Below are 59,747 nucleotides of genomic sequence, written 5' to 3'. Positions count from 1 at the left end.
CGCTCAATGATTTGCCTGAAATTATTTCAAAATCGTCTAGTATTTTCGTTATACATATGGGATAAATGACCACCGCCTGTCCATGTTTGTTGAAGGATCGCAAAAATTTGAATACCATTGGTAGATCAGACAAGAAACATTTCTGTTGAACTACTATGAAACCGTTTATGAAAAAGGAAGATTTTCAAGGTTCCTACTACAGACGTACTACGCCTGCTTGCGGCAGTATGTTTATAGACTTTGTGGTATAAGACTATCTGAGCCAAGTTTCATTAACTTCCACCAGATTGCTTCAGAGCAGACTTCGCTTGAAAGAGGGTGATCACAATAGTTTCGTGCTAAGGTGAGCTACATATTGATGGCAACTGAGACTACATTGTAATAGAGCGCTGTACCTTTGGTGTGCTACTATTTGTTTCTTCCAAAGAAGCGATTGTCGCTGGGATAATATCCTCATCCGTGCATTCTTTTGAACATTTTGATGGCTTGCTTGGAAGTACAAGTGTACACAAACTGTCTTTAATCTTTTGACCATGATCGCTTGAAACATCACTACATAGCTTACTTGCTTTCTGAAATATTCAGATTCGGTTCAATGTTAGAAATGCCATGTATTACATAAATGTTACTACCTCTACGGAAGAAGTGTCTAGAAAAATTATGATAATACAAGTTTTGAGGTTGACTAGGTACGAATAATTTTCAATTCAAATATATAAATCGTGAACACATAATAATAGCGTACTATTTACTAAATCGCTTAGCGGTCAATTTGGTGAAACGAAAAGTTTTCGAACGTTGAGGCAAAAGTCGGCATAATATTATTCCTGAAATATTACATTTTATGTAATGTTGCACGTCTGATAAACTAGAAAAAAAAAACAAAGACAAATATCAAACAGGAAATGCCACGTACCAAAAACGCAGCATCCCCAAAACGAAACCCACAACACGCAGACGCGTACACCACAAACACACACACACATACACGCACACACACACATAGCTAACAATTTAGGACAAAACGAACACACAAAGGAACACAGTTGAGCATCGCCTTGGAACGGTCAGTGGCAAAAACACCACTGGGGAGCTTAAACCGGTTTATGGTGCGCACCCAACCTCACTCTTACCCCCACCATGTTCCAAAGACAGGGGACAGTGTAAATAAAAGTAATCCCCTCCAGGTGAATCTCTAACACACGTAATAAAACAAAAAGGCATGGCATGTAAAACACAAAAATGCTCGTGTATAAATATATAAAAAGCAAACCTTTAGAACCAAAAACGTATGTACTCAATGCCTTTTCAGAAGACAGAGCAACAAGAGAAACACCCTTAAGGGCCCGACGAAACAAGCCAGAAGACAGATATCAAAACAGTTCAGTCCTGGTAGGATTTAAAAACTGCTTATCATAGAGTCCTCCCCCTCTTCCGTCAAACACAATCAAAGAGGGAAGCGTAGTGTCCAACTGTAAACGGGTTGAACACTAAACATGCGGTATGTCTCAAGACAGTTGGGTCGTAACCTCTTTTAATAAAACGTTTTATAATTTTACCAGATACATTTGGAAAATTACCATGACCCAAGATCTTACGAAGTTTGTAAACCACATCCCCATAACAACGGGTTTAGAAATACCTTCTCGCAGAAGTGTCTTTAAATTACTATTGAATTTTAAACTAAATCAGAATTACGATAGTAAAATTTAGCAAAATATTTACGCAATTTGTAATAACGGTAGCCTTGCTAGAGAAGTTTACTTGTAATATATTGATTACGTTCATTGAAATGCTTGACATGACTACACGCTCTGGCAAACCGAATTAATTCAGAAATATATACCCCATAAGATGTAGCCTAAGGTACATCCCCATCCAAATAGAAGCCATAGTATAATCTCATTTATCCGGGTAACATAAAATAAGCACGGATCCGGCATACGGAAAGGAAAATTATCCTGCGTATAACTGTCGTCCCATGCGGTTATTTACAAAATCAGAAACATCCTTTCTAAAGATAAAAAATGACTCCAAAATTGGTGGCCCATAAAAATGCAAATTATGCGCGTATCCTTTGAAGCGTAGCAAATATCTAAAACAATAAGCACATAGATATATAATCTAATCTGACCGTATCGGAAACAACTATATAAGTTCACACCAATAAACAGTTTCATTACAAATTACAATTTCCATGTAAAGAATTTTCATTGAAATATTTACCCATACACGCCTTATTTGAAAACTTGCGTTACATCCATTTTTTCAAATACGTCTAGCAAAATAAAGCACATGATCCTGCCAAATTTTATTAAAACACTCTGAAGTTTTGAAAAATCAGGGTTTAATCAAATTCTACATTGCAGCAAATAATTTAAATTATTTAACTGGCTTAAGTGGCTTTATCACTAGAATGCTATTAGTATCTCCAGACTCAAACTAGATATTAAGGAAAGGTAAAAAGTCTTTGTGATGTAAACAAATGATAATATCTTTAAAAATATTCCCTGTATCGAAGAAGATACGGAGCAGAAATGAAGTTAAGCAAATTGACCTTAACTTCCAAGTAAGACATTGACCTTTGATTCAGCGACCTGGTCTGTACGCTCTGGTCTTGGTGAGATAAACAAAAGATGTTAATTTTATGAACATATTCAAAGCGGTTTAGACAATATGGAGTTGGTCACTAAGCAAAGCTGTGACCTTTACCTTAGATCTAGTGTTATGCACTCTTCAAGTTAACAACTGAGGCTTTGTTTTATGAAGACCTACCCCAATGGTAAGAAGATATAGAAGGAACACGATTGACATACGGTCGGACGGACCAGCCGTCATGTGTACCGCTAACAAACCCCCATATACTTTGCATCGGGGGTAAAGTAAATGTGTCCTGCAATGCTAAATTGACAAACTTAACCAATTAAATTGCAAGGAAGTTTTTCAGATTTCATTCATTTATGATATGTAGTTATTGAGATATTAACTAGATGACAATAAAGGACATTCTGTTGAATTACGGACGAAAAAGCCTTAATTTTATCAAAATGATAATATGAGTTATGAAATCTGTGCCATTCAGTGAAGTTTTTATCAGTTTTTCTCAGTAAAGACTGATATAATAGCTTGCTGAAAATCATTATCATGTTGTCAATGCATTATGTCGACGCCGAAGACAAAATCAGACCAAGCCAAAAATGTCAGAATGCTATGTCATACATAAAGTCATTGATCAATAATCTGAGTTGATATAAATATGTACTGTATAAGACATTTGCGTATTATTTTCTCTATACATTTGAAGTACAATGACCAGTAGACAAAAGCATACAGTTTCTAGTCATTACAAACTTCCCTTTTTTACAAACCGTCGTCTTATGGAACAACGTCCAGTCTGTTTTCCTACCAACTCTTGAATCTTTCTAGCAGGTATTATGCCGACATACATGTAATTTGATGGAAGAAAGTGTGTTTTAACCTGTAGTTTTGTATATGTAACACTGGCAAACTTTGACATCTTAATGTTCCACATACATTATTCTCTTTTATGTCAATACTTTTGTAAACATCGTTCTTTCGTACTGACTGCGTGTATATTAATAATACACAAAACGTTTATTTAAAAGCATTCGAAGGTAGATAACTGAGATATTACAAGTACAAAACTATATAAAAATACAAATACTCATTGTAGACGAATGATCAGGTGACACCCGGATATCTGAATAAAAAGAAAGCAAATTAATTTCCATACCATTACAAGTTCGAGCATAAAAGTGGTCTTTTCTTTTTCATTTTCGATTTGTAAGTCTTCAAACGCGTCTGTCCATTCATTATCATACAACTCTGAAAATTCCTCCGCTAATTTTGTTGGTCGTTTTTCATCACTGAGATCAGCTATGTTTGGATTGTTGTAAGTCAAGTTTGCGCCAGCCACTTTACTTAACCTAGACAATATAATTATTCTTAATTAGATCATAACATTGTGACACTCTTCTTTCCAGTAATATGTAAATTCATTTGATATTTACATTGTCTTTTCTCGAAATTACTGTATTGTTACTGTAGTATTGGTACGTAAAACATTAAGATCTATTCTGAGTTGGTGGCACTTTCACAGTTCAAATCCAATCTTGTCGAAGAAATGTACATAATCAATCATAATAAAGTGCATTTGGGTAGAACTCTGTTCTGAAATGCAAATCAAATGTATATCATCGAACTATGTTTTGAAAGTAAGTGTCATACTTGATTAATTAAGTTCATGATATCTACAAATCAAATTTACCAATTGATTTGAAAATGCCTAGATATAATATTCTTGCATTCGCTTATTTGCGCAATAAAATGGGTTCGAGCCTCACTCGGGGCGTTGAATTCTTCATGTGAGGAAGCCATCCAGCTGGCTAACGGAAGGTCAGTGGTTCTACCCAGGTGCCCGCTCGTGATGAAATAATGAACGGAGGGGCACCTGGGGTCTTCCTCCACCATTAAAGTTGGAAAGTCGCCATATGACCTATCATGTGTCGGTGCCACCGTTAAATCCAAAAAAAAAAAAAAAATAAAATAAATAAAAAAAAATTAAAATAGTAACCAACAGCCAGTTCCTTACATTCAGATTCAGATTTCAACAGAAGCACTATTCAAAACGGAAGATTCAAATAAAATTAAAAGTTAGCTAAGTCACTTCAATGCTTTAAATCATGTATTTGCAAGAAAAATCATCTATGAAGCCTGCACCATAACGGACACGTAACGTCTTGACGTACTCGTATATGACGTCACTTTAATGCAAAAGTATTTTGACGTGTTCATGTGGTAATTTGTTCAGACATTTATTTACTGAAAACGTTAAATCGGTTTCATTAAGTTTATAAGTAATACGTGTGAAACTGCTTTACATTATTAACGTGGCAACTTAAAATTAAAATGTCGTTATCGTTTTATCGTGTTTTCACAATAAAGTAAATCATTTTTGGTCACAGAGTGGTTCTTTTTCTTCTTTTATTTAATCATTTGAAATGTTTTGAACTTGTATGAATGGGAGAAAATAATCTGTAGAGCATTTAACTTGTTAGAAAATAAAAAGAACTTTTAAAAATGTTTACTTTCATTTAGAAAGAAAATATACTTTCTACATAGTTTACATAAGTATATTACTCCAAAGGCTATCCGCATTTGTTTTGGCCATATCTGGATAGATAACCAAACATATAACTTACCTTAGTAATAGATCTTGTTTTTCTCTTGTAAGCGATCCGTTTTTTTCTTGTAATGACTGAATTTGTTTCACTAACTCATTGTACTGGTAACTTAATCCATTGAAATTAACACTTTCTGCCTTAATTATGAGATTGAGGTCTTTCACTTTCGTTTTATGTTCGCTTTCATCTTTCATTTTCTGTTCATTCGTTTTCTTGATATGTTCATGGAGTTTTTGTATGTACGTTTCATGGTTAGCATTTTGTTTTTCAGCTTCTTTTTTTTCTCTGAAAATAAATTCTACTGTGTTTTGACGGCAAAAACAAAATTACATTTAGACAGACCAAAATGTTAATGCTAGCGTGTCAGTATGTGTTGTAAAAATGCCAGTTGAAAGAAAAACATACTGAGGAATATACTAGGAAAGGAAACAACTATCAATTGCTTATTTAAGAGTGTTCGATCACATTTAATGGGATTGGCCCCCAGATCGTTCGACAAAAACAACAAAAAATATTTTAGATATCTGGAAATAAATGCTATATTTCTTAAGAAGGCTTAAAAACGTAATTACTGTCAAACAATATGTTACGGAAACACATGAAAATTTGTTGATTTTGCTACTTATTACGATGAGATGGGAAGATCAAATTTTTAAAGATTCTTCTAGTGAAAATCTGACTTGTGTAAAGCGCTCACAAATAAGAGTGCATTTTTTTTTTAATTTCGAACTGATCAATTACTTGATCAAAATCCGACTAAATACTGTCTTTACTGTTTCTAATACTGTCTAATATAAGTAGACAATATCCGAATACTGGTTACCATTAATAGCCTTATTTAAATAAAGTATAATGTTTCAAAGTGTGCCGACCTTAGCTATCAAGATGATTATCAAGCAGTCTTACAAATACAGGTTTAATAACTTTGTATATATGCCTTTATTAGAAAAGTCTTTGAAACTATTCAAATTAAGTCTCTATTTCCTAAGAAAAGTAGGAAACTCTCAAAGACTTATAAAGACTGATGGAGTTTTTGCTAACGACTGCATACGTTAAAGCTAGTAACTGACAGTTTTGATTAAGCAAAGAATGGCTACGTTTATAGTTTGTCTGTAAAAAGTGCAGTGCCACCTGTGCAAAATATTATTTTATAAACCCTATCACATGAAACATTTTATCGCAAGAAATGAAATAGACAAATTACACATATGGGATAAATTATGACTAAATAAAAACAAGAGGACCACGATGGTCCTGAATCGCTCACCTGTCCCCACATGACCCAGTTTTGAACTGAGCATGAAATCGTTTTTTCTATTATTTGACATAGTGACCTAGTTTTTAAGCTCATCTGACCCAGTTTTGAACTTGACCTAGATATCATCAAGATAAAAATTTTGACCAATTTTCATGAAGATCCATTGAAAAATATGGCCTTTAGAGAGGTCACAAGGTTTTTCTATTATTTGACATAATGTCCTAGTTTTTGAAGGCTTGTGACCCAGTTTTGAACCTGACCTAGATATCAGCAAGGTGAACATTCAGACCAATTTTCATGAAGATCCATGAAAAATATGGCCTCTAGAGAGGTCGAAAGAATTTTTCTATTTTTAGACCTACTGACCTAGTTTTTGACCGCAGTTGACCCAGTTTCGAAATTGACCTAGATATCATCAAGATGAACATTCAGACCAACTTTCATACAGATCCCATGAAAAATATGGCCTCTAAAGAGGTCACAAGGTTTTCTTATTATTTGACCTACTGACCTAGTTATTGAGGCACGTAATCTACTTTCGAACTTGACCTAGATATCATCAAGGTAAACATTCTGACCAATTTTCATGAAGATCCATTCAGAAGTATGGCCTCTAAGGGAGGTCACAAGGTTTTTCTATTTTTAGACCTACTGACCTAATTTTTGACAGCAGTTGACCCAGTTTCGAACTTGACCTTGATATTATCAAGATAAACATTCAAACAAACATTCATACAGATCCCATGAAAAATATGGCCTCTAGAGAGGTCACAAGGGTTTTTTATTATTTGACCTACTGACCTAGTTTTTGACGGCATGTAACCCAGTTTCAAACTTGACCTAGATATCATTAAGGTGAACATTCTGATTAATTTTCATGAAGATCTATTGAAAAGTATGGCCTCCAGAGAGGTCACAAGATTTTTCTATTTTTAGACCTATTGACCTAGTTTTGGACCGCATGTAATCTAGTTTCAAACTTGCCCTAGATATCATCAAGATAAACATTCAAACAAACATTCATACAGATCCCATGAAAAATATGGCCTCTAGAGAGTTCACAAGGTTTTTTTGTTATTTGACCTACTGACCTAGTTTTTAAAGGCACGTGACCCAGTTTCAAATTAAACCTAGATATCATTAAGATGAACATTCTGACTAACTTTCATGAAGATCCATTGAAAAGTATGACCTCTAGAGAGGTCACAAGTTTTTTCTAATTTTAGACCTACTGACCTAGTTTTGGACCGCATGTAACCTAGTTTCGAACTTGACCTAGATATTATCAAAATGAACATTCTGACTAACTTTCATAAAGATCCCATGAAAAATGTGACCTCTAGAGTGGTCACAAGCAAAAGTTTACGCACGGACGCACGCACGGGCGGACGGACGACGGACGCTGCACGATCACAAAAACTCACCTTGTCACTTTGTGACATGTGATCTAACAACGTTATAACGAAATGTCTGCACTTCCACTTAACGTATTTTACCAGTTTTATTTGTATACCACACATTTGATTTATATGATGGCATATTTCTGTATCCACTTAAAACAGAAAATTCGTATAGTTTTCGTTAAAATTTAAAAATCTTTCATGAAAAAAACCAGTAAAATAGCTCTTGTTCTAAGTGATAAAAAACCACAACTGTGCAAACTCTTGCACTTCTGCATGCGAAAATAAATAAATAATCAAGACTTTTTTGCAAAACCATGCAGAAATATGGCAACAACATGTTTGTTTTCACGAAATCTATAAAATCAAACCTTTTTGTCTAAATGGATGTAAATATACTTTATTATAACCTCTAGTATAAGTATGCATGAACTGTTATATGTGCACCTAAGATTCAAAAGGGCACAAAACGTGTATAGTGTCGTGTAACAAGAATGTAGCGGATTGGATTATAAGTGTACATCGGTTTTGATGACTTAATCTCTTTGGATGTTTGCGGTTTGGACTAATACATTTAACTGCTAATTTAAAATAAAGTTTGTTTTCAGTAATGTTTTCATATTTTACGATAGTACATGTTCAAATATGTCTCCCGGCAAACCAAGCATGGCCTTTAAGCATTTATTTTAGATTATTTTAGATATACATGCTTATTAAATAGGGATGTACAATTTAAAAAAAATACACTAATATGTTGATCAATATGAATGCTAATTATTCTAGTGTATTTAATCAAACAGATGTTACTGCTAATAATTCTGAAACCAGTCTTTTCAAGAATTTTTAAAATGAGTATATACATATCCCAGCTGATAATCAGAAAATATGTGTTTAAACTAAAGAAGTGAACAATGCATGATTGTTTCAATTTGCTACACATTGACGCATACCTCACAAGTAATTTTGTTTTAGCACTTGCCCAAATGAAGGTGAAAGGCATAGTTCCATGATCTGCCGGAAATACTTTAAGCGACAGGTTCAATATATACTGTTTGCTATACAGGGCTAACACCTTATCATACCCCAGTGGTGGTTTTGTTAATGTTAGTTCCAAGGTGACACTCATTTGTTTGTATGTTTCTTTCTTCTACGTTACTTACACGTCTATATATCCGTGGCCGAGTGGTTAAGGTCGCTGACTTCAAATCACTTGCCCCTCATCGATGTGGGTTCGAGCCTCACTCGGGGCGTTGAATTCTTCATGTAAGGAAGCCATCCAGCTGGCTTACGGAAGGTTGGTGGTTCTACCAAGGTGCCCGCTCGTAATGAAATAATGCACGGAGGGGCACCTTGGGTCTTCCTCCACCATTAAATCTGGAAAGTCGCCATATGACCTATCATGTGCGGTGCGACGTTAAATTATAAATCCAACAAAAAAAATATAATTTTTCTCCTATTGGATATGTTTCCCTTTTCTTGACGAAAGTTAGTGCAGGATATTTGTTATTATAAGAACATATGGATATTTGTCTTTTGTAAGTATACAATTTTAAAGCTCTTGATGTTGAAAAAAATAGTGGTTTATCTTAAACTAACAATAAAAGAGGAAAGTATGCGTAAAAAGCGTTGTTTTAGGTATTTTAAACCATGTGCAGATGACCTAGTTTTTGATGCAATGAGAATGCTTGTGTATGCGTAGCGATACGTTTTGTACTATAATTGATGTTTTGGCATTCTTTCGTAATAAAGAAGGTTAAGAGAAATCTGAGACATTTGCAGTAGTAAAACATGTTTAATCATCAACTATACGTATATCATATGTTGACCTACTTGTGGGTATTTACATTTACGTACCATAAGATAGGCTGCAAGGGCAGAATACATAATATTGTTAATTATGCATGATAGTTTGTTAGTAAGTAAGTCCCATTAAAAGCTCTGTTTCCTTCTGACTTCTGTTCTAACTCCACGACTGTTTATATACATTTCGATGTAAAAGGGTAAATATCAAGTTTAATAGGGGCCAATAAAGATAAACTATTCAAATGCCATGCCACTAAAAAGCTAACTGAATGAACCAGTTACGCAAATAAGTACAAAAGGGTCAAGCATTTTGGTAAGATGTAAGCTTTAGTCATATATATTTACCTTCTTCTGATGCTAAATAAGACCCCTGCTTACATACATGAACTTGACCATAACTTGCTAAATCAAGTCAAAATAACGGCGTATTTTTTTGAAAGAACAGACGAATCCTGGACGCCTGTGCACTGCATGTTGGATAATCAGAATGAACCAGCGTTTGAAGTTTCATTTCATTCTTAAAAGTGATATGTGAGGTACCTGCTTATATACCAAAGCTACAGCAATATTTAGTATGTATTTAAACCAGTATTACTGGGAAGCGGCATAACTTGCAGATCCTTGCTTTGCATGTTAGATCATCACAGATAATTCATTCTAACTAATGATTATTGAGATATCTCTGTACGTACAAACAAGAGGGTCAAGGTCGCTCACCTGAGAAACAAAACATAACAGTGTAAACATGTCTGACCTAGTGATTTCATGGAAACATGTATTCTGGCCAATTTTCATTAGGATTGGACCAGACATGTGGTCTCTTGAGTTTAAACAAGTATTTTCTTTGATATGACCTAGTGACCTAGACCTTATCACAGATGACTCATATTTAATTATGGCCTAGATGTCATCAAGGCAATCATTCTGACCAAATTTCAATTGAAAAATACAGCCTCTATCACATACACAAGGTTTATCTTTGTTATGACCTAGTGACCTACTTTTTAATCCCAGATAACCATTTTTCATACTCGACCTAAATTTTATCAAGGCAATTATTCTGACCAAATTTCATGAAGATCAATTGAAAAATACAGCCTCTATCACATACACAAGGTTTTTCTTTGATTTGACCTTGTGACCTAGTTTTTGAGCAAGATAACCCGTTTTTAAACTCGGCCTAGATTTCATCAAGGCAATCATTCTGACCAAAATTCGTGAAGATCAATTGAAAAATACAGTCTTTATCGCTTACACAAGCTAAATGCTGGCAGACGACAGACAGTAAGACAGACGCCGGACGCCGGACATCGAGCGATCACATACACAAGGTTTATCTTTGTTATGACCTAGTGACCTACTTTTTAATCCCAGATAACCATTTTTCATACTCGACCTAAATTTTATCAAGGCAATCATTCTGACCAAATTTCATGAAGATCAATTGAAAAATACAACCTCTATCACATACACAAGGTTTTTCTTTGATTTGACCTTGTGACCTAGTTTTTTACCCAAGATAACCCGTTTTCAAACTCGGCCTAGATTTCATCAAGGCAATCATTCTGACCAAAATACGTGAAGATCAATTGAAAAATACAGCCTTTATCGCATACACAAGCTAAATGCTGGCAGACGACAGACAGACGACAGACAGTAAGACAGACGCCGGACGCCGGACATCGAGCGATCACAAAAACTCAGCTGAGCATTCAATTTAGTGAATTGGGAAAAAAGTCATACCTTTGTAAAAAAGCAAACTAGAATTTTGGAATTATAGAACATGTGATCATCACATTGAACAACTTGTTTTCCATAAATTCCCACTAGTCATTACTGACATAACATCTTACAAATAAGTAACAAAGAGTACGCGGAAGTCGACGAACAGGAGAATGCAATAACCTTTCGTATTCTTCAAGTAGTCGAGGTAAATCATCTTGTGGAAAAGTGAAAATAAATAATGTGTACATGGGTTGCTTTTAAGTTGATTGTTTTTGTTCATGTCCTAAGCATTTACTAATTCTTCTTCTAAACAAGCAATTGACAGATGTGATAATCAAATGAAAATTTATTTTAAAAGAATTTAAATCAAATCACCATCGAGACGGTAGATGGAACCCAGGGTTTCAAAAACGAACAACTTGGATATCTACCCGGTCTGGTACTCAAAGGTACTTAAGCTACTTTCTTAAAACTCGTGTTAAACCTACTTAATAGGATATCTAGTGATTCATTTTGAAAATGTTACCGGAAATGAATTCGTTATTAAACGTAACACATTTTTATGCACCGGTAACAAAACTTATTACAGGTACAGTGCCAATTTCGAATCGTTTATACAGAGTTCTTCCTTTTAGCTTAGGTATTTAATTTTATGACCTTCAGTTTATTTTTTTCCCTAAATTTTATGAAATTCATAAGAAATATTACCTCTGATATCACAGAAATAAACGAAGGAGATAGATGTGATTGTATCTGGTTTTATCAACTTTGATACCGACTTTTCGTGCAGGAATGTGAATTAATTTGCAAACCGGTGCATATACTAAAGAAGAGAAAAGTGGAAACTTCACAGGTCGCTCAACACGACAAAAACAAAAATGTTGCAGACTCGGTTTGATTGAGCCTGTTCATGGACGGTAGTGGAAATGCATGCTACCGTCCACGCCCTCTAGCCCCGGGTTGAGCAGAACTCAACATTTAAACATGCTAAAAGTACAAAAAGTAATTAGAGACATCCGCAGATGTATTTAAACGGCGATGAACATGGAACCTTCAATGATACAGTCAAACCGTTAACTTTTCAAATACTTGAATTCAAACCGTTACACACATAATACATATGTTCGACTTACAGTGGTACTTTACTCGCAAAAATATATATACTTTCAGTTTAGAAACAGATGACAAGATACGTGAAAATGTTTCTTCTTTCTTCTTTGCTGATTCTTTTGATGGTACAATTACAAGAGTTTTTATAACAACATTAGAAAGTTTCGTTTTTGCTTCTTAATTCCCATAACCTGCACGTTTTTATCACTTAGTAACTAAGACTGGAATGATCTGATCTTTTCATATCAAATTACTTAAACCTTAGATTGAAAACTGAATACGTAGTAAATCTTAATGTAAATAGTATGTGTTTAACCGTAGAAAATATCAAAACTTACGTGATGTTTATGAGATGTTTTGCTCGAGAGAGGCCATATTGGACAAATCCAAACACACGGCTACCGGTGTAGTTACCATACATTGCTTTATATACTTATCTTTATGCAGTACTGTATGGTGGTACATGTATATTTCTGCTTACGATAATCATAAAATGTTGATGAACTTTCGAGAAACAGCAATACTTTTCGCGAAAAATTGAATTTAGGAGAAAGTTTTTCTTGTAAATATTATCGGCTATCGAGAGTATAAGTCGAAAAAGTGCCCAGTATTACATAAAGATAACTCTACAATCAATCTTTCATGAAAGCTTTTAAAATTTTTCGCAAATTCTTTTTCTGTACATGCCATTTCCCCTTTGGCTTGTACAATAATTTTGGTTATTTGTATCAGTATCTTGCAAAATTCTTATGTCAGTAATTTTGTACTACTAGTCACTTTCAGAGTACTCATTTTTAATAGATTCTTTAGAGAAAATAATTATCTGGATTAGACACTTAAAATCAGTAACTGGAAAGAAAGAAATTCGATGAAAATTCGGTACAAATCAGTATAGGTGCAAACAATCTTTTATCTACAATCATTAGATTATCTGCAATATACTTGTGAAGTTTAGTCATTACAACATTGTCATATTAACATATAATCAACAACTAGGTTAGGAGAAGTTTTATAGACATGTTAAAGTAATTCCAATTGTTCCTGATCTTCACACCCTATTAACGACTGTACCCCCATCTTCCTCTTGCGACTGATTTAAACAATAAACAGACACCCTGAAGATATCGTCTAGAAATTAATTAGTTTGCTTTACACTGTGTGTGTATTTAAGTATAACGATAAGTCTAACATAAATATGTGTATATGGTGATATAATAGATGAAACTGAAGGTAATATTTACAAAATGCTGACAAAATGTTGACTTATCACACTCCTTGCATGAAAATTCACTCGACCAAGTCACGAAACTGGTGAATAACACGTCAAATTGATTTGTAATTGATTTGTAATCCAATAATCCATGATGCTTTCTGCAATAAGCATATGTACTCCATAAATATATGTAAATAAGATGTTGCATATCTGTTTGCGTTTCTGAAAGAAATTAATTTTTATCTAGTCGGTAAAAAAAACCCATTCACTGTATGCCGACTTGCCAATTTTGATATTTGATCTGAACGCGTATTTAAGACTGACACTATATTCCATTTTGCGACTACAGTAGGTGATTAATGTCCTTAAAAGGCGTGAATAAAATAAACAAGAGGGCCATGAAGGCCCTGTATCGCTCACCTGACCTATTGACCTAAAGATAACCAAGATCAACATTCGGACCAAGTTTCATTAAGATATGGTCATAAATGTGGCCACTACAGTGGTAACAAGCTTTTCCTTTGATTTGACCTGGTGACCTAGTTTTTGAGCCCAGATGACCCAATATCAAACTCATCCAAGATTTTATTGAGGGTAACATTCTGACCAAGTTTCATTAAGATTGGGCCAAATTGTGACCTCTAGTTTGTTAACAAGCTTTCCCCTGTGATTTAACCTGGTGACCTAGTTTTTGATCCCACCTGACCCAGATCTGAACCTGACCTATGGATCATCAATATTAACATTCTGACCAAGTTTCATTTAGATATGGTCATAAATGTGGCCTCTAGAGTGTTAACTAGCTTTTCCTTTGATTTGACCTAGTGACCTAGTTTTTGACCCTACATGACCCAGATTCAAACTGGACCTTCAGATCATCAAGATTAACATTCTGACCAAGTTTCATGAATATATATCATAAATGTGACCTCTACAGTGTTAACATGCTTTTCCTTTGATTTGACCTGGTGGCCTAGTTTTTGACCTCAGATGACCCAGATTTTAACTTGACCTATGGATCATCAAGATTAACATTCTGACCAAGTTTCATTAAGATATGGTCATAAATGTGGCCTCTAGAGTGTTAACTAGCTTTTCCTTTGATTTGACCTAGTGACCCAGTTGTTAACCCTACATGACCCAGATTCAAACTGAACCTTGAGATCATCAAAATTAACATTCTGACCAAGTTTCATGAAGATATAGTCATAAATGTGACCTCTACAGTGTTAACAAGCTTTTCCTTTGACTTGATCTGGTGACCTAGGATCCCAGATGACCCAATATCGAACTCATCCAAGATTTTATTGAGGGTAACATTTTGACCAAGATTCATTAAGATTGCACCAAACTTGTGACCTCTAGAGTGTTAACAAGCTTTTCCTTTGATCTGACCTGGTGACCTAGTTTTTGACCCCAGATAACCCAATATCAAATTCTTCCAAGGTTTTACTGAGGGTAACAATCTGACCAAGTTTCATTAAGATTGGGCCAAAATTGTGACCTCTACAGTATTAACAAGCTTTTCCTTCGATTTGACCTGGTGACCTAGTTTTTGACCCCAGATGACCCAATATCGAACTCGTCCAAGATTTTATTGAGGGTAACATTCTGACCAAGTTTCATATGATTAGGTCAAAATTGTGACCTCTAGAGTGTTAACAGTCAAATTGTTGACGACGGACGGACGACGACGGACGACGGACACAGGGCGATCACAAAAGCTCACCTTGATCACTTTGTGCTCAGATGAGCTAAAATATACGTACCTAATTGTCTCTTTTGATCAGTCGTCATGTATATAATGTCATTTAATGTCGAATCCCTCGTGTTGTGCATGTACTAATCCATTTGGGATGGGGGTGGAGTGTCTGTGACTCGCTATCCTACTTAATTACATAATGAATTGAATGCTTCAGAATTGTTTATTGCAGGTATTCCGTGTTGGTTTTACAGACATATTTTATCATAAAATACAGAATTAGAAACTGAAAGTATACACAGGGTCCGTCTGTCTATTCCATATGAAAGTCACGCGAAGAACTGTTACCTGACGACTTCAAAATGTCGATGAAATGAGACAGGAGGGGACTATAGGTTGACCACCGTCTGTCTGTCCGTCTGCCAACAAAATGATATTCTGATTTTAAATAAAACTATTGCACCTACAAGTAGCCTGCGAATGGCCGTCGTGATTACTACCTGTCGAGATTTAACCGTTATTTCTCATGTTTGAAATAATTTAAATAGTGATAACGCTAGCACACGTCGAGAATTTGTTCTTGCGGATTTATACCCTGGTCACAAGAACGCTACGAGCTCCGTAAGAGTAGGTTTTCAGTCGAATTTTGGCAAATTCGTACGGCGACCGTACGGACATCGGTGACTATTACGAGCGTCGTACGGAATTTTTGAACGAGGACTCGGGAAGTCGATGGAAATGGTTCACCGAGCTCCTGAGTTGTCATGAGCTCGTAGAGATTTTCGAAGTCGGGAGCATCTCGCAAGAGCCCCGTACGAGAACCGCATGGGTCCTGGAAGAGCTCATACGAGCATCGCGGATTTGGAAAACTGCAAGGCTTGCCGATGCTCGCACGACTATCGCAGCGGACTCGCACGGTCAACGTACGATGTCCATACGGTATTAAGGGACTCGCAGGGCCTTACGATAGCAGTATGGGCTCCGTACGAATTTCTTAATAATTCATGATAGTATAGAAACAGGAGTATAGTTCAAGATACTCTCGAGGCATTGTACAGATTATATAAATTAATATTGACTTTGGATGTGATCGCTTCAGCTAAGTAGCTACAAAAGGACAATTTTTCAGACTCTGCCAAACTGGTTTATTCCTGTAGCATGTATACCGAATGTGCACCGTACGAGCGCCATACAAGCCAAAAGATATTTACGAGGTACGGCCGGGCTCCTTGCGAACTTCGCACGACTTGTCTGCGATGTCCGCACGGATAGCATTGCATTCTCTAAAGATCGGACGGGGCCCGAACGAACTGTGACCACACGCTTCCATTGTATAGAGATTGTAAAGGATTCTAAAACTGGTGAAGTCGTACGATTTTTTAAAACCGTACGGACATGGTACAGTCCTGTGACCAAGCTATTAGTCGTTTTCATTGCTAAGCCTGGCTCAATCCACTTCCGTTGGTATAAAAATGGCATGAGTTCTACCTCGTCTTTCTTTTAATTTCATCGGCAAATTCAAACATTTAAATCGAAAGCTGTGTGTTATTCGGTGAGTATAAATGTATGACAAATAATGGTCAAATCACGGCGGGTAGTCATCACGATGGCTGTATGTCCAGACGAAGCCGGTTCCTGTTATCGCACCTACCTTGATTCTTCACACACACGTATACTATTTAAGCTCACCTGTCACGTAGTGACAGTGTGACCTTTTGTGATCACCCTTCGTCCGTCGATCGTCCGTCCATCCACAATTTTCTCGTAAACACGAAATAGACCAAAATTTGCATTTGATTTTAATTAAATTTGCACACAACTTGTATGGGCATATATCTTGGTTCCTTAGAAAAATGGCCAGATCCCATTACGGGTTCAACATTTTTGGCTTGTGAACACGATAGAGACCACATTTGCAATCAACTTTAATCAAAATTACACACAACTTGTTTTGGCATAACATCTCGTGTCCTTTGGAACAATACCAAGATCTCATCACGTTTCAAGAGTTATGGCCCCTTAAAGGGCCAATATTTGCTATATTTTTTGGCTTGTGAACACGATAGAGACCACAGTTTGCTATTAACTTTAATCAAAGTTGCACACAACTTATATTGCCATAATATCTTGGTTTCTTTCGAAAACTGGCCAGATCTCATCATGGGTTAAAGAGTTATTGCCCCTTAAAGGGTCAAAATTTCCTCGTTTGGCTTTTGTAGCCATATACAGACTTCATTTACGGTTTGATTTAGTACAAACTTGCAAAATATCTTCAACAACAATAAATCTTGGATTCCATGATGGTTCCGTTAGATCCAATGATAGGTTCCGGTGTTTCGGCCCCTGATTGGCCCCCGAAAGAGCCAAAATTTAATAATATTTAACTTGTGAACATGATAAAAGTCACATTTTATATTTGATTTGAACCACAGTTACACAGCGCTTAAGTCACAATAAGATCTCGGTTCCTTTCTCTGTTTATAAAATTACTATCCTGGAAAGCGGCAAAATTTTCTATTTCGACCCTTTCAGCCATATAGAGGTTTTATTTATGTTTTGATTTGATAAAACTTGCACAGAATGATTATCTTGATTATCTCTAGGCCTGTATCGAAACCGGATCATGTCTGCTCAAAAACTAGGTCATCAGGTCAAATCAAAGGAAAATCTTGTTAACAACCTAGAGGCCACATTTATGACCCTATCTTCATGAAACTTGGTCTGAATGTTTATCTGGATAATTTCTAGTCTAGCTTAAAACTGGGTCATATGGGATCAGAAACTAGGTCATCCAGTCAAATCCGTCCAAATTTCGTATCCGTTCCATAACTCTGTCATCCATAAAGGGATTTCAAATATTAATTGACTCATATGTTTTCCATGATGAGACGACGTATCATAACAAAACCCGAGTCATAGTTCAAAGGTCAAGGTCACAATTGTAGGTCAAATTTCAACTGGGCTTTTTTCCTGTCCGGTCTAACACTCTTCCGTCTAAAAAGGGAATTTAATATTACTTGGCACAAATATACTTCATAATGAGACAATGTGTCATGCACAAGTTGCAGACCCCTAGGTCAAAGGTTAAAGTCACTCATGGCAGTCAAATGTTTACATAGCATGAACAGTGTCTTATTCGTGTTTCGTTCACAGCTCCGTCATTCGTTAAAGGGTTCAATGACATTTTGACACAAATGCTTCCCATGACGAGACGACCTGTCATATGCAAACCCCGGACCCCTGGCTCAAATGTCAAGGTCACAATTTGGGTCAGAGGTCATCAGGGCTTTTTTTCCTGTCCTATCAATAACTCGGCTATCCATAAAAGGGTTTTAATATTATTTAACACAAATATTCTCCACGATGAGACGACATGTCACGAGCAAATCCCGTACCCCTAGCTCAAAAGGTCATAATTGGAATTTAAAGGTCAATAGCGGTTTTTCATGTCCGGTCCAATACTATGTCATCCATCAATGGATAATAATATTACTTGGCATAAATGTTCCCCTGGATAAGACAACGTGTCATGCACAAAGCCTGGATCATAGGCTGCAAGGTCAATGTCACTCTTGGAAGTCAAAGGCCGAAAGGGCTCCTTGTGCTGCCCATACTATAACTCAACAACCTTAAAGGGATTTTGATATTACTTGACACAAATGTTCACCACCTTGAGACGTTGTCATGTGCAAAAACCAGGTCCCTAGATCTAAAATCAAGGCTATACTTAGAGGTCAAAAGTCAGATACAAGAATGACATTGTCCAGATCATTCCTTCTTCATGCATGGAGAGATTTTGATGTAACTTGGCACAAATATTTACCACCCTGAGACAGATTGTCAAGTTTAAGGTCAATGTCACACTTAAGGTCAACGGTCAAATTCAAGAATAACATTGTCCGGAGCATTTTTTATTCATGCATGGAGGGACTGTGATGTAACGTGGCACAAATTCTCACAACAATGAGACACTCTTGTTAGCTCTCCTGAGCCAAAGACTCAGGGTGAGTTATTGTGACCGCTAACCGTCCGTCGTCCGTCCGTCCGTCCATACGTTCCTTTAAAAAAAATTCCTCCTAAACCATCAGGCCAACTTTGATGGATGTTCCTTTGATGGTCTTCTTTAAAAAATGTTCAAAGAACTGAATTCCATATAGAACTCTAGTTGCCATAGCAATCGAAAGGAAAATCTTTAAAAATCTTCTTGTCCAAAACCACAGGTCATAGGGCTTTTATATTTGGTATATAGCATAATCTAGTGGTCCTCTACCAAGATTGTTCAAATTATGATATAGATACCTCCTGCAATCCGCATAAAAATTATATTCTAAATCATCGTGTAGCAAGAAGACCCCTTTAAAATACGCAACAAGTACAGTAAAGGTAATAATAAAAGTAAAAACATTAGTGTGAGCAGAATAAAATACGTTGCAAATAGATTTTAGGAAATGGACCCCTGTAGGATATAATGTATTAATTCGTCGTAATTGCCTCCGTTGAAAGAAGTACCTTAGAAAGAAGAGGGCCCTGAAGGCCCTGTATCGCTCACCTGACCTACTGGCCTGGAGATCAAATCATCAAGATTAACATTCTGACCAACTTTCGCTAAGATAAGGTTATAAATGTGGCCTGTGGAGAGTTAACTAGTTTTTCCTTTGATTTGACCTGGCGGTCTAGTTTTGACCCCACATGACCAAGATTTGAACTTGACCTAAAGGTCATCAAGGTTAACACTCGAAGCAAGATTCATGATACAGTCCACAGTGTTAACAAGTTTTTTCCTTTTATGTTTAACCTGGTGACCTTGTTTTTGATCCCTTATAATCCAGATTCGAAATGCACCTAGAGGTCATTAAGACAGCTGATTAAGTTTCATAGAGATATTGCCATGAATTTGTCCTCTAGAATGTTTACAAGCTTTTCCTTTTGACCTGGTGACGTAGTTTTTGACCTCAGATGATCCAATATCAAACTTATCCAAAATTTTATTGAGGTAACATTCTGACCAAGTTTCATTAAGATTGGGCCAAAATAGCGACCTCTAGAGTGTTAAAATGCTTTTCCTTTGATTTGACCTAGACTACCAAAGTATGTTGAGATCAAGTAATCTGTAATAAAGATTCATGAAGATACAGTCAAAAGTGCTGGCTCTAGAAGGTAAACAAGCTTTTCTTTTAATTTTACCTGTTGACCTAGTTTTTTACCTAAGCTGACCCAGATTCGAACTTGGCCTAAAGATCTGGAGGATTAACATTCTGACCAAGTTTCATTAAGATACGATCATAAATGTGGCCTCTAGAATGTTAACTAGCTTTTCCTTTGATTTGACCTAGTGACCTAGTTTAGATCCCACAAGAATTAGATTTCAAATTGACCTAAATATCATTAAGTTTAATTCTGACCAAGATTCATGAAGATACAGTCATAATTCTGGCCTCTAGAATATTAATAAGTTTTTCCTTTGATTTCTTAACCTGGTAACCTAGTTTTTAACCCCACTTATACCAGATTTGATCTTAGCCTAAAGAGCATCAAGATTAACATTCTGACCAAGTTTCATAGATATATTTCCATAAATGTGGCCTTTAGAGAGTTTACAAGCTTTTCCTTTGATTTGACCTGGTGACCTAGTTTTTTAATCCAGATGACCCAGTATCAAACTCGTCCAAGATTTTATTGAACGTAACATTTTGACCAAGTTTCATTTAGAGTGTAACAAGCTTTTCTTTTGATTTGACCTAGACTTACAAAGTCAGTTGAGATCTGTAATAAAGTTTATTCTTTCTTCAGACTGACACTGATATTTTCTCGGAAAACCATTTCCTATATAAGCTAGTCTAATTTGACCCGGTGACCTAGTTTTTACCCCCAAATGACCAAATATCAAAGTTGTTCAAGGTTTTATTGGGGGTAACATTCTGACCAAGTTTCATTAAGATTTGACCTATTTCACCCTCCTTCAATCTTCGTTTGCGGGTTATAATTATGAAAAAATACTACAGGAACACAGGAAATGCCGATGTTTTATAAATCAGTCAGTTGCTAACAGGCATACAGTCATTTTTACGAAACTCGCAAACACTCGTACAGTACTAAAGCAAACATTTATACAGTCAGGAAATCACACCGAATCTTCTTTCACTAACGGGTATAAACAAATTAGAGGTTTCAGCAAATTGTTTACTTTATTTTACCATACTAGTATTAATTCTTTATCCATGAAACAGTGGGAAATACATGTAGATCATTCTTCAAGCAAGAAAATATGTACTTTTGACACCGACAATGTACAATTTCTGGACATTTCAGTGACCTATCGAGTTTTTGCTTTCATTTTACCTGTAATCAGACTAACACATTTAATACAGAAACAAATCATGTTCATCTTCAAATAAAATATAGATAGACGTACCATCAAATCATATCAGTCACTTTAAAATGGTGTTTTTCAACTTTTATCTGTCAGTTTATTGTTTTAATCAGTTGCAAGAGGAAGAGGGGTTTTACAGTCGTTTATAGGATGTGATCTTAACTATTCAAAATTACTTATAAACTATATTCATTCAAACATGACCTCAACACAGTGTGTACTTTATTTAATTCGTCATCAACCGACAAGAACACAGCCTTATACACTTAAGGTTCATTCTATCGAAAAAAGTGCGGGTCTAAATACTTTAGATTTACTAATAAAACGTATAAAAAAGATATACAACTGAATTTGTATTGGAGTGAAGTATACGACCAGATAGCCAAACTACGACTGCGACTCATAAAATGACGAATTTGTAAATAAAATTTGTCATGTTTTTTCTCTCCAAAATTAGGATTGCTCCTTCAATCGGAGTCCACTTTAAATATGTTTATATACTGACAAGATATGTATCTTGTTCCTGTCACCCTTTAAATTACCCCATTGCTGTAAAAAAGCTGAAAATTTACGCCGAAAAAATGTACCTTTTAGTGCTACTATAAATATAAATATTGCACGGAGAAATAGTGTCAAATTCCCACCAAATATAATAAAGGATAGTTCTTCCTCCCGTTTACTTAAAGGGATAGTTCTTTATCAGGATGCTCATATACATCCAATAGCACACTTCAAATGGTACGGTCTTAATGTATTTACGGAATAGCTAACAGTTTTTGTTTTTCTTGCGAAAAAGTCTACAACTGAAACGAAACCTAAACCTTTCCCTTCATTAAAATGTCTACATTTTTTCCAACGGTCAAATTAAATTGATAAATACATAATCGTTCCCAAAGTCGTAATAAATTCTTACTTCCAAGCACGTGACGTCTTTTGAATAATTTGACTACCAAACTATTGTCAACCTTCAGTCTACACGCAAAAGTACAAAGTACTGTGGAAAAAAACAACATATCGCAGCCATTTACACAATTCAAGCGTGACGGAGCTCTATCATTATGTCAAATTATATTAATGCTATTATGTCAATAACAGCCACAAGACCATTCGGAAAAGTCAGAGATTAAAGCTATTTACCGTTTTAGGTCGTCCATCAAAAGTCTTTTTTTCACAAGTTCTTCTTCTTTATCTGTCACTTTCTGTTTAAGACTGCCGATTAAAATACAAAGTGTAACATGCAATATCTTCTGTTATTTTACGACTCATGGTTATCTATGGAATTACTTTTATATTGTTTATGATTGTGTAAATCCTACATTACAAACAGTCCCAAAGGTAAATTATGTTAGATAAGCGAATTTAATGCAAAGGTAACTCATACATGAACATCAAAAAAGATAAGTTTGTCTTTAAAATTCTAAGTAAACATATTTCTGCGCCGACTTTTCAATGTATAATGATTTCATCATCAAAACTTTCACCGTAACCAAAGACTGAACCATGAAAATGGGTTTCACACTTATATATTGTAGATTATCGAGTCAGTCGTATGACTGACAAACTTTACGGCTACAAATCGCACCAGTGGTGCGCCGCTTCAACGGAATTACGTCACTACCGGTGAGCGATTTGCGCACGTGAATTTTACAAATTTACAGTTGGTAATTCTCTTTTCTTTTAATAAGTTTGTTTTTGAAATAGGATAATCAAAACTCGTAGACCGACCTGTACATAAAGAAAGACTTATTCTGGGATATTAAGTTTGATTAGTGTAAGGTACGATGAAACTTCTACATTCCTACTACTGATCTTAATGAAGTTCAAGGATATCTGAATGCTGTTCATAAATGTTTTGTCCTTGCTGCCCATCCCATTCTGAATAAAAACAACTAAATCATCTCCGGTGCCTTATTTTAAAACAACGGCTACATTTTAACCCATTTTAGCAATTTCTTTGCTCTTCAAGTAAGTAAACACTACTGAAAGTACGACAATATAATATATTATGACATTTTTTCATTTGGAATGGATAGATAAGCCAGAAAGAAGCATTTATGCACAGCAGTTTGGTTTAGTTAGGAAACGTTTAGTTAACAAGAGGGCCAAGATGGCCCTAGGTCACTCACCTGAGTAACACACCATACATTGCACAGTGTAAACATGTTTAACCTAGAGATTTAATGGAGACTTTTATATAGGATTGGAGCAAAAAAGTGGCCTCTAGAGTGTATACAAGCTTTTCCTTTGATTTGACCTAGTGACCTAGTTTGTTACCCCAAGTAACCAAGATTTAAAATCATCTAAGACTTCATGATTACAAATAATATTCTGACCAAGAATTAAAAATGTGCCCCTAGGGTGTAAACAGTCTTATTTTTTATTTCACCTAGTTTTTTTTATCTCGTATGAACCAGTTTCTACGGTGGCTTAGAAATCATGAAGATAAATATTCCGACCAAGTTTCATTAAGATATGGTCTTAAATCGTGCCTCTAGGTTGTTAACAAGCTTTTCCTTTGATTTGACCTGATGACCCAGTTTTTGATCCGACATGGCCTAGTTTCAACTCAGGCCTACAGATTATCAAGAATCATTCTGTGCAAGTTGTATTAAATCACAGCATAAATGAAACCTCTATATGGCTGAAAGGGCCAACACAGAAAATCTTGCCACTTTCAGGGGCAGTAATTTTAGAACCGTTGTGTGTGAATGTGGTTAAAGTCAAATATAAAATGTGACTTTTATCGTGTTCACAAGGTAAAAAGTAACAAAGTCTGGCTCTTTTAGAGGTCAATTAGGGGCCGTAACTCCGGAACCTATGGCTGGATCTGACAACTTCATCACGGAATCCAAGATTTATTGATGTTGAAGTTATTTTGCGAGTGTGTATCAAATCAAACCATAAAATGTCTCTATATGGCTACAAAAGCCAAAAATAGCAAATATTTTCCCTTTTAGGGGCCATAACTCTGGAACCAGTGAAAAGGTCTGGCTAGTTTTGGAAAGGAACTGAGATATTATGCCAATACAAGTTGTGTGCAAGTCTGCTTAAAGTTGATCGCAAAATGTGGTCTCTATCGTGTTCACAATTCTAACAAATTTTTGCCCTTTAAGAGGCCGTAACTCTAGAACCCAGGATGGGATCTTGCCAGTGTTCGAAAGTAACCGAGATTTTATGCCGACATAAGTTGTGTACAAGTATGATTAAAGTTGATTGCAAACTATGCTCTCTATTGTGTTCACAAGCCAGAATAACAAATTTTGGCCCTTTAAGGGGCCATAATTCTGGAACCCATGACAGAATATGGCCAGTGTTCAAATGGAACCGAGATATAATGCCAATACAAATTGTGCACAAGTGTGATTAAAATTAGCTGCAAAATGTGGTCTCTATCGTGTTCACAAGCAAAAATAGCAAAATTTCGCCCTCCAAGGGACCATAACTCTGACACCCATGATAGGATCTGGCCAATTTTCGAAAGGAACCGAGACATTATGCCGATAAAAGTTGTGTGCAAGTTTGATTAAAATTGATTGTAAAATGTGGTGTCTGTCGTGTTCACAAGGAATTGTGGACAGAGGACGGACGGACGGACGGACGACGGAGATCACAAAAGCTCAACTTGTCACAACGTGACAGGTGAGCTAAAATGCCGTATATTTTTCATCATACTTCAGGTATTCTTTCAGTATCTAAGAAGAAATTTTTCCAGGATAAAACTTTTTTAATATACAGGTCGGACTACGAAGCCCGATTATTAGTTTCCTGTTCCAGTGACAAAATTATACTGAGAAATGAAATCACTTGCCATAAAATTGTCTATTTTTCGTGCGCAAACCTTTCACCGAAGGTATCGCAATTCAACTGAAGCTAGCACCAATGGAATAGCAGCCGTGTATTTACAAAACATATTCTCTGTAATTGTAGCATAAAATCTTTGTTTCCATATCGGAGATTGTATTAAAACTATATCTAAAGTTATATTAAATACATAATTCAAAAAAGATAATACAACTTACGCCTTATTTGCTTTTTCCATATCCTTTTTGTGTTTTTCATGGTCTTTTTGCAGCTTGTTTTTTTCTTGAGTCCATGTCTTCTGATCTTCTTTTAACTGGTTTTCTACTCTAGACTTCTGTTGTGCCATATCATTATATCTATTTAAGAGAATATTCAATGCAAACGTTAACATTTTCAACTTGATTTATTATGAGATTAAAATTGCGATTTACTGGTGAATACATTCAAAAAATATATAACTCACTGGAACTAAACACTGAATCTTGGATTCTGTGCATACCATTCCCCATTTGGCTTTACTTTATTATTTTGTATTTTATCTTATTGTTAACTGTAAAGCTTGGCCTATCTTAGGACAGGGCAAAACCTACAGTATGATTTTATTTACGAGGGATGTTCAAAAATAACGTAGACCATTGCTGTCAAATGTTGCATATTGTGTAAATAATAATGTGAAACATATCGTTGTAATTCGGAATCTTTCTGTAATTTGGTCATACATGAATTTATCCCAGAGCAACCAATCATATTAAAAGAATGTTTTCCATCTGTGTTTAAAATTGTATTTTTAGAATACTGTACATAGAAAAGCCCATAATGACCTAATTGACTTGTAAATTTCCACATTTCAAATGGTGGACGGCGATTCAACTGCAGGGTAAAGTAGACAAAACAACTCCAATATTTCCTCTAAACGTAGAAGATTCGATAACGAAATTAGATACTTCATATTTCTTTGTTTTCTAAATATTTATTTAGAAACCAAACAGATTCTTTAAAAAAAATTATAGCTGTTTACGGTGATTCTTCCCCATCTAGCCTCTTCGCTGTCTACATGTATGACGAGTATACCCGTGTCACATTTACGTCGGCATATTTCTAAGTAAAACTAGACTTTTTAGAATAAATTTGTTCATCTGTATGCATTTATTATTTTTCTTTCTAAAAATTATAGGTTTTGTATACTTTCTGTGAACAATATTGCCTCTAAACTATTCTGTCAAAACCAAGGTGATTTCCAGGAAAGTGTCTTGGCAAATACAGTGTACATAACGTTATTGGGTCCTAGGCAGCGAAAGGGTTTTAACAAAGTACTTTTCATAATAAACTTTGTTCTTGTAACTAGCTGATGGTTTTTTCTGTTACCTTAAGTATTTAAGTAACAATCCGGCCAGAAAAAAAACAAAGACAAATATCGAACAGGGAATGCCACGTACCAAAAGTTGATTGCAAACTATGCTCTCTATTGTGTTCACAAGCCAGAATAACAAATTTTGGCCCTTTAAGGGGCCATAATTCTGGAACCCATGACAGAATATGGCCAGTGTTCAAATGGAACCGAGATATAATGCCAATACAAATTGTGCACAAGTGTGATTAAAATTAGCTGCAAAATGTGGTCTCTATCGTGTTCACAAGCAAAAATAGCAAAATTTCGCCCTCCAAGGGACCATAACTCTGACACCCATGATAGGATCTGGCCAATTTTCGAAAGGAACCGAGACATTATGCCGATAAAAGTTGTGTGCAAGTTTGATTAAAATTGATTGTAAAATGTGGTGTCTGTCGTGTTCACAAGGAATTGTGGACAGAGGACGGACGGACGGACGGACGACGGGAGATCACAAAAGCTCAACTTGTCACAACGTGACAGGTGAGCTAAAATGCCGTATATTTTTCATCATACTTCAGGTATTCTTTCAGTATCTAAGAAGAAATTTTTCCAGGATAAAACTTTTTTAATATACAGGTCGGACTACGAAGCCCGATTATTAGTTTCCTGTTCCAGTGACAAAATTATACTGAGAAATGAAATCACTTGCCATAAAATTGTCTATTTTTCGTGCGCAAACCTTTCACCGAAGGTATCGCAATTCAACTGAAGCTAGCACCAATGGAATAGCAGCCGTGTATTTACAAAACATATTCTCTGTAATTGTAGCATAAAATCTTTGTTTCCATATCGGAGATTGTATTAAAACTATATCTAAAGTTATATTAAATACATAATTCAAAAAAGATAATACAACTTACGCCTTATTTGCTTTTTCCATATCCTTTTTGTGTTTTTCATGGTCTTTTTGCAGCTTGTTTTTTTCTTGAGTCCATGTCTTCTGATCTTCTTTTAACTGGTTTTCTACTCTAGACTTCTGTTGTGCCATATCATTATATCTATTTAAGAGAATATTCAATGCAAACGTTAACATTTTCAACTTGATTTATTATGAGATTAAAATTGCGATTTACTGGTGAATACATTCAAAAAAATATATAACTCACTGGAACTAAACACTGAATCTTGGATTCTGTGCATACCATTCCCCATTTGGCTTTACTTTATTATTTTGTATTTTATCTTATTGTTAACTGTAAAGCTTGGCCTATCTTAGGACAGGGCAAAACCTACAGTATGATTTTATTTACGAGGGATGTTCAAAAATAACGTAGACCATTGCTGTCAAATGTTGCATATTGTGTAAATAATAATGTGAAACATATCGTTGTAATTCGGAATCTTTCTGTAATTTGGTCATACATGAATTTATCCCAGAGCAACCAATCATATTAAAAGAATGTTTTCCATCTGTGTTTAAAATTGTATTTTTAGAATACTGTACATAGAAAAGCCCATAATGACCTAATTGACTTGTAAATTTCCACATTTCAAAATGGTGGACGGCGATTCAACTGCAGGGTAAAGTAGACAAAACAACTCCAATATTTCCTCTAAACGTAGAAGATTCGATAACGAAATTAGATACTTCATATTTCTTTGTTTTCTAAATATTTATTTAGAAACCAAACAGATTCTTTAAAAAAAATTATAGCTGTTTACGGTGATTCTTCCCCATCTAGCCTCTTCGCTGTCTACATGTATGACGAGTATACCCGTGTCACATTTACGTCGGCATATTTCTAAGTAAAACTAGACTTTTTAGAATAAATTTGTTCATCTGTATGCATTTATTATTTTTCTTTCTAAAAATTATAGGTTTTGTATACTTTCTGTGAACAATATTGCCTCTAAACTATTCTGTCAAAACCAAGGTGATTTCCAGGAAAGTGTCTTGGCAAATACAGTGTACATAACGTTATTGGGTCCTAGGCAGCGAAAGGGTTTTAACAAAGTACTTTTCATAATAAACTTTGTTCTTGTAACTAGCTGATGGTTTTTTCTGTTACCTTAAGTATTTAAGTAACAATCCGGCCAGAAAAAAAACAAAGACAAATATCGAACAGGGAATGCCACGTACCAAAAACGCAGCCTCCCAGAAGTCTGACTTGTGAAAGCCAGACAAGCTTAATGCGGACGGACAGTAAGACAGACGGCGAAGGCAAAAACAATATGTGTCCCCCATAGAGACAGAAATCCGTTAAACGGGCTTTCAAAAAACGTTTCATGAAATTTCTAGTATCATTTTCTACATTGTATTTTACTTTAGTTCAATATTAATGCCTATACGAAGGAGGAGTGAAACTGATATTGTCTAAACTCAGTAACGAGTGTGACCGCAGTCTGCATACACTATAGGCTGGTTATGCCTCGTACTGCAGACTTGTACTTGATTCCGCATATCAGTGCCTGAGTGAAATTGTTATGACGTCCGTTGTACTCTCGCCGCTCGAATTTTGTTCCATAGATTCTGAGTTCGGATCAGTTCTGGAGGACACGCTGGCTAGAGCAAAATCTTGAACATTGTTTCGACCCAAGAACTCAGATGTTATTCTGGCTGAATGTGGCACTAGCAACATGGCGTCATGATGAAAGAAGGAAAGGACATAACAAACTAATTCAAGTTTCGTAAGCGTATCGTCAAACCGTCAAATATTTCCTTCAACCACTGTCAGAGATATTTTGCGGTGCCATGATATATTGACCCGTGGCATTACACTGCCCTTTTGTAAACTTACAGGCTGTCTGGCGCAGTAATTCGCGTAACGCTAATCTTGCCAGTGCTATTCTTGAATATCTATACACAAGCTTGACTTATCAGTGAAAAGAATGTTCCACCACAATACATATAAACAGGGATGACAATTGTTTTTAAAGTCTGGATTGTTCTTGTTAATCTAGACTTTATTTTTATTGTTTTAGATATTTTAAACTTCTGGAACCTTCCCTGATACTTTATATAGGAAGCTGTGTGTTGTCAGTGTAGAACCTAAAGTTACTGTATTTTTGAAAACTTTCCTTTATTTCTGAATACCAAAATATTACCAATTTGGATATTTAACATTTGAAGGACTTAAATTAAAATTGTTGATTTAAAAAGTTACACAGATTGGATTTTATGGCCATTTGAAATTTTCTAAGCTATCTGAATCGTTACTTTCATAAATAAATGTTTGTATATTGTTAATAGTTGCTGTTTGGTTTTCTGTTACTTTTGTTACGTTGACGTAACAAAAGTAATGCCTTTTGAAAATCGGGCAGCCTATCAATTTGAGCCTCTTTATTGAAGACGAGTATAATAAATTATGCGAATGATATAAAGGCGCTTCTCTGGAGGACAAAAACGATATTGTGCTGTAGTCTCGAACTTTCACTCCCCTATTCACCACCTACCCCTCCACCGCTGTTGTTTTCATTGTCTCGTCTTGTAGACCCCGTTTCAAAGATATTACAAGAAATGCAGCGCGAAAGAACGATTGAAAATGCGATGCCTATGTACCTATATGCACATCAAAAGGGCAAATTAAAACAGAAGTATTTTCTTAAGTTCCTTGTACTGGGATAAATAACGGAACAAACAAACAAACAAAAAATGAAATCAATCAAAAAGCCAGATCTTTCTCATATTCTTATTTATCGTCGTGTCTTTACATTATGAGTGGGCGATATCTAACCCTTTTTGTAATGATTTCTGCTGTTTTCGGGAAGAATACACTGGCGCAAACTTAATTTTGCCTCCATATAGATTATGGCGAAAGCAAAAATATATAAAAGAAGAAGTCAAATTATGCTTTTTGTAAAACTTTTTGACAATAAACATACAAGTTTCCATACATCATCAACAGTTAGAGAACCGATATATGTGCCATTAATTACTGGAAAAATCGAAGAAAAAAGATGAATACTGTGTTTCGATGTCGGTGTATGTTTTTCTTAATTCCTAAATACGTTTTAGTTGCATCTGTTTAGGTGCGTACTGATTTTTTGTACATGTATGTCAATGAAATATAAATGGTAGCATTTTGAAATGTCTAAAACATTAGTTAAGAGACCTGCTGCCTTAACACGGTCTGACAACTCTGCTTCTTTATCCACAAATCTGCGTCTTAAGTTCGAATGACAGAATGCGGACGTTAAACTTATATTATAATAATTGTAAACTATCTAGCTGACCCGTATAATTTGATTTTACAATTTTGTTTTCGGTAAGTTTTGTCAGCAGCTGCATGCTTTTTTTCTTTGATAGACGTCAAGGTGAGAATCTAACATTTTCGTAACGGAATTCCGTTTGAATAAATAAACAAGCGCTACAAACGCCAGAAGCAGTGTAATGCGAATAAATTTTATGTTGGAAAGCATGATTTTACAGTCGTACCTTTTTTTAATGTCTGACAGGTCAGTTTTCAAGTCGAACATCGTCCTGTAATATAAATCAAAAGAATGCACACATTAATTTTCGCCTTGCTTCAAATAAATTTATATTAATTACAGATGGAATAATTAAGAAATTTAGAATTACACGTTATTTTATTATGTTGAACTACAGCTATGAAATATACTAACAGTTACATTTTAAACCTTTACCGCTGATTTTCTATATCTTTTTCCGCTAAATCTTTGGATGCTTGAATCACTGCTTCCAACTCTTTCGTGACCTTTATATTCTTCTCCAATAAGTCTGCATTTTCTTTTGAAGTAGATTCGTACTTCCTCTCCATTTCTTCATAATCCTTTTTAACATTTTCGTAGTCTTTCTGAATATCACTGCAGCTAATAAAATTATGGAATCATTAATATGTCTAACGTAAACCTATGTCCTATGAACTGAAACAAAACCATACATCAACTTGTATACATTGTATAGAGAAAACAAAGATAATGAAAAATAAATAAGACAAATATACAATGAAGAAATGAAGACATCTATTACTAGAGGACCGTAATGCTTTCACAACTCCTACAGGCATACCAAGAAACATTTCTGACACATAACTTTGAAAACTGACCTGCAAATTTTGAATAGAAGTACAATCTTTGGTGGCCATATATTTTCTTTTTTAATGTATCAGAGAAATACTCTTGGTAAATGGTCAACCAAGAATCGTTTCTGTGAAACTTTCTAACAAGAGGGCCACGAAGGTCCTGTATTGCTCACTTGACATATTGACCTTAAGATAATCAAGATTAACATTCTGACAAAAGTTCATTAAGATATGGTCATAAATGTGGCCTCTGAGGTGTTAACTACCTTTTCCTTTGATTTGACCTGGTGACATTGTTTCTGACCCCACATGACCCAGATTTGGAACTTGACCTAAAGATCATCAAGATTAACATTCTGACTAAGTTACATGAAGATACAGTCATAGATGTGGCCTCTAGAGTGTTAAGTCGCTTTTCATTTGATTTGACCTAATGACCTAGTTTTAATCCCACATAACCCAGATTTAAACGTGACCTATAGATTATTAAGATTAACATTCTGACTAAGTTTCATTAGGATATAGTCATAAATATGGCCTCTACAGTGTAAACTAGCTTTTCCTTTGATTCAACCTGGTGACCTAGTTTTTAATTCTACATAATCCAGATTCAAATCAGACCTTAAAATCATCAAGACTAAAATTCTAACAAAGTTTCATGAAGATATAGTCATAACTGTGGCCTCTACAGTGTTAACAACAAGCTTTTTCTTTGATTTAACCTGGTGACCTAGTTTTTTATTCCAGATGACCCAATATCGACCTCATCCAAGATTGCATTGAGTGTAACATTCTGACCAAGTTTCATTAAGATTGGGCCAAAATTGTGACCTCTAGAGTGTTAACAAGCTTTTCCTTTGATCTGACCTGGTGACCTAGTTTTTGACCCCAGATACACTATCTAATTCGTCTAAGATATTATCAAAAGTAACATTCCGACCAAGTTTCATTAAGATTGGGCCAAAATAGTGACCTCTAGAGTATTAACTAGAGTGTTTTTCCTTTGCTTTGACCTTGTGACCTGATTTTTGACATCAGATTACCCAATATCAAAATGTCTTAAGATGTTATTAAGGGTAACATTCTGACCAAGTTTTATTAAGATTGGGCCAATAATGTGACCTCTAGAGTGTTAACAAGCTTTTCCTTCGATTTGACCTGGTGACCTAATTTTTTATTCCAGATCACCCAATATCTAACACGTTCAAGAGTTCATTGAGGGTAACATTGTGACCAAGTTTCATTAAGATTAGACCAAAACTGTGACCTCTAGAGTGTTAACAATATTTTATTTTGATTTGACCTGGTGACCTAGATTTTGATCCCAGATGACCAATATCAAATTCGTCCAAGATTTTATTGAGGGTAACATTGTGACCAAGTTTCATTAAATTTGGGCCAAAATTGTGACCTCTAGAGTGTTAACAGTCAAATTGTTGACGACGGACGACTGACGGACGACGACGGATGACGGATATAGGGCAATCACTAAAGCTCACCTTTGAGCACTTTGTGTTCAGGTGAGCGAAAAATCGGACCAAAATTAAAAGGAGATATCGTTTGGAGATATTTGTAAAATTTTAGCTCTGAATGTCATGTTTGTCTTGACAAATCGAAACTAGAGTTGTTACAGGAGTGACAAATTATACCCCCACAATATGGCCTTCTCACAGAACTAAGCCAATGTCGAAACAGAACTTGCTTTACCTTTGACCTACTGACCTCAAAATCAAACCTCAAAATCAATAAAGGTCATCTGCTGGTAATGATCAATTTCTCTATGAAGTCTCATAATCCTCAGCCCAAGCGTTCTCAAGTTATTATACAGAAAATATCTATACTAAAGCATTCTAAAGTTATTGTCCGCAAACCGTTAAAATATTCCGAGTCACTGCGACCTTGACCTGTGACTTAATGATATCAAAATCATAAGGGTTCATCTGCTGGTCATAACCAACCTCCAATTTTCATGATCCTAGACCCAAGCGTTCTTAAGTTATCAACCGAAAACCGCCTAAATGTTTTGTGATTTTGTGACCTTGACCTTTGACCTACTAATCTCTAAGTCGAACTTGACTTTTATTTTATGATGTTACACCTGTTTACCAAAATGTATCTTCTTAGGGCCAAGCGTTCTTAATTTATCATCCCAAAACCGTTCAACCGTTCCGAGTCATTGTGACCTTAACCTTTGACCTAATGACCTCAAGTAAATTTTGACCTGCATTTTACGGTGTGTACAAAATTATGATCCTAGACCAAAGTGTTCTCAAGTTATCATCCGAAAACCTTTTATCTGTTCCGAGTCACAGTGACCTTGACCTTTGACCTACTAGCCTCAAAGTCGAATATGACCTGTATTTCAAAGTGTTACACCTGTGTACCAAAATCTATGATCCTAAGCCCAAGCGTTTTCAAGTTGCCATCCGGAAGCCGTTTAACTATTCATGGTCGCCCCTTGCTTTGACCTTTGATTACTGACCTATATTTTATCATGTTACAACTGTGTACCAAATATTTTATGATCCTAGGCCTAAGCGTTCTTCAGTTATCATCCGAAAAACATTTAAATGTTCATGGTTACTGTGACCTTTGACCTACCGACACCAAAGTTAACTTTGACCTGTATTTTCTGATGTTACACCTGTGTACCAAAGATTATTAAAACCGGTCAAGCCTTTCATAAGTTATCATCCGGAAACCATGATAACCAGCAGACAGACAGACCGACCGACCGACAAGCTCACTCCTATATACCACCTCCACCCCCTACCCCCCCCCCCCTCCACCCCACCCCCTAAAAACCCAAAAGGAAACTTTGTTTTGCGGGGATATAATAATTGGAACAGTTGTTTGTAGATTGACATCCAGGAACCACTTGTTTTTGACCTTATTTTATTTAGGCAAGACGGCTTTTAATGCTATTACTGTTACAACCTATACAGATAGGGAAAATATACATGTCCTACCTCTATCATGTTCTTGTCTACGAGGCAATTTAAACAATTTTGGTAGAGGGTCACCAGAGAAGCATTGCCCCGAAATCATTTTAAAATCAGACACGCAGTAGTAAGAAATGTCGTTTTAAGACCAATTTAGGAAGAGTAAATTGATAAAGTTTTGACAAAGCAACGTCGCTGTAGAACTATTTTTAAATCGTGTCTGTTATTTAAGATGGGAACATTTTCAAAACTATCCATACAGCCGTATAAGAAAATTTAGCAAAGTCCCCTTGCAGCAATTTCCGTATAGCCATTTAGGAAAAAACTTGCCCCGTCCCCTTGCGATTGTGATGTCATCAAAACAGAATAAGTTGAAGGATTTCGCAAAGCGTCTCTAAAGAAACATTGCGCTGTGACATTCTTTGATATCGGGTCAGCGGTTTTCCGTATAGACCGTATAGGTATGACAAGCCTCGTCCCCTAGTAGACATGTTTTGTTAAAAACATACTTAGCTGAATGAATTTGACTGGGTGTTACCCAAAGACACATTTCTGTTAAATTATTTTTAAATCGGTTTCTTTTAGCGGAATCCTTTATTTTTGTTTCGTTTTATTGTAAACTTGAAAGCAACCAGAGTTCTGCATAGACTGGAAGGAATCTGAAAGGGTACGACTAAAGTACTTTACCATGAAGTTTAACTGAAATTAACTTGATGGTTTAGAAGGAGATGCTCTTTTAAGAAATTATATGGACGATGGATGGACGGACAGAACAACGGCCATAAAGCATGAACGTATAAAAATGTATGAAAAATTTTCAAATATCAAAATGCTGATGTCAATATGTAAGATAGCAGTATAAATAAGTAAAAGAACAAATTGCATTTGGTCCTTATTATTACTGTTCCATATTGCTACTCTTACACATTATTTCAATCAATTGAAAAATAATGTAGACTTGTGGTACTACAATATGAGTTAGTGATATCCAGGTATGTTTAAGCACAGAACCATTTTATAGCGATCTGTTTAAGCTGAAGCTTTGTTAGATCAGAGTTTTTCGAGGCTATTTTATTTCACGGAAATATACTACGAAAGGCGCTAATTTAAAACGCGCTAAAATAATTCTAGATTTACGGTATATCTAAGCGTAAAAACATGTAAATGTTAAATTTTTTAAAACCTATGCACTTTGTTCATGCTATTGGGTTGATCACTGGAGATATAGTTGCACGCAACCAAGAATTGGTAGTTCTCAGAGTTGAATCATTGTTTACGTATATCAACGAGGAAGTCATCGTAATACAAATTGCCGATTTAATCCGCTGCCGTTATCGTATCCTACTTTGGCTATATTCAAGGTATTTTTTCAAACCTTTTCATTGATTTAAAATTAAAATAACTAAAGATACTGGTCAAAATATCAATACCGCCCTGAAACTTTCGATTGACTTAGGCTGTACATTTTACTAAACTTAGTATCATATTTCTAAGTTAGTTTGAGTTTCTCTTATTACTAGTATTACTTTTACATAGATTCAAAAGATGACATCGACAGCTTAGTAGGCAGTGAACAAGAATTTGCTATCCTAGCACAAAGAATAAACAGCAGCTCAGAAGCCTTTAATATGGAAATCAGTGCCGAAAAGAAAAAGCTTATTGCAAACAACAGGAACGGTATCACCAAAGACATCAATATAAATGGAAAGATCCTAGACACTTTTACTAGCTATTGTATCACAGGAGGGATCAAAACCCGAAGTTCTCGCCAGAATAGCCCTAACATCAGCAGCCCTGGCCAAATTAAAGACTATCCAGAATAATATGCAAATAAGAATCAGCTGAAAGATCAGACTGATGCGCTCCCTTGTATTGTCTATATTTTTAAACGCATGTGAAACATGGACCTGACCTCAGAACTAGAACCAAGAACCAAGGCACTAGAAATACGATGCTACTGGAGATTGACCGAATCACCAACGTAGAGGTAAAAGCCAGAATCCAATCAAGCCATAGGACCATCCGAAAATCACTAACGGTAGTGAAAAGAAGAAAAGAAACTGAAATGGCACAACCGCATTGCAAGATATAGTCTTGCTAAAAGAATCTTGCATTGTGCGGGGAGGCCGAAGAGTAGGGAAACAGAAAAAAAGATGGGAGATAAACATATGTAAATGGACTAACTGGTCTGTCACTTAGTAGATGTCTGAGCATGCAAAAATCGAGAAGAATGGAGAAGGGTGGTTTGGCAATCTTCTGTAATGCCCCAACGGTTTTCCAGACAGACTTCAGAGAAAAAACAATTGATAGGCAATTCATTTCTGTTCCTGTTCTTTAAAAAAATGATCGACTGGTTTATCAATAAAAGTAAGCATTTTTTGTAGTTGATAAATAATACCCTTTTATATGCAACATTACGTATCTTTTCAGTAGGTAAAATGACCATGTTTAGTTATATTTTTTACGACTTACTCTGATATTTGACATATATTTGTGACATTTAATCTGAGAGGCATCTGTATGATTATATATTTTTGGAGACCAGCTGAACCTGGAATGTAAATACTGTAATAAGGTCGTTGTCTCCAAGCAATAACATTCCGGCCCTCATTAACACAGCGGCTAAAACCACCAGACTAATATAATTGTCTCGAGATTGTCCCTTTAATTACAGTTAATATATCGTATAACGATCTCGGATTCTGTATCGGCATAATTCGTAGAAACATGAAATGACTAGCTATACATTCTGAATATCATACTAAATTCTATAAATATTTTGAGTAAATGAACATTCAGAACATTGATGAGAGAAAAAGTCAGTTTATCAAAGCAATAGAATACAACTAGAAATAATGCATAGTTACCGTTTTAAAAGTTGGTTGTTTTTTTCCAATGATTGTCTGAGATGGACCGCCATGGTTTCCTCTTGACGTTTATCTTCTTCCAAACGTTTTGTGCTGAGAGTAGTTTGAGCATTTGTTGAGCAAAAGTCCTTATCTTCTTTTCTGTCATCGTTCATAAGACGTTTTTGGTTATCTGATACTACCGGTATGTCCCTGTCTGAATTCCTATTAAATATATAAAAAATGCAGTAATATAGCTATAAGACTACATATATGTTTTAGTTCTTGAAATTGGCCAATTTATTTTCTTTCAATGACTGCAAACAAAATGGGCTTACTCAATAGATGGTCTTCAATCAATAAAAAATTAGTACAGTAAATATATACCGAGCTATTTATTGGTCATGAAAGTACAAGTAATTGAATAAAGTAAACCGATATAGAGGGTCAGCATCTCTCTATGCTGAAACTTTCCTCTCTCCGCTTGTGAGCTATCCACATTTCTACGAACTCAAGAAAGCACGAAGTAGCAGACAACAGGAGTAAAAGAAATATGTTTTCCTTACATACTTTAAATATTATTATTTATGCTTTCTTACCAAAACGAAATCGTATTGATAATTGTGTTTTCTCTTAAACACCTATTTAAAAGTACATCCAAGAAGTTCCTTCTCAAAGACAGATATTTCTGTTGACGTCGGCAATTAAAAAAAAACACAAACATATAGGCCACGACTTTGCTCTTAATTTATCGCATGTTGTACTTTTGACAAATGCAAACATCAAAATCTGCAAGAATGCTAAAAGTTCAGTTTTTAATCTTGCTTTACAGCGTAGTAACTGTATTTAATCTTTATTAGCTGCAAACAAAAGAGACTTCATAACTAAAGAAGACTTGACAAGAAGCATAACAATTATTGGTCAAAAACAATGACCTAAAAATGATCGAGTATTTACATAGGGCCATTTGATTATTTAAATATAATATACAACATCCATCACGTCCCTAGCACTCTCTTTTCGTATTTTCTCTTCGAATAGAGTTAAACACTACTGTCTTCTGTATCATTCTTTTACAGTGTCAATTCGTTTGTCCAGTTACATGTTCCGAGTGCTTTATTTGATTCTACCTTTACGCAGAAATGTATGCCATTTACGAAAATGTGAAGTTGTTTGATCATACTTATGTTTCATTATGTTTTAACCTTTGTATTTATTCATTTCTGAGAGAATTTCATTAAGTTTTCAGTTTTCATTTCGTTCCATATATCACAAGCACTGACAAATTATGTGCAGTGTTTAACATTAAACTTACTTTGCTGCATTTGGACTTGCCTTGGGAAGATTATCTTTTGATATTATAGAGTTGCCATCATCAGACGAACTTATCCTAAAACAGTGATGCATACTTATACCTATTTACATACTGCTAATACAGAACAAATATTTGCAACTTTGATTGAAGTGTCTACAGCTTTAACAAAGCGCGACGTTAAATCCAACCAAAAAAAAAGCTTTAACAAAATAAACTTGAAACTAAATCAAATTAAATAATTTAATATAAAACTGCTATGATTCTGCAATATGATAATTGCAGAGTACATATTTTACAGAATTCGGTAAATGGCACAAATTAATGTTTTACTGCAATTAAACAACGTCATACCATTGTACATACGCAGGAAAATGAATTCATAGCTTCCGAAGATAACAGCGGAGTAAAGAAATTGAACTGAAAATAAACAAGCACTTCATATAACTTTTTTCTTCAGCAATTATCAGAAACACTTATTGAGGCTCTAATTTTAAAAGCCAGAACAGGTCAAATAAATTAACCTTGCTTGAGATTTTATTCGCTTTAATTGGCTACTAACATCATCATTTACTGTCTGAAACTGCAGAATAGTTGTTCATTTCCATGCAATTTCAGATGTTAAAGCTCGATTGTTTTATTTCGTTTTTTTTTTGGTTGGGTTTAACGTCGCACCGACACATTTTAGGTCATATGGCGACTTTCCAGCTTTGGTGGTGGAGGAAGACCCCAGGTGCCCCTCCGTGCATTATCTCGTAACGAGCGGGCACCTGGGTAGAACCACCGACCTTCCGTAAGCCAGCTGGATGGCTTCCTCACATGAAGAATTCAACGCCCCGAGTAAGGCTCGAACCCACATCGATGAGGGGCAAGTGATTTGAAGTCAGCGACCTTAACCACTCGGCCACGGAGGCCCCCTTATTTCGTTTAAATAGCTAGCCTTAATGTTGCGACAATTTAACGGCATATCGAATTTGTTACTCGTTTTTTATTATATTGTGCAGATTCGATATAAATTAAATATAAATGACTGTGTAGCAAGTTAAATTCGATACTTCAGTTTATCTGGTTTTACATTCACTGAAGTACTACTGGTCTTGATATCAAGAAACAATTTCACTGCAATTAATATGAATTGTTTATTGATGTTGCATTCTCCTTAGGTTTTTTGCAAGCTTTGTTGGTTGGGGGCACATTAACAAGAACACAGAGCCATTCAAATAAGCCACTCTCTAAGTAAGGGCCTTTCTTAAACGTACTAAATACATTCAGAAGTGGATGTAGGTATGTATAAATGGTTAACATTTGCATAAAATTCACAGACACAATGAAACTATTCGATAACAATAAAACATTCAGCGGGGCACTGTCTTGTAAAAGTATGCGACAAAAATAACGCTTAGGCTTTTTGTCCAGTTATTGTTGCACAACGAACCTCAGTATTCGCCCCTCAAAGTCACAAGGCAGTGTAACTAAAATCATCACAGACATGTGATTCCCTAAAACACTCAATCACTGTATGGCAACTACACCAGTAGTCATGTGTTTGGGTCTATCCAATATGGCTTCTCCCGAGCAAACAGACAAAACCGTTTTGTTAATTTCTACCATCTAACACGTATTTTTACATAGAAGTTTATAGCGTTTCCACGCATTATTCTAAGGTTTAAAATAATCAAATCGTTCCAGTTTAAATTACTCAATGATAAAAATTGCAGATTATGGAAATAAAAAACGAAAATGACTCTTTCAAAAGATGTTGTTAAAATTATTACAATTGTGTCACCATGTAAAATGGATTAGAAGAATGAAGAAGCATTTTTGCATATGCTCTTGTTGGTCTGTAATTGTAATATTTAGTAATACAGCAACATATTACTATATAAAGACAATCACATGTATCAAGTTTCATGACGAAAACTAGTCACACTGCATAGTTATAAATATTAATATATATTATTACTCGCTATTATACAGATAGGTTCTAGGCTTGTGCGTTTGAATTTCCAAGTGTAATGAAAGGTGTTTACCAGTGTATGCATGGATGTGTACACACAGAAATGCTTAGACAAGCCTTGACTTATTGACACTTTATAGAAGAAACAAACAAGCAGTTTGGAATCACCTCTGACCAATCAGCAAAACACAACTGGAGAGTATAAACCTTGTAATAGACATAGAAAAAGTGATATGCTAACCTAGTCGTCTTTTAGCCTTGTAAATCAGCAACAAATAGGTCAACCTAACGTATTTCTGGCAGACATTACTTAACTGTCTTTACAGGTATCTTTCCACGAGGATTTCTTTGGGTAAGTGCTACGGCACACATTGTATTGTATTGTATTGTACTCTTGCAGCTAAATGTTTACCAGTATATCAACTTTTTCAGGTCGTCTAATAACATTGGAAGAGACTCCCAAATTGGCAGTAATAACATTGGTTTTGTTAAACATACCAGTAAATTTAATAATTTATATTGTTCGAGCTATAAGTATTTCTTTGGAGGCATACATCTCTATAAGAACATAAATCTAACAATAAATAATTTATGCTCAAGCTAGGTTTGTTGGAAGATATATTTGAACATGCTAGACTAACATATTACGTTTTCAATATAAAACATATTAAAATATTTCTAAGAATCAAACATCATTATCTTACAATTTGCAGTTAGAAAGGCAAGTTCATACCGCAAACGTCCAAAATTAAGTTATTCAAACCAGTATACATTTGTTATTCAAACTGTTACATTCATTTTTCTACCACACTCCATGTTTCGTGTCCTTTTGACTAACTAGTAGAACATATTAGAGCTTATGTATACTTAGTTTAGAGATTATAATCAAGCGTATTCAAATCCACTAACTTACTACAAAAAAGAAATTTTACGACATCTGACACGAGACTGGAGAATTTCTACGAGTTTAGAAGACACATTATGCTAAATGCCATTCAGAACGCAATGCCAATGTGTTAATAGTATTCGAAAATAACACTTTAAATATCTTCAAAAGTTGTTGTAAGAAGCCTCAACGAACGGCTACCGTTGTAGTTACCATACAGTGGCAATGATGCATTTGTAACAAAACGGCACGATATGTAAGATACAAGAATGCTCGTGTTAACAATCATTTAATTAGAATACTCTTACGAACAACATACGTATGAACTCAATAATCTTCCCGACAGTTGCGCAACAAGAAAAATAACACTAAGTGACTTATGAAACCGACCAGAAGGCAAATACAATTAATTAATAAAGCTTTAAGTTGTAAAAAGGCAGAAACGTGATATGTTTACAATTATGTTTGATACATTTTTAGGATTCACAATATTTCATGTTTGTAAATAAAATAAATAATAAAGTCATGTTTTGATAAACATTGTCTCAGATGTGTCTTTAAGTACTTAAAAATATCAAAAGAATTTAAATGATGACAGCATAATTAAATACATTATTCTCGTAGTTTATGATAACTCTAGCCCTTCTGAAAGAGATTACTGGTAATATATTGATACTTTTTACTGCAGTCTTCAAGATATGCTGCATTAAATAAGTAATATATAAACTTTAAAGTCATGTCGGAAGTAACTAGGTATGTAATTGTCAGCTTCAAGAATACTCTGCTAATCGCCTTTGACATATAATGCCCCCACCCCCTAGTAAAAATGGCAATTGTCTTAGAAATAAACATTCTACGTCTATTTGCAAAAACATTGTCAGACTCAATGTCACTATAACTTTGACCTTTGGACTAATCAATAAGCAAACATGTCATCCAGAGATCCTCAAAATCTCTATGCAGTGTGATTACTGCAGGCAAAAGCGATTTTCAGTTATCAATAGGAATAGGGTAACACTGACTTTGACCTTTGACTTTCTGATCCTAACACAATTAATTTGGAGCAATTTCTAATCAAAGGCAATTATCCTATGAAGTTTGACAATCCCATACCAAAGCATTCTCTAGAAATTAATAAAAACATTTTAAGTTTCACTGTTACTATTGATTTTTGACCTACTTTTATTAAAAGAAATATGGGTTCTAGTGACCACAAACAATAATTCTATCACGTTTGACTACTATACATCTTAGCGTTTCCTAGTTATTTGTCGGAAACCGTTTGCATTCTGTATGTCACGGTTACCTTTATCTATGACTTACAGGCCCAAATGACTTAAATATTTATTTACTGACTATAAACAATCAGCGTGCGAAGTCGGACTATTGCAGAATTGTGACCCCTTTGTTCTCTAGTCATTGATCGTGTTAACTCTCACGTAACATTGATCTTTGATCGACTGATTTCGAAAAGCAGCAGGGATCATTATATGAAAGTAGACAAAACTAGGTCAAATCAATCCATAGTTTCTGGCCGGAAAATATTTTCATTCCCAAGGTCAAGTGCAGTTTATGCAGGATTTTCAGACATTTTGTGTAAAGACTGAATACTTATTGTTGTGTCGCTTACTCACCCTGTTTATCTTCCTCCCAATCGGGCGCCAGGAAAACAGTTCGTCGGTAACCATGAATATAGTGAGAAGCATGTTGTTTTGTGTTTTGGGTTTAACGCAATTTTTCAACAGTATTTCAGTCCTGTAACGGCGGGTAGTTAACCTAACCAGTGTTCCTGGATTCTGTTCCAGTACAAACCTGTTTTCCGCAAGTAACTGCCAACTTCCCCACATGAATTATCAGAGGTGGAGGACGAATGATTTCAAACACAATGTCTTTGCTCAAACAGTCACGGAGAACATATGACCCGCCCTATGACTGGCAAGTTTAGGTTAAAACAAGATTTTTTGAGAATAAATCTGTTCGTCTCTATGCATTTTTTCTTTTTCTTTTTAAGAATTTTAGATTTTATATACTTTCTGTGAACAATAAAGCCTCTATACTATTCTGTCATAACTAACGTGATTTTTAGGAAAGTTCCATGACGGATACAGTGCAAATAACGTAATCGGGTGTTCGGCAGCGGAAGGGTTGTGTTGATGATTTGTGTACCCCGGTTATGGATATATAAAATATGTTGAGAGTTTCAACGAACAAAAGAATAGTAAATCAAACTGCACCCGAAGCACAGTACATTCAGTCTTCGTGTCATGTTTTATGCAACAATAGTGACAATACACGTTTGTTTTGTGTATGAACGTCGGAAATGTTTGTGGCCTCGAGCTTCGGTCTCAATCGTCAACAATCCCGCTTCTGCACACGTTAATAAACAAAAACATTTATAATCCCTAAATTGTCATTTATAAATCTTAATACAATGTACATATAAAGATTACATGTTTTGAACATGCCTAAAATTATTATTGTAGCATCAACAATCAGCTGTTTTATAAACTTACAAACGTCTAATGATATTTCAAGAAAGTCCGTGTTTCTACTTTTTATCAAAGTCACCTATTGCGAAGTAATAATCTGAGATTATCTTCACAGGCGTGCGACTCAATTTAAATTGATCATTTCAATATTCAACGTGATCGGATATCTCGATCGGCACCTTCTACTTGTAAAATTATCTCGATAAATCAGTATGTTCAAACAAAAATAAATTTGCAAAACAAGAAAAAATACTTATCAGAACTAGAGCTATCATTGAAGGTGATGAATGTACCCCCCGCATGCACTGACACAGTACTCGTATTGCAATTTGACGCACACAAGATTGCATAATTATGTGGACTGTATGTATATAGACTGTATGTATACAGTATAGTAACAAAAAACAAAGTCCCATAACTACGCAGAATATTTATCTAAAAGAACGTAACATGCACCATGCACAACTAGGGTTGGTACTGATCACTTGTGTGAAGTTTCACTAAATTGTGTGCAAGGGTTCGGAAGATTAGGCGCGCACAAGACTGCATATGCAGATTGTATGTACATAGTATGTTAACAAGAAACAAAGTCCCATAATTCTGCAATTTTTGTCATTGAAAGAACCTAACGTGCCCCATGTACAACTACTGTTGTTACTGATCACTTGTGTGAAGTTTCATTAAATTGTGTCATGGGGATGAGGAGAGATGGTGCGAACAAGATTGTGTCTATGAATAGTTTAATAACAAAAACCAAAGTCCCGTAACTCTGCAAAAAAAAATTCTGAAAAAAACTAACATGCCCCATGCACAACTACTATTGTTACTGATCACTTGTGTGAAGTTTCATTAAATTGTGTCAAGTGGATGAGGAGAGATGGTGTGCACAAGATTGTGTCTATGTATATAGTATAGTAACAAAAAACAAAGTCCCATAACTCTGCAAATTTTTTTTCTGAAAGAACCTAACATGCCCCACGCACAACTACTGTTGTTACTGATCACTTGTGTGAAGTTTCATTAAATTGTGTCAAGTGGATGAGGAGAGATGGTGTGCACAAGATTGTGTCTATGTATATAGTATAGTAACAAAAAACAAAGTCCTATAACTCTGCAAGTTTTTTGTCTGAAAGAACCTAACATGCCCCATGCACAACTACTGTTGTTACTGATCACTTGTGTGAAGTTTCATTCAATTGTGTCAAGGGGATGAGGAGAGATGGAGCGCACAAGATTGTGTCTACGGACGGACAGACAGACAGACAACCTGAAACCAGTATACTTTGTTGTCGGGGGGTACAAAAAGTAGCACATAAAACACAACGACGACTTAAACAAACAACTAAAAATTGTTTGCAACAGATAAACTGCAAACACATTGAATTCTTACTTTAATGCTTCTGGAGGATCCTTTTGAATATCGTATGTGGATATCGCAGAACTGTCATCACCAGGCTGATTTATTCTGGAACAATGACCAAAATATGATATGCATAGTAACATGTTACTAATTTAATACAGATATTTGTACCTGATCATTGGGATTTCTACAACGATAATACAATACTCGCATAATTAAAACAAATTATATATAAAACTACTCTTGACTCTACATTACGATATTTACAGTGCACATATTTCAAAGAATTCATTAAAAACATAAATTGTTATTTCCCTTTGATCACTGTTCCAGGTGCTGGCGTCTCGTTTCCTACACAGAATCACCTGAATTGTTTTTCTAAACAAACTATTAACATTTTGGATGCTTAACAAAAACTTGTTCTTTCAACGAATATATAGTCGTCGCAACTTGACCGCGATGGTTGACCTTAGGCTGATTATTCATATTATTTCATTGTAGAAATTAGGTGTGCATAGGGTAGCCGTGTATTTAAATTTATGAATGCAATGAGATGAAGCGTTTTACGTACACGCCTTTTCAATAATAGGTTGTGCCTCATTATGTATTATAATACAAAGGTCAACCATCGGGGTCAAGTTGCGTCCACTATAAGAAACACTTGTTGTGGTTCTAATTCAAAACCAGCACAAGATAAACCAGATAACCTTTTTGTGTCATCTGTTTGGCAATGCGTTTATTCTGTCTATTAGGCTATCTCCTAACATGAACATGCATTCGCTGAAATTGCATATAATTGTATGTTCCATCAATATCAGTTGTTGCAGCCTTATCGTTGTATTTCTAACTAACAACTAGCGTTAATGTAGCGAATATTAACGGCATGTCAATTTTGTTACTTGCCTCTCATTATATGTAGATTTTCTGCTTCTTTTCTTTAAATTCTTTAAAGTAAACATAGATTATCCTGTATCAAGCTCAATTCGATACCTCGGTGCATCTATTTATTGAACATATGGACAAGGTTTATTTTCGGAACAACTTCACTGCAGGTTATGATTCCCTCCAGAGGGGAGCGACATAATTCAAATTGATCATTTTAACGATATATATCAATAAAGTCTGTAAAAAGATCCCCTGGAAGCACAGAATGCAACCAAATAAAAGAATAATAGCAGACTAAGTTTGATCGAGTCATTCTGTTCATGAGAGGTAATAAAATGTGCAACACGATTCACGCCCGCAATACCGGCTCAAGCGGAACCCTATTACACATCTATTGAATTGATCCCATGACCTCAAAGGACCAGAAACAATAACAAAACTGATTCAACTGAATAGTCAACGCGGACGGATATTTATACCATTTGAGCAAAATTTGAATCTAAAACAAGATTTTAAGCGTTGTGCTTTCTATACAGTCTATTTTCATTGATCAAGTCTTTAGAGTTCATTTTAATCCACATATTCAAGATTTTCTAAAGAAAAACATAAGCAAAAACTTTTCGGAAGAATTCAGCACTTAAAACCCAATATCGCCGCACAAAATTTGTATGTGCATTCAAAACCCAATATCGACCGTACAGAATTCACATACAAATTTTGTGCAGCAGATTATCTACCTCCAAATATTAATAGCAAACACATTGAACTCTTACTCTGGTGCTTGTGAAGGATCCTTTGGAGAATCGCCTTTTAATGTCGTAGAACTGTCATCATCAGGCTTTTTTATTCAGAAACAATGACCCATATGTTATACACATAGTAACATATTGCTGATCTATTACAGATATTAATAATTTATCATGGGAATTTCTAAAACGATAACACAATACACTTTGGATGAAATAAAATTATAACTCTCTACATTATAATAGTTTATAATAGTGACAGTGTACATATTTTTAGAATTCAGAATTCCTTAAAAGGCATAAATTGTTGTTACCCTTTGCTCACTGTTTCGGGTGTTTGCTTCTCAGAATCACCAGAATGTTTTTCTCTGCAATTAAACAAGCATTTTATAACATTGCATATACCAGGCTAAATTCATAGTTGTATGCTGACAGCGTCTGTTGGTAAGGAACAGGGGGATGGGGGAATATAACAAAATTTTACTAACACTTCTGATTCGTAAAACATATTCTTTCAATGAATACAAGAAGCAAAACAAGTCAACGAATTAACCTTTTTTCTTAACTGTTTGCTTTCGTTATGTCTACCTACTAATATGACTTAACACTGGCCAGGACTTCAACATATTTGTACGACGGTCGAACTTCTATCAAACAACTAACGTGATTTTAGCAATTGTTTAACGACATGTCAATTATACTTTTTTCATTATGTAAAGATTTTGTGCCTCGAGTTTTTAAATCAGGTATAAATAACTTAATACTTCAATGCACCTTGTTTTACATTCACTGAATGACTATCTTGATTTCTAGAAACTATGCCACTGATCTGAATGTGAACTGTTTATTTAAGATGCGACGGGTATGTCGTATATGTTCTCATGAACAAACTCAGTCTAGTCTTGTAATCTTGTTTAAAAGCGTAGTAACTGTATTTAATTTTTATTAGCTACAAACAGAGGTGACCCGAACTAAAGTAGATTTGACAAGAATTATAACAGTTAGAGGTCCAAACAATGATTTGAAAATGATTGAGTGATCTCGGGCCATTTGATTATTAAAAATATAAAATACAACATCCATCACTCCCCTAGAACTCTCACGTTGTATTTTCGTTTTGAGTAGATTTAAAACACTTCCGTCTTCTGTATCATTTCTTTTACAGTGTCAGTTCATTTGGCGAGTTATATGTGCCGAGTGCTTAAGCTGGTTCTACTTTTACACTTGAAATGGCATTGAACTATCAGAAATGTATGCTATTTATGGAAAATGTGAAGTTATTTGATTACATATGTTTTAAACTTTGTATTTCTTCATTTTGAGAGTATCTTATTTAAGAAATAATATATCTCATCGGTGATTTGTCGCTGAATAAATCACTGTTTGGAGTTCAGATGCGAAGGAATTATATCACGAGGGCGTAGCCCTCGTGATATAATGCTACGCATCTGAACGACAAACAGTGATTTATTCAAGAGCAAATCACTGAATGAGATATATTATTTCGATTCTAACACGTTATCAAGAACTTTAAAGTACACCCTTGTCGGCATGTATTAAATATTTGCCCGTTTTCAGTCGGGTTCTTTTCCAGCGCGCCGCTACGCCGCTATTTCGTAATAGTTGTGATGTCAGAACAGTGAATTGTTGTTTAATAATTCACTGTTTCCAGCCTTCTTTGTTTAATAGGAAAATGAATCGGATCGTGTCAGAATAAGTGTTTAGCTTTTACAGTCGACATCGTACTGGCGACCACCTCTATTAAGCGATTTTTGTATTAAACGACCGGTCAAAATCCCTCCCGAACGTTTTCAGTAAATAAATTCATTCCATTAAACGACTTTTTTATTAAACGACTAGCGACCACATTAATGAAGTCCCGACAGGTAAAATATTTGACAAAAGTATCTATTAAGCGACCGGGTACCAAATTCTACCGGGCATTTCTTCATCTGTGTAATTAGCGAGTACGTTTTGCACGTGACTGAATGCAATTAACCTTTGTATCAGTCGAACTGACAAACAATCTAGCCATAATTTATACTGTTTGTGGACTTGGAAAAGTGTTCACGATGTTAAAATAAATTTTTAAACAATACATGTATGTTCATAATAAATACAGTTACATTAACAGTTAAAAATATCTTTTCTTTTCATCTAACTGAAATCCATTAAGAGACCATTCCATTAAGAGACCACTTCTTAGCAGTACCTTGCGTGGTCTCTTAATACAATGCCGACTGTATTTCGTTCAACATATCACATACCACTAATAAATTATGTGCATATCATCATATTAAACTTACTCCGCTGCATCTGGACTTGCCTTGGGAAGACTGTCTTTTGATATCGTAGAATTGCCAACATCAGACGGACTTATCCTGAAAAAATTATGCACAGTTATACGTAGTTATATACTGCAAATCAAGAACAGATATTTGCAACTTTTCCCTGGAGTGTCTACAGCTACAACCAAATAAACTTGAAATGAAATGAAATTATATTAATTTATTGTGTTGAGTTTAACGTCGCACCGACATAGGTCATATGTCGACTTTTTCAGCTTTGATGGTGGAGGTAAACCCCAGGTGCCCCTCCGTGCATTATTTCATCACGAGCGGGTACCTGGGTAGAACCATCGACATACCGTAAGCCAGCTGAATGGCTTCCTCACATGAAGAATACAACTCGTCCACGGAGGCCCAAATCAAATTATAACATTAAAAAAAGAAACTACTATGATTCTAAAATATGATAGTTGCAATGTACATATTTTGCAAAATTCAGTAATAAGCATACATTAATGTTACACTTTGATTAATTTTTCAGGTGTTAGGTTCCCTTTTTCTTTAATTTGTAGAATCATGATGCTTATCTTCACTGCAATTAAACAACATCTTACCATTGTACATACGCAGCAAAATGAATTCATAGTTGCATGCTGATTGCTTCCGAAGGTAGAGACGCGGAGTTAAGAAATATAACCAAATATAAACATTCTTTACAAGCATTTCTTCTTGAAGTTCGTAAAATTTATTTCTTCAGCAACACTTCAGGAGCTCTTATTGAGACATGAATTAATCTTGTTAAGGATATTGTTAGCTTTCATTGGTTCTCGTAGTCTACCTACTAACATCATCAAATACTGACTAAAACTGCATAATTGTTGTACGTTCCTTACAATTTCAGACGGCGAAGCTCGATTGTTTTATTTCTATTAAACAGCTTGCCTTAATGTTGCGATAATTTAACGGCATATCGACTTTGTTACTCGTTCTTCATTTTTTCTTCAAATTAGATATAAATAACTGTGTAGGAAGCTAAATTCGATACTTCAGTTCCTCTAGTTTACATTCACTGAAGTACCAGTCTTGATATCAAGAAACAATTCTACAGCAATGAATGTGAATTGTTTGTTATTTAAGATGCGCTCCTCTTAGTTTATCTTAGTTATCAAGCTCAATTTGATACCTTAGTGCATCTGCTAATCGAATATATGGCCAGTGTTTATTTTCGGAACGACTTCACTGCAGGTTATGATTCCCTCCACAGGCGTGCGACTTAATTCAAATTCATCATTTTAACGATATGTATCAATAAAATATGTAAAAAGATCCCTTGGAAACACAAAATGCAACCAAATAAAAGAATAATAGCAGACTTGGTTTGATCTAGTCTGTTCATGAGAGGTAATAAAATGTGCAACATCTCTCACGCCCCAACACCGGCTCAAGCGGAACCCTATTACCCATCTATTGAATGGATCCCACGATCTCAAAGGACCAGAAAATATAACAAATTTACACTGAATCAACTGAATAATCAACGCGGACGGATATTTATGCCATTTGATCAAAATCTGAACCTAAAACAAGATTTTAAGCGTTGTGCTTTTTAAACAGTCTATTTTCATTGATCAAGTCTTGAGAGTTCATTTTAATCCACATATTCAAGATTTTCTAAAGAAAAACATAAGCAAAATCTTTTCGGAAGAATTTAGCATTCAAAACCCAATATCGACCGTATAAAATTCACATACAAATTTTGTGCAGCAGATTATCTACCTCCAAATATTAACAGCAAACACATTGAACTCTTACTCTGGTACTTGTGAAGGATCCTTTGGAGAATCGCCTTTTAATGTCGTAGAACTGTCATCATCAGGCTTTTTTATTCTGAAACAAGAGCGCCGCCATGCGGGGCAATATATGCCCGAAGGCTTACATCATAGGATTGGAGCAAAATTTTAAGAACTTGACTGTTGTAGCCCCAAAGGACTGGAACAACAAAAGGAAAACTTCAAAAAACAAATCTAAGTCCACAAAAAAAAAAAATCAAAGTCTACAAAAAAATCCTTATCAGGTATTGGTATGTAAAAATACACCTTAAAATTGGAGGTACCATCCATGTTGTACCACAGAAAAGTGGTCTCGGTTTTTCCCTACGGCCAATAATAAAAAAGTTTCAAAATAAGCTATTTATAGTAACATAAAAGGGAAGTAATTAAAAAAAAAAATTATTGTAAGTACAAAAAAGAGATCTGCCAAATAAAAACAAGAGCACTGCAATGCAGAGCAATATACACAAAGCAAAGTCATATATGACCTTTGACCCTTAAGTGTGACCTTGACCTTGAAGCGAGTCATCCGGAGCATGCGCTCTGCACATCGTTATAATGTGGTGAACATTTCTGCCAAGTTTCTTTGAAATCCTTCCAGCAGTTCAAGAGTTACAGAGCAGACACGAAACAAACTGATATGACTTTTGACCCATAAGTGTGACCTTGACCTTGAAGCAAGTCATCCGGAACATGCGCTCTGCACGTCGTCTTGGTGTGGTGAACATTTGTGTCAAGGTTCTTTGAAATCCTTCAAGGGGTTCAAGAGTTACAGAGCGGACACGAAATTGCTAACGGACAGACGGACGGACAGACGGACACCAGCGTCATAACATAATACGTCCCTTCGGGCGTATAACAATGACCCATATGTTATACACATAGTAACATATTGCTGATCTATTACAGATATTAATGATTTATCATGGGAATTTCTAAAACGATAACATAATACACTTTGGATGAAATAAAATTATAACTCTCTACATTATAATAGTGACAGTGTACATATTTTTAGAATTGCTTAAAAGGCACAAATTGTTGCTACCCTTTGCTCACTGTTTCGGGTGTTTGCTTCTCAGAATCACCAGAATTATTTTCTCTGCAATTACACAAGCATTTTATAACATTGCATATACCAGGCTAAATTCATAGTTGTATGCTGACAGCGTCTGTTGGTAAGAAACAGGAGAATGGAGGAATATAACAAAATATCAGGAATTTTACTAACACTTATGATTCGTAAAACTATTCTTTTGACGAATGAATGAAGCACTTATGTGGTTCTGTTTTATAACCAAAACAAGTCAAACGAATTAATCTTTTTTCTTAACTGTTTGCTTTCGTTATGTCTACCTACTAATATGATTTAACACTGGCGTGGACTTCATAATATTTGTACGATGGTCGAATTTCTATCAAACAACTAACGTGATTTTAGCAATTGTTTAACGACATGTCGATTATACTTTTTTCATTATGTAAAGATTTTGTGCCTCGAGTTTTTAAATCAGGTATAAATAACTTAATACTTCAATGCACCTGGTTTTATATTCACTGAATGACTAGTCTTGATTTCCAGAAAAATGCCACTGATTGAAATGCAAACTGTTTATTTAAGATGCGACAGGTATGTCGTATATGTTCTCATGAACAAACTCAGTCTAGTCTTGTAATCTTGCTTAAAAGCGTAGTAACTGTATTTAATTTTAATTAGCTACAAACAGAAGTGACCCGTAACTAATGTAAATTTGACAAGAATTATAACAGTTAGAGGTCCAAACAATGATTTGAAAATGATTGAGTGATCTCGGGCCATTTGATTATTAAAAATATAAAATACAACATCCATCACTCCCCTAGAACTCTCACGTTGTATGTTCTTTTCGAGTAGATTTAAAACACTACCGTCTTCTGTATCATTTTTTTACAGTGTCAGTTCATTTGGCGAGTTATATGTGCCGAGTGCTTAAGCTGGTTCTACTTTTACGCTTGAAATGGCATTGAACTATCAGAAATGTATGCTTTTTTATGGAAAATGTGAAGTTATTTGATAACATATGTTTTAAACTTTGTATTTCTTCATTTTTGAGAGCATTTTATTAAGTGTTTAGCTTTTATTTCGTTCCACATACCACTAATAAATTATGTGCATATCATCACATTAAACTTACTTCGCTGCATCTGGACTTGCCTTGGGAAGATTGTCTTTTGATATCGTAGAAGTGCCAACATCAGACGGACTTATCCTGAAACAATGATGCACAGTTATACGTACTTATATACTGCAAATCAAGAACTAATATTTGCAACTTTTCCCTGAAATGTCTTCAGCTATAACCAAATAAACTTGAAATGAAATCAAATTATATTTATTTATTTATTTATTGTGTTGGGTTTAACGTCGCACCGATTGGATCTCGTAGTCTATCTACTAACATCATCAAATACTGACTGAAACTCCATATTTGTTGTACGTTCCTTACAATTTCAGACGGCGAAGCTCGATTGTTTTATTTCTATTAAACAGCTTGCCTTAATGTTGCGATAATTTAACGGCATATCAACTTTGTTACTCGTTCTTCATTTTTTCTTCAAATTAGATATAAATAACTGTGTAGCAAGCTAAAATCGATACTTCAGTTCCTCTGGTTATACATTCACCGAAGTACCAGTCTTGATATCAAGAAACAATTCCACTCCAATGAATGTGAATTGTTTATTATTTAAGGTGTGCTCCTCTTAGTTTATCTTAGATTATCCTGTACCAAGCTCAGTTTGATACCTTAGTGCATCTGCTTATCGAATATATGGCCAGTGTTTATTTTCGGAACGACTTCACTGCAGGTTATGATTCCCTCCACAGGCGTGCGACTTAATTCAAATTCATCATTTTAACGATATGTATCAATAAAATCTGTAAAAAGATCCCATGGAAGCACAAAATGCAACCAAATGAAAGAATAATAGCAGACTTGGTTTGATCTAGTCTGTTCATGAGAGGTAATAAAATGTGCAACATCTCTCACGCCCTAAACACCGGCTCAAGCGGAACCCTATTACACATCTACTGAATGGATCCCATGATCTCAAAGGACCAGAAAATATAACAAATTTAACCTGAATCAACTGAATAATCAACGCGGACGAATATTTATGACATTTGAGCAAAACTTGAATCTAAAACAAGATCTTAAGCGTTGTGCTTTTTATACAGTCTATTTTCATTGATCAAGTCTTTAGAGTTCATTTTAATCCACATATTCAAGATTTTCTAAGGAAAAACATAAGCAAAAACTTTTCGGAAGAATTTAGCATTCAAAACCCAGTATCGACCGTACAAAATTCACGTACAAAATTTGTGCAGCAGATTATCTACCTCCAAATATTAATAGCAAACACATTGAACTCTTACTCTGGTACTTGTGAAGGATCCTTTGGAGAATCGCCTTTTAATGTCGTAGAACTGTCATCATCAGGCTTTTTTATTCTGAAACAATGACCCATATGTTATACACTAATAACATATTGCTGATCTATTACAGATATTAATAATTTATCATGGGAGTTTCTAAAACGATAACACAATACATTTTGGATGAAAAAAAAATATAACTCCCTACATTATAACAGTTAGTGATAGTGTACATATTTTTAGAATTCCTTAAAAGGCATAAATTGTTGTTACCCTTTGCTCACTGTTTCGGGTGTTTGCTTCTCAGAATCACCAGAATTATTTTCTCTGCAATTACACAAGCATTTTATAACATTGCATATACCAGGCTAAATTCATAGTTGTATGCTGACAACGTCTGTTGGTAAGAAATAGGGGTATGGGGGAATATAACAAAATATCAGGAATTTTACTAACACTTCTGATTCGTAAAACATATTCTTTCAACGAATACAAGAAGCACTTATGTGGTTCTGTTTTATAACCAAAACAAGTCAAACGAATTAATCTTTTTTCTTAACTGTTTGCTTTCGTTATGTCTACCTACTAATATGATTTAACACTGGCGTGGACTTCATAATATTTGTACGATGGTCGAATTTCTATCAAACAACTAACGTGATTTTAGCAATTGTTTAACGACATGTCGATTATACTTTTTTCATTATGTAAAGATTTTGTGCCTCGAGTTTTTAAATCAGGTATAAATAATTTGATACTTCAATGCACCTGGTTTTACATTCACTGAATGACTAGTCTTGATTTCTAGAAACTATACCACTGATTTGAATGTGAACTGTTTATTTAAGATGCGACGGGTATGTCGTAAATGTTCTCATGAACAAACTCAGTCTAAACGAATACGCTATTATATTGCTTCGTTGCGTTCTAAGCTTCTACAGGATATTCTTTATTTTCTTTCTAAACGGTTGCATTATGGGGTGAATAAACAAGAGGACCATGATGGTCCTGAATCGCTCACCTCTTCCCACATGACCCAGTTTTGAGTATGACGTCATTTCTTCTATTATTTGAAATAGTGACCTAGTTTTTGAGCTCATGTGACCCAGTTTTGAACTTGACCTAGATATTATCAAGATAAAAACTCTGATTAATTTTCATGAAGATCCATTGAAAAATATGGTCTCTAGAGAGGTCACAAGGTTTTTCTATTATTTGACCTATTGACCTAGTTTTCGAAGGTACGTGACCCTGTTTTGAACTTTAACTAGATACCATCAAGCTGAACATTCTCACTAATTTTCATGAAGATTTCATGAAAAATATGGCCTCTAGAGAGGTCACAAGGTTTTTCTATTTTTATACCTACTGGCCTAGTTTTTGACCGCATGTGACCCAGTTTCGAACCTGACCTAGATATCATCAAGATGAACATTCAGATCAATTTTCATGAAGATCCATTGAAAATATGGCCCCTAGAGAGGTCAAAAAATTTTTTTGATTTTAGACCTACTGACCTAGTTTTTGATCGTAGTTGACCCATTTTCAAACTTGACCTAGATATCATCAAGATGAACATTCAGACCAATTTTCATACAGATCCCATGAAAAATATTGCCTCTAGAGAGGTCACAAGGTTTTTTTTATTATTTGACCTACTGACCTAGTTTTTTAAGGCACGTGACCCAGTTTCAAACTTGACCTAGATATTATCAAGGTGAACATTCTGACCAACTTTTATGAAGATCCATTCAAGGGTATGGCCTCTAGTGAGGTCACAAGGTTTTTCTATTTCAAGACTTATTGACCTAGTTTTTGATCGCAGTTGACCCAGTTTCAAACTTGACCTATATACCATCAAGATAAAGATTCAGACCAACTTTCATACAGATCCCATGAAAAATATGGCCTCTAGAGAGGTCACAACGTTTTTTCATTATTTGACCTACTGACCTACTTTTTGATGGCACGTGACCCACTTTCGAACTTGACCTAGATATCATCAAGGTGAACATTCTGACCAATTTTTATGGAGATCCATTCACAAGTATAGCCTCTAGAGAGGTCACAAGGTTTTTCAATTTTTAGAAATACTGACCTAGTTTTTGACCGCACATGACCCTTTTTCAAACTTGATCTAGATATCATCAAGATAAACATTCAGACCAACTTTCATACAGATCCCATGAAAAATATGGCCTTTACAGAGGTCACAAGGTTTTTCTATTATTTAACCTACTGACCTATTTTTTGATGGCACGTGACCCACTTTCGAACTTGACCTAAATATCATCAAGATGAACATTCAGACCAACTTTCAAACAGATCCCATGAAAAATATGGCCTCTAGAGAGGTCACAAGGTTTTTCTATTATTTGACCTACTGACCTAGTTTTCGAAGGCATGTGACCCACTTTCGAACTTGACCTAGATATCATCAAGGTGAGCATTCTGACCAATTTTCATGAAGATCTCATGAAATATATGGCCTCTAGAGAGGTCACAAGGTTTATCTATTTTTAGACCTACTGACCTAGTTTTTAACCGCACGTGACCCAGTTTCGAACCTGACCTAGATATCATCAAGATGAACATTCAGACCAACATTCATACAAATCCCATGAAAAATATGGCCTTTAGAGAGGTCACAAGGTTTTTCTATTATTTGAACTACTGACCTAGTTTTTGATGGCACGTGACCCAGTTTCGAACTTGACCTAGATATTATCAAGGTAAACGTTCTGACCAATTTTCATGAAGATCTTATGAAATATATGGCCTCCAGAGAGGTCACAAGGTTTTTCTATTTTTAGTCCTACTGACCTAGTTTTTGAAGGCACTTGACCTAGATATCATCAAGGTGAACATTCAGACCAATTTTCATGAAGATCTCATGAAATATATGGCCTCTAGAGAGGTCACAAGGGTTTTCTATTTTTAGACCTACTGACCTAGTTTTTGATGGCACGTGACCCAGTTGCGAACTTGACCTAGATATCATCAAGGTGAACATTCTGACCAACTTTCATAAAGATCCCATGAAAAATGTGACCTCTAGAGTGGTCACAAGCAAAAGTTTACGCACGCACGCACGGACGGACGGACGACGGACGACGGACGCCACGCGATCACAAAAGCTCACCTTGTCACTTTGTGACAGGTGAGCTAAAAACAAATAAAACGCAACTAGGCAAACTATTTGGAGACGCTGTGTGACTGAATCTATTCATTAATGATAAAGAAACGACTATATATGCTTGACAGTATCGGTTGAAAATAAAACATTTTACTCCAACATTGATGTAATGCGTTTTACGTGTTTACATATAAGCAGGCCAACAACGGATAGGTGGGCGGATAGCTCAGTGGTTTGCACACTGGCCTTCCAATCCTGAGGTCGGGGGTTCGATCCCCGGCAGCTACTCGCGAATTTTCAGAAACGAGGTTCCTTGTATCAAATATAGGATTGCGACAGAAGTCAGTGTACAGTAGAGTTGATATTTAATGCATACGTAATAGATGTACACACGTGTCTCGAAATACTTTCATATTTTCATAATATATTATATACGCATTATATCTTGTCTTGACGTGTCGTTACAAACAAATATAAGTTACCTTTCATTTGTTGATGTTGTATCTGCTGTACTTTCACCATTTTTCAATACTTCTTCATTGCTAGACTGGCTCTCTCTGAAACGATGATAGGGATTGTTATAGTTTCAATAAATCCATTCATCATTTATAACATTTACAGTAACTATAAAGACAAAATGTACATTTCCTTGATCTTTCTTTTCCACATATTTTCTTAGCGCATATGGGTACTCAAACTGCTTCAAACCATATACGTTCTGTCGAAGCAAACATTTTTTTTTTGAAAGTTCAAAACCTGTAATTATGTGAAACATTATCCTAACGTTTTATAAATGTATATAAAATATTTCTGTTATATGTTCTTTTCCTTAAGTAAGGAGACAAGAATATTCTTACCCGGATGGATTTCGTTCATCAGTTGATGTGGGCTTTACATCGTCACACTGACTTTTTCTGAAACAATGTCGCAAAAGTGAATTGAAATAAATTATGTATTCTGATACAGATTGTTATAAATTATATTTAAAGTATCATTACAAACGTCATTACAAAACTGCATTTCTAGACATTTCCTTATAACAAAGTATAGCCACGAGCTATGTACGAATCCTATCCAAAACAAAACTCTATTACAGTGTTGATATTGAAATGTAAAACATAAACATATATAAAAAAGAAAGATATGAAAAGAAATCAAATATATAAAAAGAACACAGTCCGCTCTGGAGAATCACACTTGAACCGTCAAAAGGGTCACACCAGGCACGAAATTAAAAAGGTTATTCACGCAAAATCCCTCACTGTTAGTCCGTGCCGTTTCCAAAGTAGCAGGACAGTGTAACATGCTATGTCCGCCTAATGAATCCTTTACATATGTTATGATCACAAAATGTAACACATATGATAAAAAACAAAAAAATACACTGGTGTAAAAATATATAATAAGAAACATTATAGCTATGCAGACACGTGTAAATATTCATTCTCTATTTCACTTTTTCACAATGTTTGCTTGCAAGAACATTTTACCTTCTGTTTAGTGTTTCACATGTTACCAAGATAGTGTCGCTATTTTTCTTATTTAACTATAGTGGTGTCTTTAATTAAAACAATAAATTCAAGAAAGATGTTTTACTGCGCCGCTACAAACATGACATTTTAATATTAAACTATATGCATTGCACATTGCATTGGTTTCCAGCGGATGCATCAAGTTTTTTTTATCACCAAAACC

The 59,747-nt window shown here is 35.2% G+C and overlaps 2 protein-coding genes across 2 annotated transcripts; both read right to left on the bottom strand.

Moving 5' to 3' along the window:
* Positions 1-67: 67 nt before the first annotated feature.
* On the bottom strand, positions 68-25,942 carry LOC128553548 (rho-associated protein kinase 2-like). Its single transcript, XM_053534731.1, has 5 exons — positions 25,805-25,942; positions 22,923-22,994; positions 5,223-5,489; positions 3,755-3,947; positions 68-572 (listed from the first exon to the last, which is right to left on the bottom strand). Exons 1-5 carry the CDS (start codon positions 25,930-25,932, stop codon positions 372-374), a joined length of 861 nt encoding a protein of 286 aa, XP_053390706.1. The 5' UTR covers positions 25,933-25,942; the 3' UTR covers positions 68-371.
* A 1,893-nt stretch (positions 25,943-27,835) lies between these two features.
* Positions 27,836-58,966, bottom strand: LOC128553549 (thioredoxin domain-containing protein 2-like; the record flags this gene model as incomplete). The annotated part of the gene is made up of 14 exons (XM_053534732.1): positions 27,836-27,977; positions 31,355-31,399; positions 31,564-31,749; positions 37,771-37,974; positions 45,784-45,858; positions 47,699-47,752; positions 49,691-49,765; positions 51,485-51,559; positions 52,550-52,603; positions 53,676-53,750; positions 54,917-54,991; positions 55,190-55,243; positions 58,535-58,609; positions 58,910-58,966. Coding segments are annotated over 14 exons (1,246 nt in total), but the record flags the coding sequence as incomplete, so codon positions are not given.
* Between the last annotated feature and the right edge of the window lie 781 nt (positions 58,967-59,747).

Source organism: Mercenaria mercenaria, unplaced genomic scaffold (assembly GCF_021730395.1).
Source record: "Mercenaria mercenaria strain notata unplaced genomic scaffold, MADL_Memer_1 contig_3934, whole genome shotgun sequence".
Lineage (NCBI taxonomy): Eukaryota > Metazoa > Mollusca > Bivalvia > Venerida > Veneridae > Mercenaria > Mercenaria mercenaria.
Note: the sequence above shows the minus strand (reverse complement) of the source record. Positions and strands in the feature narration are given on the sequence as shown.

What these genes read in the sequence shown, in the direction of transcription:
- LOC128553548 (XM_053534731.1), bottom strand. Translation starts at nt 25,932, where the DNA reads ATGGCACAACAGAAGTCTAGAGTAGAAAACCAGTTAAAAGAAGATCAG. An exon ending in ATGGAAAAAGCAAATAAGGC is followed by an intron (nt 22,995 to 25,804) that starts GTAAGTTGTATT and finishes TTTAATCGGCAG; the next exon opens with TCTTAAACAGAAAGTGACAG. An exon ending in TTGATGGACGACCTAAAACG is followed by an intron (nt 5,490 to 22,922) that starts GTAAATAGCTTT and finishes ATTTATTTTCAG; the next exon opens with AGAAAAAAAAGAAGCTGAAA.